Genomic DNA, 72,089 nt, shown 5'->3' on the forward strand with positions numbered 1-72,089 from the left:
AGAGCAGTTAGCACCAGTTCCTGACATGTAGTAAGCAGCCATATAAATGTTAGCTATTTATTTTATCTTATTTTATTATTATTGTTATTATTATAGAAAAACTGGCTTATCTTTTGTGCTCAATCGCCTTTTAACCCTAATGACTATGAGGATTGTTTGCCACTTTGTGTCCTTTTGTTAGTTATTTTTGGTATACACAAAGCTGGGGCCATTCTCTCCACTCAGAGGAATGTGTTAAATATTCAACACTCTGAAAACCAGAGACTATTCTCGGGTAAATATCTTGGCTACAAGGAGCAAAAACATCATCAGTGCCCAGACCTCTCCTTGCCCTATTTGAAGATTTGTTGCATGCTTACTCCTTGACCTGTTTGCTCTTTGTCAGTCAGAAAACAATAAAAGGGGTCTCTGTGTTTACTTAGGGATCCCCCCACCCAGTTTTAAAAATTGTATTTCATGTGTATGATTCTCATAGTTTCCTGTGCAGGGAGAAAGTAAGCCTGGAGGCAAATCCTGTAGCTTTCCAGACTGTAAAGGCAGAATGATGACAAATTGTATAAATATGTGCAAATTGTCCAAATGATGTCATAAGCCCAAGTTCACAAATCCCATGCAGAATATTCAGTGGAAGGTCAGACCAGACCCTTGCTCTAAATTAAATTGAGGCAATTGTATTTAATTTTCTTAAATGCATCATGAAGAGAGGAATGTATTGGTTGATTATAATGGTATTAACAACTTTATTTTCCAACACTATGGGACCCTACTGTATCACAGCCATACAGCCCTCTAAGAAGCATAGGGGAAAAGCAGAACTGGTGGCAGAGGGCATGTTTCAATAGCCAGGCTGCCTACATAAAAAGAATTGGCATAGCAGAATGGGGTACCTGGTAAAATCTCTAAGATACATTATAAAAACTGAACAGCAAATTATAGAGCACAGCATTATATTTTTCTTATTTAAGTGCTCCATGCTTTGATGGTGATTGCTTGAGGCCAGAACTGTCCCGCCTCTATTACCAAGCAGTAGGTAGGTGATAAGTAAAACTATAAAATGCAATTTATTATAAGCAGTGGGTGTGGTCTTATAATTGTAGCAATGAACTAGAAGTGAGAGTTGATTGGGTTCAGATCCAATTTTGAAGAGATATTTGTTACTACGGCTATTCCTATGCCATCCCTTAATTCTTCAGCTATGTCAGGAGAGCACCAACTTAGCTGGGTCTTCTCAAACTAGAATGGCTTTGAGTAGCGGCATACTGATGCACTGCTTCTCTGTCATTTGAGGACCAGTCTTGCTAGCTTGGAAGAGATTCATTCCCAGGCTGGTCACAGAAGGATGAATTTTTTTAGTCACCACAAGTAAGGCCTTCCAATTCAATGGGTTTGCCATCTGTGTCAGGGAAAGCAGTGTCTAAACTGCCAAGATCATGGGTCTTTGAAGCTTTTAACATAATACTGTTATCATAAAACATTTAGTCAATACAAAAAGGGTACAGAGAGGTATTGTTGTGCGCTTGAAAACAGTGCTACTAAAAGGGCTTTAGAAAAGGAGTTCTTAACATGAGGATGACGAACTTGTTTAAAAAGGAAATATCACTTGTATAGAAATATTGTTATCAAAAATTAAAAACAAGTCTTTACAATATTCTCTTCTCTTAAATCAGTAAAGTAAGTCATACAAGTGTTAAAATTCTTCCCTTTGGTTTAGTCATTTGGACCATACATCTAGAGATCGAAAGGACCTTAGAGATTATATACTATGACCCTTTCATTTTACAGATGAGGAATCAAAGTCTCAGAAGGATGAAATAACTGGGTCACATAACTAGGAAAGGGAACAACCAGGCTTAGATACAGGTACCATGACTCTTAAGTCACCTAATTTCTCTACGCTTCCATTTCCCTAACTGTAAAATGGTAGAGTTGAACTAAATTATTTCTAAGGCCCCACGTGACATAAGAAATCAATGTATAATTTGATGATTCTGTGGCTCATTGTCTATGAGGCATGTCCTTTCAATTATTTTTCACTTCATGGTATTGGTTGAACCACCATTATACTCTCACTCAGTTCTTACCTAGGGCAGAGACAGACTGGTGGAGTGAAGGACCTCTTCCCAAAGGCCCTACACTTCCTCTAGCTCAGATAACATTAGAGTGAAGGTTTTGTTTATGTGTGTGTTTGTATTTGTGTGTGTGTGTGTGTGTGTGTGTGTAATACATATGTGTATTTTATATATATTTATAAATACATATGTTATGTATATATATGATTTATAAACATATATGTGTATATATATATGATTTATAAACATATATGTGTATATATATATATATATATATATATATATATATACATACATACATACACATATATTTCCCATCTGCCCCTCTCACTTTCTCTCTAGTGCTGTTTTTTTCTTTCTTTCATGAATACATTGTCATAGGAAGTATACTGTATTGGAATCCCAGATGTCTGATGTCTAATTTGAATTCTGCTCCACTGTCTTAAAAATGTTTTATTGATGCCTTTTGTTTTTCAATCCAAGTCATTTCTGGGAAATATTCTCCTCATCCCCTACCTTCAAATTAAACACTTCCTTGGAACAAAGACAAAAAATTACTCAAAAACCCCAATATAGTAATGACTATATCTAAAATACAGTGCAACACTCTGTTCTAGTTCTCTTCTACTTCTCTTCTAAGTACAAGAGGCATACTTCATTATCTTTCCTTTAAGAAATCTGTTTAATTTGATTTGCTCAAAGGTCAGCTTCCTTTTTAGTAAGCTTTTCATTTACATATTTTTTCAGTCATTCTTTTGGATTTCTTTATTTTACTCTACATCAATTAGTTCACACTAATTTTTTCATACTTTTGTGGATTTCTCATATTCATCATTTCTTTCTTACTTCATCATTATATTCTATTACATTCATTACCACATTTTGTTCAGGCATTTCCTCATCAATTAGGTATTTACTTTAACTCTAGTTCTTTCTTATCACCAGAAAAGGATTGCTATGAATATTTTAATATATTGTAGCTCTATTTGTTTCTGTTTTTGACCTTAGGGTATATGCCCAGTGTTTTAATCTCTAAGTCAAAGAATATTAATAGTTTAGTCACTTTGATTGATGGCCAAAAGGGTCAGAATAATTCACCTCCCCACCAACAATCCAGTGGTGAGACATAGGTCAAGACTACTACTAATAGCCCCCAATACCTAGTTATTCATTAAGTGCCTACTATGTGTCTGAGGTTTGAGGGTCTAATCCCAGAGATTAAGGAGATGATTAGTCTCTTCTGCCCACTTTTCAACATTTAGAAACAAATATTCTCTAAGTAGACAGTTACATGGAAAATATAACCAACTAGTTAGTTTAAGAATAGTACAAATGAAACTTTTTTCCCCTCCACACTTACTCATTTTACAAATTTCAATGGAATTGATAACAATTTGAGATACAAATGTAGTTTATCAATGAAATTAAAGGTGTAGGGGGGTGGAGCCAAGATGGCAGAGTGAAAGCAGTGACTTGCTTGAGCCCTCCCCCAAAATCCTCCAAATACTCATAAAAAATGGCTCTAAAAAAATTCTGAAGCAGCAGTACCCACAAAAAGACAGAGTGAACCAAATTTCCAGCCCGAGACAACCTGGATGGTTGATCAGAAAGATATCTTGCTGGGCTGGGAGCGCAGCTCAGAGTGGCGAGGGTGCATAGGCCTCAGGGAATCTGCAACAGGCCTCAGAGGACCGAATCTTGGGCAGCTGTGGAGGTTTCCAGACTCATCAATCCAGGAATGCCAAAGACAACTTAGAAGGTCAGTGGGAAAAGTCTGTTTCTGCGGTGCTGAGACAGGAAGGCATGATCTCAGCTCCATTTCCCAAGAGTGTGGCTCTAGTAGGGGGCAGCTGCTTCCCAAGCTTCCGGCCCAAAGACTGAGGGGGAATCCAGTGGCTGATCAGAGAGGGATTGCAGGGATCTCTTTGCCAGTGCTGAGGCAGGAATCTCTTGCTTTTCCTGTGTTTGGATCTGGGTCACAGTTCTGGGCCAAGGTGCTGGGGTGAGGAGGAGCACTGGCATGGTAGAGCTTGTACTGGCAGTGGAGAGGAATCCCTCCTCACAGTTACAGGACAGAAAGGAGTACTTGTGGTCACAGGCCAGGAAAGTAGTAAACACCTCGCCCCTTATCATACCACCTTGGAAGAACTGAAAATTTACAGGTCCCTAAAAGTATCTCTGAAAACAGCTATACAAATCCCTAAAGCTTGGGACAGTACATTCTCCACATTGGAAGCAGATTAGTAACCTTAACAAAGAGTTTAAAACTCAAGTAATTGGCCAGGATCATGAGCAAGCAGCTTAAAAAGAGTCAGACTATATTATCTTACTTTGGTGAAAAAGAAGATCAAGAAAAAGGCAATAAAGTCAAAGCTCCTATATCCAAAGCCTCCAAGAAAAATATGAATCAGTCCCAGGCCTTGGAAGAACTCAGAAGGGATTTTGAGAAACAAGTAAGGGTAGTAGAGGAAAAACTGGGAAGAGAAATGAAAGTGATGCAAGAAAATCATGAAAAACAAGTCAAGAGCTTGCTAAAGGAGACCCAAAAAAATACTGAAGAAAATTAACCCAAATGGCAAAAGGGGTCCAAAAAGCCAATGAGGAGAAGAATGCCCTAAAAAGAAAAATTGGCCAAATGGAAAAGGAAGTCCAAAAGATTACTGAAGAAAAAACTTCCTTAAAAATTAGAATAGAGCAATTGGAAGCTAGTGACTTTATGAGAAATCAAGACACAGTAGAAAAATCCAAAAGAATGAAAAATTAGAAAACAATATGAAATATTTCATTGTAAAAACAACTGACCTGGAAAATAGATCCAGGAGGAGAGAGAATTTAAAAATAATTGGACTACCTGAAAGCCATGATCAAAAAAAAAGAGCCTAGACATCATCTTTCAAGAAATTATCAAGGAAAACTGCCCTGATACATTACAACCAGAGGGCAAAATAGAAATTGAAAGAATCCGCAGATCTCCTCCTGAAAGAGATCCCCAAAGGAAAACTCCTAGGAATATTGTAGCCAAATTCCAGAGTTCCCAGGTCAAGGAGAAAATATTACAAGCTGCCAAAAGGAAACAATTCAAGCACTGTGGAAACACAATCAGGATAACACAAGATTTAGCAGCTTCTACATTAAAGGACTGCAGGGCAAGGAATATAATATTCCGCAGGGCAAAGGAGATAGGATTACAACCAAGAATCACCTACCCAGCAAAACTGAGTATAATCCTTCAGGGGAAAAAATGGTCATTCAGTGAAATAGAGGACTTTCAAGCATTCTTGATGAAAAGACCAGAGCTGAATAGAAAATTTGACTTTCAAATACAGGACTCAGTGGAACATGAAGAGGTAAACAGGAAAGAGAAATCATAAGAGACTTATTAAGATTGAACTGTTTACATTCCTGCATGGAAAGATGATATTTGTAACTCATGAGACCTTTGTCAGTATTAGGGTAGTTGGAGGAAAAAATTATATGTATGTATATAGATAGATAGAGGGCACAGGGTGAGTTGAAGATTAAGGGGTCATATCTGGAGAATAAAATTAAGGGATGAGAGAGGATTATACTCAGGAGAAGAAAGGGAGAGGTAGAATGGGGTAAATTATCTCACAAAAAAAAACAGAAAAAAAAGTCTCTTACAGTGGAAGGGAAACAGGGGAAGGTGAGAGGGAATGAGTGAATCTTATTCTCATAGGATTTGGCTTAAGGAGGGAATAACATACACATTCAATTGGGTATGGAAATCTGTCTTACCCTACAGGAAAATAGGGGGAGAAGGGGACAAGAGAGCAGGGGGATGATAGAGAGGAGGGCAGATTGGGAAAGAGGGTAATCAGAAGCAAATACTTCTGAGGAGGGACAGGGTCAAAAGAAAGAATAGAATAAATGGGAGGGCAGGATAGGATTAAGGGAAATAGAGTTAGTTTTTCACAACATGTCTACTTTGGATGTATTTTGCATAACTGTACATGTGCAACCTATATGGAGTTGCTTGCCTTTTCAATGAAGGTGGGTGGGGAGGGAGGAAGACTGAAAATTTGGAACCTAAAGTTTTAAAAATGTATGTTTAAAAAAAATGCTTTCACATGCTACTGGGAAATAAGAAATACAGGAAATGGGGTACAGAAGTCTATCCTGCCCTACAGGAAAATGGAAGGGGAAGGGAATAAGAGAAGGGAAGAGAGATAGAAGAGAGGACAGACTAGGGGAAAGGATATTCAGAAAGCATGCCATCTTGGGGTGGGGGGAGAGGTGAGATGGGGTGAAAATTTGGAACTCAAAAACTTGTGGAAGTGAATGTTGAAAACTAAAAATAAATAAATTTATATTAAAAAAAAGAAAAGAAAAAAAGAAATGAAAGGTGTAACACATGTTTTTAGCCTTTTTAATCCTAAAAATGAAATTAACTTGGTTATATGGAGAGAAAAAATAAGACCCATGAGCAGTTTTAAGTGGGACAAGATACTTAAGATTTTGTCCCAAGGTGCTGAAATTTAGAGGGCGCTAATACTAAATATATGACCACTTAGAATATCACATTAGTAAAGACAAATTGCCTACTAATTGCCAAAAAAAAAACCACAACAACTGCTGAGATAGCAATACTAATTGGGAAAAAAAGGAAGGTGTACTTCCTTCCTACATGTCTTCACTCCCCTTTTATTTATGCCTCCGGTGAGTAATATTCTTATGAGTCCCTACCTTGTTCCCTCAACCAAAGGTAGCTTCTTCAAAGTCAATGTCTCCACTTTGGGCCTTCCATCCCTAATTCCATTCTCTTCCAAGGTTGTCCACACATACATGTACCTTGTTTTAAAAAGTTGGTTTGAGGGGAACTTTTTTCCTTTCTGTTTATTATGTTAATTTATTTTTAACTTTTTTGTGTATGTGTTCCAAATTCTCTCCTCTCTAGCCCCTCTCCACCCATTGAGAGGACAACCAATATGAAACCCCACTATACATATGAAGTCATGTGAAACATATTTCCATATCATCCACATTGGAGAGAGGGAGAGAGAGAGAGAGAGAGAGAGAGAGAGAGAGAGAGAGAGAGAATTAATGAATGTAGACAAATATGCTTCAGACTTCATAGAGTTCATCAATTTGCTCTCTGGAGATAGATACTGTTCATCATTAATCCTTTGGAATTATTGTGGATTATAATATTGCTGTTACTGCTTACAGTGTTCTGGTTCTGCTCACTTCATTTTGCATCAATTGATGTAAGCCTTTCCAGGTTTTTTCTGAAACTATCATTTTGTCATTTCTTATAGTACAATAGCATTCCATCACAACTATATATCACAACTTGTCAAACTATTCCTCAATTGATGGGCATCAAGGGAAACATTTCTTTAAGAGAATAGGATTGACCATTATAATTCTTTTTTTTTCAACACAGTTGCTTTAAATTTTATTTTACTTAATCCAATTTAGTAGACAATTAACGTTTTCTACCAACTCAGGGTGCAGAAACTTTCACAGGCTTCACTATTTTTTGTTTAGGTGCAGGCTTTGTAGGAGCCTTAGCAGCAGATGCATATGTCTTCTTAGTCGCCTGCTTAGCCTTTTTTGCTTCCTTGGCAGCCCTGATGGCTTGTTCTCGTTGGGCCTTCAGAACTTCAGGTTTCTGGTTCCTCTTGGCCATTATATCAGCAAGAGAAGCCCCAGTGATGGCCCTCTGGAATTTAACAGCCCGGCGAGTTCTTTTCTTTTGAATCTCTTCCTATTGTCCCTTCTTGTGTTTTCTCCTACACAGTACAATCCAATTGATGTGCCGGGGGTTCCTCTTTGGAATGAATGCAGACTCGCATTTTGCATTCAAAAACTGGAAAACCTTCCTGTCCGTGCGGGGGTAGCGCCTCCCGTGACCCAGGTAGATCTTGTACCCGCTGAAGCTGCACAGCTCCACCTTCGTGGCTGCAAACGGGAAGAAGATGGCGAAGAGAAAACCATTATAATTCTTTTGCCTGTACGCGATGAACACCAGGGTCTATCCAACTGAACTATGTGAGATAGAATTGAAACCAAAATTTCTCTGTGATATTACATAAATGGTAAGTCATAATGAGATGATTAATCATAGGATCCAGAGTGGGATAGAGGCAAGTCATTCAGAAAAAAGGGATAGCTCGTTAAAAGATGATTAGAGATATAGAAAAGTCATGCTCTAATGTGTTTCTGTCACTAATCAGCTATATAACCTTGTGCAAGTTAGCTAGTTAACCCCTGTGGGTTTCCATTTCCTTATGTGCAAAATAAGAGGGTTGTACTAGATGATGCCTAAGGTCCCTTTCAACTTGAAGAAAATATAGTTCTTGGTTCCTCTCCCTTCTGTGAAACAGGTAGAATTATATTGGCAGCTACTTCTATTCTGTGAAGAAGTTTAAAAAAATTATGACTTTGCTTTCACCAATACAATAAAGCATTTTTTTCTAATGAAAAGATGGGGGCAGCTAGGTCATGCAGTGGATAGATCACTGGCCTTTGAGTCAGAAGGACCTGAGTTCAAATCTGCCCTCAGACACTTGACACTTATTAGATGTGTGACCCTGGGCAAGTCACTTAACCCTATTGCCTAGCAAAAAGAAAGATGAGCACACTTTAAAAACTCCTATAGAACATTTAGGAAAAAAGAGGAAATTTACTCATCAGTGTCTTAATAATGTTAAACCTAACCTGAACTTCAGTAAAATTTATATTTTTCTCCCCTCCACACTTTGATGTTTTACAAGTTTCAATGGAATGGATAACAATTTGAAATACATGCATGGTCTATTTTCGAAATTAAAATTTTAATCCATGGTTATAGAACTTTTGTTTATACCCAGAATAAAGTTAAGCCTACAGAATCTTTGGTTCTTTTTCAAGGGGTAGAATAGGAACAAGAAAAGTTGTTTTAAGTTAGTCAGTCAGCTAGTATTTATTAAGTGCCTTCTATATGCCAAACACTATGCTAAGAATTGGGGATTCAAAGAAAGGTAAGAACAAAATAAAACAAAAAGCCAGTAGCTACTCACACAGTATAATTTGGAAGACAATATGCACAACTATGTACAAATAAGTTATATATGTATATGTATATGTATTTATATATATATATATATATATATATATATATATATATATACATATAATGAATTATGGCTAATCTTAGAGGGAAGGTATGAAAATTAAGGAGTACTGGAAAGGTTTCTTGCAGAAGCTGAAACTTGAAGGAATCTGGGGAAGCCGGGAAGGAAAGATTAATAGGAAAAATGTCATAGACATGGAAGACCACCAGTGAAAAAGCTAGGATTCAGGAAATGAATGTTATAGGCAGGGAATAGCAAGAAGGCTAGTTTCACTGGATTGTAGAATAAGATGTAAGAGGATTTGGAAAGGTAGGAGGGGTCCAGGTTATAAAGAGCTTTGAATACTTTGGCGAGAGGTGATAGTAGGAAATAAAATATCTTTGGCATGGTGTCTTGGGATTTGAGCATAGGCTTGCAAAGAGCGTGGACCAGGCCCATCCAGGTGTGCCTTCACACCCAATTCATTCTCTACCTATGTCTGTGGATTTGGGTCAAGAACTTGCAGGGGTGTGCTGGCGCCAACTCTGACCAATTTAAAATTTTTCAATGTGAACATTTAGCCCTCAAAAACATCAATCATTACAAATCAGGGCTTGATTTATTGGGTTTTTTATTGTCTAAGTTTAAAAAATGTCAATTATGCAGATTAAACTTGAAAGTGTACTCACTACCTAGATTAACTCAGTCAAGTCACTTCATTGTCTAAGATCAAATAGCTAGAGCTGAAAATGACCTTACATCTGGCTTCAACCTCATCAGTTTACACAAGAAAAAGCTGAGGTCCAGGCCGCATAGGTAATAAGTAGTAAAGCTCAGATTTGAACCTAGGGCTTCTATTTGAATCTAAGACCTCTATTCTCAGACCCAGTGCTCATTCCCCTGCACCAAATTACCTTAGCCTTCCTTACCTACAAAATGAAGGTGGCAAATTTGATGTTCTTCTCCAAGGGTCCTTTCAGTGCTAATCCCTTTGTTTTTTTAAAATTTGTTTTAAGAGCACACAGCAACATTATGACATTATAGTTGTTGAGCTCTTAGTATCATCATTGGGCTATGTCTAAATATGATATGAAGTAAAAGTAGGTAAAAGTATTTTAGGCTCTTGTTGGCCTGCAACTGAATCTTTGGCAATCTGTCATTCCCCCCACCCCAGGTCTGTCTTTATACCTAGCAGGCAGGGTGTTCTTTTCCAATTAATCATCTGAAATGTGTTTCATTCTGGAAGCTGACCAAACTTGCAGACTTTAAGTGAAGGTTTTCCTCCAATCCCCTCATCTTCAGGCCTTTTGCTTTCCTTCTAAATGCATTCAGTCATAGGACATGTGTAGTACTGTGAGCCCAGGTGTTCATACCAACCTCAATTCTGTCTAATACATATTTATTGAGCTTCAGTCCCAGAGATGCCAATCTCTCCTTCTCACTCAGCTCTTTTACATATTTCAGTAGAAGGCAGAGCAGTCTGAGAAAGGAGCAGACAGACATTAAAATTACCAAACAAGATTGTCACCCAGAGTATCCACCTTTTGCCATGCACATTCTTGGGGAAAGCATACCAGAGGCAATATTTTTTTGTACCCTCAGTCACTCTTTTTTTGCTGTACCATTGTCACCATTTCACTTGTATAAGAATTATAGACTTAGAGCTGGAAGGGACTTTAGCAGTCATAATGTCTAGACCCTTCATTTACCCAATAAGGAAAATGGGGCACAATCAATGATTATGCATTTATTAAACATCTGCTATATTCCATAAACTTCTAAGTGCTGAGGAAAACAATATCAAAAGGAGATGGTGCCTAAGTACCATTTTCAGGTGTGTGTGTGTGTGTGTGTGTGTGTGTGTGTGTTGTGGGGAAGGGGGAGGGAATAAGTCAATACAATGTGGTTACAGTCAAGCAAATATGGGATATAGACAAAATAAAAATAAAGTGTATTTTAATAGGGGGAGTTACTAACACCTAAGGGAATTTGGAAGGATATCTTTCCACAAATAGTACTTGAACTGAGCACTGAAGGAAAGTAGGGGTTCTAAAAGATAGAATTAAGGGAGGACGATATTCCAGGCATTGAGGAGGACCTGCACAAAGGAATATATGTGTGAGATGAAATGTTACATATAAGAAACAGGAAATTGACCAATTTGTTTGGTAGAGGGCACATAAGAAGGGACAAGGTATAAGAATCTGAGAATGGAATCTAGGTATTTGTGTATCATCCCAGAGGCAATAGCAAAGTATCGCAGCTTCTTGAAGTGGGAGTGAAATGAAGTGGTCAGACCTGTCAATTTGACAATTATCTGGTGGATGCATCAGAGAGGGGAGAGGTAAAAGTTAGAAAGACCAAATAGAAAACTATTGTGATAGTCCAGACAAAAGGTGAAGGAGGCCAGCACTAGGGTGATTGTTTAAGTAGAGTGAAGGTGACAAACTTCAGATGTCAGGGAAGTAAAATAAATAAGATTTGGCAACCGATTAGATACAGAGGGGGAAGGACAGTAAGTAAGAATGAACATTCAAGTATGACTGGAAGAATGGTGTTGCTCTGGATAGAAATAGAGAAGTTAGGAGGAAAAGTAGGCTTTGGTGGGAGAGATAATGAGTCTGGTTTTAAACAAGAGTACATAATAGGGATCAATTACAAAGGATTTATCAAGGAAGGTGCTATCCACCTCTAGAGGAACAACTGATAAATAGAAGTACATATAGTGTTTTGTGTGTGTGTGTGTGTGTGTGTGTGTGAAATGGTGGCCTTCTCTAGTGTGGGGTGGGGAGGGACAGAGGGAGACATCTTGGGGCTTAAAATTTAACAAAAAATTTTAATTTTTTAAAGAGTTCTTGACAGGGAAAGTGACTTACCCAAGGTCACATAAGTAAATTGCAAAGCTCAGATGGAAGCAAGTGAACCAATTAGATTGATCATCAAAGTCCCATAAGCTAAGAACATCCAACCTCAATTCTCTCCCATTTCAATCACCATCAGTAATCCAGCAAATAGTTAATTCATTTCTATGAATTTTTATGATATGACTCTAAGCAAACAAGAAAGAAGAATATACCTACAGAGGACAATAGGAATGTTGAGTCAAAAACAAAACAGCAAAACCAGAAAAAAAAAATTCTTGGGAAAAATATTGGTGTCTCCAATATAACATTGGTCTTTCAAATGGATAGGTTCCAGGAACTTTGAATCTTATGTGTCTATCTGGCTAGGATATATTGGCTGTATTGTCATTGTCACAAAATTAACACCAGTCACAAAATACTCCATAAATCTGTGGATAAGAATTGTCCTAATTTTAGATTCTTGACTGCAGTGGTCTTTGGTTTCAATGAAGTTTGCTGCTGGTGTTGCTGTTAAATCTGAGATCATTTTTGTTGTTTTTGTTTGGTCAAGAGAATGGGAAGTGAGTAGAAGACAGGCTAAAATGCAGCAGGGGAAAATAGATGAACTGCAGAAACAGGTGGCCACCACTTCAGACCTTACACTCCAAAGCAAGTTGCAGAACTCAGTGGTGGTGCCAGTTCTCTCTGAAAGGTCAAACAGATTCACACTAAAATGTATGTGTATATTTCTCAATGTTTAGACAAGAAATTGGGAACAGACGGAACCAGTTAGAGAAGAATTTCCAAAGGTTACATTCAAAATCGGTTTCCTTAAAAAGGAAAAAGAAAAGGTGGGGGGGGGGAAGGAAAGCAGTGAAGAGGAATATCTTCTGAAAACAGAGTGCCTCAGATAAGGCATTAAGGCTAACTGGATATTATGCAACTTGATCTAATAAAAGGGAGATGGAGAGAGAGACATTCTCTAAACATGTTTCGACTGCAGATGTTAAGACGGCTATAATTGTTCCTTTTAGGAGCGCATTAAAAAAGTCTGTGAAACTGCTCATTGTAATGATATCCATGACAGGATCCCTGCAAGTCCCCAGCTGGAGGCCATCACACACACACCTCTTTAATAGACAGCACTGTGTGTGCAATTAACACATTAATTTATGAAGTAAACAGAGACTGGGACTTCTTCGACAAGCATGCACCCATTAAACAAAGGGGAAAGATTCATATGTAGAGTCCCACTGGAGCCAACAGAGGGTGTTCCAGGAGAGACCACAGACTCTGAAGTCAGATAAGAACTTTCCTTACTGAGATTTCCTGGCTACATAGGCCTCTGTTCATTTACCCACCTGTGTGAGTTTGTTACCTTCCAGATGTCAATTACTTTCAATTAGACACCTTTCAGATTTAGGAGGGCTGATGAGATGAAACAAAAAACAAAATAAAATTTATATTACAAGGTTGTTGTTGTTGTTGTTTTTTTCCTGATGTACAAAAAAATCACTTCCCCAAGTGTAAACTAGTTGGATATACGGGAAATTAAGCAAATATAGAACACATTTCAAAAGCAATTTGATAAAAGCCACAGAAGGTGGAGATTAACGCAGCTATTCAAGTTTGCGAGCATCATAACATTTCAGACAACCATCTGGGTCTCCTTTACCAACTTAGCTAAATCAATTATGTGTTATGTCTGAATGAGAGAGCATCATTCAGAAGTGAAACTTCAGATCTGGAGGGAACTGCTAGAGGATTCTCACTTGTAAAATGTAAACTCATTGAGAGTATGGATAGTTTCTTTTCTTCCTTTTTTTTTTTTGTTCATGCAAATGGTCAAATCAAGAAGCATTTATCAAGTACCTACTAAGTACCTACTATGTAGTACCTTGTTAAGTGCTATAGAAAGGAAGACTTAAAAGACAGTTCTTGCTCTCAGTTTATAATCTATTGCAATTTATAATTAGTTTAGAATCTAAAGGGGGTAAAAATAATACATTACTCTACATGGTAGTTGTGAGGATCAAGTGAAATACTGTTTTATGCCTTGGATTATGTAAAGGGCTATCCTGTGTGAGACAGATTTAGATTTGTTCTCCTTGGCATCAGAGAGCAAAACTCAGAGGAACTAGTAAAAATTACAAAGAGGCAAATTTCAGCTCAATGTAAGGAAAATCTTCCTGGAAAAAAATATGGAGCATTGTGAAAATAGAATAGACTACATCAGAAAGTTGTGAGTTGCTCTTCTATTAGAGGTCTTAAAGCAAAGGACTAATGATCCCTTCTTAGGGGTGTCATAAAGGTATTCCTTGTCCAGTTGTTTAAATAATCTCCGAAGTTCCTTTCAATTATGACATTCTGTGAAGATATGAAAAATAGTTTGCAATTGTAAGGGTAATATATAGTTTTAAGCTATTAACAGGCTCCCATAATCAATGAACTCATCATCAAGAGGCCAGAGTACTTACGGCTGATGAGTCTCCCATTGCCAGGACCCTACTTGAAGCATTTCCAATATAGTAAAGCCTGCCAGAACTCAGGCTCCATTGATAGTCTTCAAAAACTTAGGCTCATCGCCATACCACAATGAGGCATCTGAATAGGACTACAATAATCATAATCATAATCATAACCACAAAAACTCAACAAACAATATGTTGACAAAGATAGCCAAACCATTCATCTTCTACTGAAAGCCTTCCCCAACTCCTTTTAATCCTAGAGCTCTAGAATTATTTCCCTCTCTTAATTATTTACTATTTATCCTATATGTACTTGCTTTGTATACATTTGTTTTCATACTGTCTCCCCAATTAGATTCAAGCTTCTGAAGAAAGAGACTGTTTTTTGCCGTGTTTTGTCTTTTTGTCTCCCCAGCATTCAGGACAATGCCTACATAGAAGGCACTTAATAAATGCTGATGCATTAATTGATTTGTTTACAGAAACAGAAGGGTTTCTGATTATGGTATAAGATCAGATCGTTGCTCTCTCAAAGCTTTGGAAAGGTTGTCCTGAGGGTACCCAGATTTCTTCATTGATATCAATTTTTGAAAGAGAATGGTAGATCTATGCAACCTATTACTGCAGGTGGAGAAGCATTTAGCATGAAAAACCAGCCAGAAATATATACCAGAAGATTACTGTTCTTTGGAAATTAGTAAATAACACTTACCCATAACAAAATTGCAAACTTCCAAATAGCCCTCATAATTAAAAAAAAAATACATTGCATTGCATGATCTCCCATATTCATCCCAGCATAACACTGAATCATCAATATTTAAGAAAAGTATTTTTCATAGATGAATACTTACTGAATGCTTGCAACCTTCAAACTATGTAAGTGAAAAAGTTCTGAAAATATAAAGATAAAGCAGAGGAAATCAAAACTATGCCAGAACAAGAGAAAGTAGATATCATTCCTATAATTTTATTTGCTACTGTAGTTGTCCGAAACGTATTTTAAAAGAGCCTTACATCAATGCTTTATTAAATTATAAAGGGCAATCATTTTATCCATCTGTTGAATACTGAGCAAAAACCCCCCCACATTTCTAAGAGAGCAATTGTCCCTTAACCGTTTCTATCTGACATCTTCAAAAACAAGAATGAAAACCATAATGATAACAGGGTAAAGATTTCTAATTTTAACTTTTCTCTATTTCTCCCATTACACCTCACAAAGAAGACACAAATAATAATGACTAGACCTTTGCCTACAAATAAATGCCTGAATTACCCCTCAGTTATTGTGCTAGTGCTAGAGAAAGGTTTGCAGATTGGCCAGCAGTACATAGACAGATATGGGGAACTGACTGTGTTTTAGAGAAAGGTCCTGAAGATTGTACCTACCAGTTAGGCTCAGCTATAGACAAAGTTAATAAAAAGGATGTACTAAAAATGACAAGATAGTAAATTGGAAGTGGTGGCACATGTGGGTGAGAAAGGCTGTAGCTGTCATTAGGCTGAAAGTTGCATTAATTTTACTAAAGAAGGAAACTTACTAGGTGAGACCTTTACTAGTTGGGGAGAGAGATAGGTGGCATGATAGATAGGGCACTGGACCTGCAGTCGACAAGACCAGAGTTCAAACCCTGCCTTAGATACTTACTGTGTGATGCTGGCCAACTCTCTCTCCTTATCTATAAAACAGGGATAATACTAGCACCTACCTCTCAAGGTTGTTGTGAGGATCAAATGAAATAAAATTTCTAAGCTACTTTGCAACCCTCAAAGTGCTATGTAAATGCAAACTATTATTATTAAATGCTAGCTATTAGCTCTGGCCCTGAAGAGGATTTTCTCTATCTTAAAGGGCCAAGTGACATCTTCCCAATAAGTATGCCCACCTATCTCCTTGATTTCATGAGGTAGCCTTCCTGGGGTCATTAATTTTACAAATATTTATTAAACTTTTACTGTGCACAAAGTAATACACTAGGCCTATGAGATCCAAATCAAAATAAAAGGGGCCCCTATTAAAAAAAAAAAGCTTACTTCTTTCTACTGTGGAGAATCAATATTTACATGGTAAGAAAGTACAAGCTAATTTGAGAAGGGAGCTAAAAGGATGAGAAAAGACTTCCCATAGGAGATGATACCCAGAAGGAAGCTGAGTATTTTGAGAGAAATGGAAGTCCACTCTGCCAATGAGTGACCAGACTGTGCAGTCACAGATGTGAGATACAGAATGTGGAGTTGGAGAAATCAAAATTAGGCAGTTTAACTGAGTGTATGAAAGGGAATAATGTGAAAGAATGAAAAAGCTGGTTGTAATCAACTGATAAAGGATTTCAAATAAAAGGCTTTAAAATCAAGCAGAGAAATGTATATTTTTATCCTAGAGGCAATACAAACCAATGAAGATTCTTGGATAAGAGAGAAATGGGCAGAATTGAATTTTAGGAAGATATAGTTATTGTTATTTAGTCATGTCCAAGTCTTTGGGACCCCATTTGGGGTTTTCTTGGCAAAGTTACTGGAGTGGTCTGCTGTTTCCTTCTCTGGCTCATTTTATAGATGAACTGAGTGACTTGCCCAAGTCACATAGCTAGTAAGTGTCTTAAACTGGATTTGAACTCAGGTCCTCCTGACTCCAGGCTTGGCACTCTATCCACTTTGACACCTAGATACCCATCTAGGGCAGTTATTATGTGGATAATGTAATAGAGGGGAAAGAGATTGGAAGCACAAAGACCAATTGGGAGTCTATTCCAATAGTACAGAGCAGAAATGATGAGGGTCTCAACTGGAGTGGTCATTGTGTGAATGGGGAAGAGGAGACAGACATGAGAGATGCTATGGAATTAGAATCAAAGACTTCACAACTGTTTAAACAAAAGTTGGCTCGGAGGAATATTGGGAGAGTGAAGATTGAAGACGGCTCTGAGGATTCAGCATGACTAAAAGGGTGGTAGTAACCTTAAAAGAAATAAGGAAGTCTGGAGGAGAGGCAGATTAGGGAGAGAGGGTAATTATTTTCCTTGGGAATGAGGCATGCACATAGAGCTATCTAGTGGTCAGTTGGATACATGACTGGGATTCAAGAGAGAGAAGAGGGCTAGGCTAGCTACATAGTCTTGAATTCAGGATAATATTACTAATAGAAGCTGAGATCGCCAATATAGATGGTTCAGAAAGAAAAATATGTTAAGGTGGCTCAGAACAGAGGTATAGGGGAATATTCATGATTGGGGGTGAAACAAATGATAATATAGCAAAGGGTAATGAGAAGGAGCAGTCCAGCACAGAAGAAGAGAGACGGGAGAAAACAGTACCACAAAAACATAGGAATGAAAGAGTACCCAGGAAGAATGGGGGTGCTTCACTGCTTGATAATGTCAAAAGTTGCCAAGAGCCCAGGAATCATGAGGATTGAGAACAGATTATTAAATTTAACTAAATTTAACTAATTTAACTGACCTGAAAAAAGAAGTTTTAGCACAGGTTGGGTTCAGAACGCAGTTGTAGTGTTAAGAAAAGATTTGGAGGTGAGGAAGCAGAAATTTGGTTATGAAAGAAAGGAAAAGCTTCACTGGCTTGAGGGAGCAGGAAGGGCCAAGTGGAGTGGCTTGCTTGTTTGTTTTTTTAATGGATGGAAGACAGCCAGGCATCAATCAATCAATCAATCAGCCAACAAGTCTGTTAAACACTTACTATGTGAAAAGCACATAGTTGTTTTACCTTCTGGGGATACAATTTTTTTAAGTGATCATAGAGCTGGAAAAGATCTCAGAGATCATATAGTGCAATAGCCCCATTTTGCAAATGAGGCCTACACATTTTAAGTGACTTACCTAAGTTCATAGGCAGCAAGTGTCAAAATGAACCAGAACCTTCCCTAAAGCAACCTGTATCCTACTGACGGTGAATAAGGACAAGTTCCAGAGAGTGATGATGGCCAAAGAAGCTAGCTTTGATCTAGTTAATTTACAGGGATTATGGGCAAAGCCATAGAAGAGTAGATTGTTATGAACCTAGGTGGCACAGTGAATACAGCACAGTCCTATAGTCAGGAGGATCTGAGATCAATTCTATCTTCAGACACTTACTAGCTGTGTGACCCTGGACAAGTTGCCTATAACCCTGATTGCCTCAAAAAACAGTCATTGACTTGTTTATTTTTTCCCTGGGCAAGAAGCTGAAAGTGGGACTGGGGTTGTGTTGGCAAAGCAAATGTTGAGATGACTAGCCCCTCGTGGAAGCTGGATGGAATGAAGCACCATCTGGAGCCAGCCAGTTAGAGATAGCTGAGGAAAGGCTTGACCAATCATACTCTAATCCAAGACAGTTTTGCTGCCAAGTCTCAAAGCTGATTAGAATAACTCCCCAGTGGGTGGCATGTTTGTAGGTAGTTGTAAAGGAGCCAGGAGACTAAGAAGAGATTGAAGATGTAAGAAAGTGGTGGAGGCAATGGTGTGCTCGTAAATGTTTAACAACTGGGGGGGTGCAGGATTATAGTCCCAACACTTTTAAATTTAATCTGCATTATTCATGGTTTCTCCTTCACTTTCTTAAGTCTAGTCAATCAACAAAATAATAAATCAAGCCCAGATTTGTAGCTTTTGCCAATTTCAGAAGGGCAAATTCTTAAACTGAAAATTTAGCAACTGGCTCTTGTATGAGCTGGCCCCAGTACACCCTTGAGTGGAGGCAGGATGGAATAAGTTCATGGAGGAGTCAAAAGGAATCAAGAACAGAAGAAGAGGGTTCGAATGGCAAGAGAACAACCACCTCTTTATCACAGTATGGATCTAAGGAGGTTCCTTGGATTCTACTCTTTTGTGAAGCAAAGTGTCAGGAAAAAAGTAGAGCTCTGGAACTGAATAGAATTCTGGGGAAAGGCTTCCCTAGTCTGCTTCTGTGCCAGTTAGTACCCTTGGGACAAGTTGAAGCTATGTGTGAATTATTAGTGCTTTTCTCCAAGCCTTCAATTTCCCAAGATATTTAGGGGATCCCCCAAAAGGGAACCAAACTGATATAATTGGTCAAACCATCCTTTTACATCATGGTAAGCAGATAATAAATAGAAAAAGTATAGATAGAGTATGTAAGGTTATTGGAAGCCGCAGAGCAGTAGTAACAACAGGATTGAGAGTCATGGATCCCTCTCTCCTGGCATATTCCTGAGTCTCTGTATTAGTCCAGGGTTGTAAGTTATTATTATGGAATCAAGTTGTCAAGGGATTATGGTATTCTATACCCAGCCTCGAGCTCCCTACCTGAGTATCCTAAGTTTACTGTATACCCTCACCCTCGGTCCTAAAAAAAAAGGGCTACCCTATTCTAGGGAATGTATGATAGCGAGTTTTTCAACTATTGTTCGTTTTTGTGGTCTATTTCTGCATGAGCACTGAGCTATGATTCTTCCTTCTTTATATATGAATAAATGAATGAATGATAGGCCCTGAAATAAGTGAATGATCTCTAGCTCTTTCTAGTTCATAAACAGTGCCTAAAGTTAATAATTACTCCCACTTCTCTAGATTTTTTATTTTTTATTTTATTTTTTTGGCTAGGCAATGGGGTTAAGTGACTTGCCCAGGGTCACACAGCTTGTAAGTGTTATGCATCTGAGGCCCCATTTGAAGTCAGGTCCTCCTGATTTCAGGGCCAGTATTCTATCCACTGAACCACCTAGCTGCCCCACACTTTTCTAAATTTAAATCCATAATCCCACCTAGGCATCTATAAGGGAAATGACCTTCCCATCTTATATTTTTACAATTTACAATACAATTTTTACAATACAACAGACATCTTTCAAACTTCTAATCAATCACTTCTATTCTATCTACCAGGCTTTCAAAACCCACACTAGCCTTCCTACAATTATTTTCTATTCCTCTGTCATTGCAAACAACGTATAACCTAAGTGATCTAGTTAAATGATGTTTTTACCTCTGTGTCACCAATGACAATTGTCGTTGAGTATAGTACAAATGGAAGTAAACCTATAATTTTGGTATCATTTCACTAACAATAGGAAATGAGTCAAATGCAGCATGTATTTGAATTAAATATAGTCAAATATATCCAACCTTACTCCTGTGCAATAGACTTATACTGTTGAACATTTTCAGAGCAATTAAACCTGCTTAAAGTAGTAAGAGACTGGATCTGTTAGTTATACTTTGATGAATCAGTGATTTATTTTGTGTATCTACTTATATAGACTGCTGTTACTCCACATCTTATCATCCATATATATCTTATATGTGTCCTTCTAATCTCCCATAGTCATTATCTTGTCTGATTTGCCTGATGTATGGGTCACTTGAATGAGGAGGTCCAGATTTCTGTATAGTCTCTCATTGGTATTTATAGTGAAGCTACCAGTATTGATAATGATAAAATGATGTGAAACACTTTTGCTATTTAAAAATCACAATTTTTTTGTAGCAAATGTCAATAACTAATTACAAGGATTCGGATCAGTAGCAGACACCACTGAGATAGTTACTGTTCTTTTTTTAAATTAAAAGTGACTGTATTGCTCTGATTAATGTGAATAATGAATCCCATGAAGTGATCTCACGTATACAAATTTGTACTGTTCAAAGTTATAGTTATATAAATATGGTTATTGTTTCCAACTCAATGGAAATATGCTGTTTGAATTTAAATAATGTGATGAGTGCATGAGATCTATTATTTGAACTAATTGTGACCTAGGTGTATCTAAAATCCTTTGGGATTTGCTTGGAACTACATGTGTTAAGCAAAAGTAGCCGTTCTGCTATGGAAAGTCTGTTTCCATGTGAAAACCACAGTGGAAAAACCTTTGGGTCCTTTCTACATAGCTCTCAGTACAACATTTAGTTCTTTAAAAGTTGAAATGAGGTTCATGTCATCCATCATAGCAAGTTCTTTACACATTGTAGGAGCTCACGGGCAATAATGAAAATCTGGATAGAAAGCTACTGTTTCCTCTTTAGGATTCTTCCCCTGTCTGTGATGAAGGTGAAGACATTAAGACATCAGCACAATTTTGCCGTTGTGTATGGGTCCATATGATCTTTATCTCTTAACAATTTCTTTGATTCTGTGGTGGTCTGCATTACCCTTGCTATTTCAAGCTGTTTTATATCATTCCTAGACATTCACCCTTCTTAGATTTAGCTGTAAATCATGTCACAGAATCCTAAAGTTATTTCATTTATCTAGATCCTAAAGTATGCATCTATTTCTTGTTTCACTAAAAATAGCTCTCTGATTTTTAATTTTTATAACCCGGTAGTGCTGATTTTTATGATTCTCCTACTTTGTCGACATCAGTGCATAGAGTTCTGTTTTAAGATGTAGTCCTTAAATTTCTAGCAGATTACTTAATTTTTTCCCCAGGGACGTCCCAATCTAACTCTTAGAAAGCACGAATTTTTCTTTAAAATATCTAAGTAAAATATCAGTGATAACCATGCTACTACCAAGTGCCTTCCATAACCTTGGTAACTAAAATGACCTTCAAGTCCAGCTATTGGTTAATCTTTGAAAGTCCACTGTTTATGTCTTAGGTATGCCCATATGTCAGTCATTTAAAAAGCAAACAACAAGCATTTAGTACGTGCTTATCTATGTGCCAGGCACTATGCTAAATGCTAGGAATACAAATATAAGCAGAAAGACAGTTTTTGCTCTCAAAGAGCTTACAGTGAATTGGGGGGAGACAGTAAACAAAAAGAAAATAAAGAACAGGGTATGGGGGAAGGGAATCAAAAGAAGGCTGAAGAGACTGGGAAAGAAAGTTCATAATGCAGCCTGGAGAGGAATGAAGACTTGATTGGCCTGGGAACCCTCCTTAAAGGAAAGTTATCTGAAGATCCATGTACTCAGAGGGCATCCAAGTGTGTGAATTCCAGGACTAGAGTGAACTTTCAGAATGAACACGTTTTTGGAATTGTAGAGAAAATTCAGAGTGTAGGCTGGAGAGGAAAGAAATTACTTTCTCTTGCTAAGTAAAAGGCAGATGATAATTACAATCATGAGGGTTTGGGATACTCACCAAAGAGAAACAATTATAGAATAAAAGAAAATTGAGAAATGGAAGGAGACTTACAGGTCAATTAATCTTTTTCATTTAACGGAAGAGGAAAATGATGTCAGATAATAAATTAGGATTCCACTTTCCAATCTAATGATATCCTATGAGTTTGGGTCATGTATCATCTTTATGACTGATGTATGTGCTGCAATCCTCCATGGTCAACATCCTGGTGTCTTGACCTACAATATAAGGCAGATTGGGAATTCTAGAGAACAAAAAGTTAACTTTCAACAATATTCTCCACTTTGCACATGTTGAGTTTTGCTGAGATGAGGGGAGCTCAGATTTCTAGGCAATAGCTCTTCTTTCTCATTGGCAGTTGTGGTGAGGCCCCAGGTGCTGATGATTGTGACCTATCGCTTTGGCTGGCTATATAAATGGAGGGCCATCTGTCAGTCACTAATTCCTCTCAGCAGGTTTGGGAGCTTTAAAACAAGTTGATTGCAAAAGTTGATCATGACATCCATCATCCTACAGAAAGAACCCTTATCCAGAAGGAAGAGGCCCTTTTTCCCTTGGTCTTTCCTTCATCAAAAAATGTCTGCTTTTGCTTAAGAGAAGTCATGTCAATTCCCTATCTATGCAGTGCCCAACTTACCAATGCTGTTATTGGATTCCTGCTTGGCTCTGCTGCATTGTGGTTTTCTGATGTGATCATGATTTCCTTTTTGTCTGGAGTTGCTTTTCCTTTGTTTGCTCTGAGAATAAACTCAGAGCCAGAAATCTAACAATGCTTTCAACCATCTTTTCCAATTTGACATGGGATCAGCAGCAAACAATGCTGTACTAAAAAGAGCAGCTCAGATGCTCAGGTTGCTTCCCGTTTGACAACTAACTGGCCAATATCTTGGACCAATTATTAGCATAGTGTTTTGGGGGATTACATAAGCCAATTCACTTCTATAGGCCTCAGTTGCCTTATTTATAAAGTGAAAGGGTTGAACTAGATAATAATAATAATAATGATAGTAGTAGTAGTAGTAGTAGTAGTAGTAGTAGTAGTAGTAGTAGTAGCAGCAGCAGCAGCACTTAGTGCTTTAAGGTTTGTAAAGCACTTCATAGGTATTATCTCATTTGAACTCAAAACATCCCTAGGAAGTAAGTGCTATTATCTTTATCAGGAAACTGAGGGTGAGAGGCTTAAGCAACTTGTATAAGACCACACATTTAGAATATGTCTGGGGCCAGATTTGAAGTCAGGTCTTTCTGACACCAAGTGCAGTCCTTTATAGTGTTGTTGTTCAGCCTTCATTTTTGAAGAGGACAAATGGCATTATGGAGTGAGATCATAATTTGCACGTGAATGGGATTTAAGTAAGGCAAGTTGCAGAGTCCTAAGCCTCACTCTTTCTTACAACCATCTAAGTCCAGTGACAAGACAATAGTCAAAATGACTGGCAATGGCTGGGGACACAGTCTAACCAATCTCTAAGCCCTCCACAGCACCAGCTTCAACTGCCTTCATGGCCATTGGAACAAATTGTTCTCGTCCTCCAATTCCATCTTCACATCCTTGAAGTAGACATTGCCCCAACTCACCAATGGATTTGAGGCCTATTGATTACCTTCTATTTGATTTAGTCCATCTGCCAAGACAATTTACTAGAGTGTGGCTGCTGCACATGGTGCTTCTTGGAGCCACAGTTGAAAGGTGGGTGCCAGGTGGACACCAAAGGTGGATGAGCAGCCCTGGAAAGGGCTTGGCAAACCCTTGTACCAAAAGTCTAGTCCTCCCTGAATATTCCATAGTCTCTACAGTGACACCTAGCTCTTTGTCCTTTCTAGCTCCTAATCCATTATTCTATGCATGTCTCATGTAGAGTCTTGAGTTATATACTTTTTTTTCCAGTAAGTTTGTTGAGCCATTTTAATTAATGATTTACTTTCCTTTCAGCAACTCTATAAGGTCAGTGACATAAATATGACTATCTCTCTGTTTTATAAAGGAGGTATCAGAGGAACAGAGAGGTTAAGTGTAATGATCACAAGGAAGGTAAGAGGCAGAGCCAAGACAAACTCAATGATTCCAAGTCCAGCATGCTCCCCACTGTACTTGAAGTACAAAGTAGCTGATCATGGATTTTTCAAGGTTGCAGTCTTTGGTTATAGAGCAGAGAATCACTGTGTACTTTCAAGTACCAGCCCACCCCTCACCAAATGGGGTGCTCACATGTGTAACAGGAATTCATAGCATTTAATATTCTCTCAGTTGTTAGGATTTCTGCCTAGGTTAGGAAGGAAATTGCCAAGACTTCCAATGCCATCTCAACAATAATTGTATTTGACAGACAGGTTACTGGCAAACTTCAGTAAATTAACCTTGTAAAGCAATGGAAAGGGCATTGTGAATCATAGATTCAGGCACAAATGTGAGATAGAAACTCTCAATGTATCCTTCCTAAGCATGATTGTCTTCTACAAACACAAACTTATTCCACTGAAATTTACTCCATTTAATTTGGAGGCCTGTTCTCCTCCAAACTAAAACCTATACAGATAGAAAAGGGAGTTACTAGATTTGTGACTAAGGTCATTTAATCTCTTTGGGCCTTAGTTATATCATCTGCAAAATGAAGGTGCTGGACTAGGTTGTCTCAAAAACCTATTGTTGTCCTCAATATAATCCCATTAGATGAGCATTTATTATTTAATATTGATAGCGAGGTGGCACAGTGAGTGGATAGAGTGCTGGGCCTGGAATCATGAAGACCTGAATTCAAATCAAGCTGTAGGTAGCTACTAGCGGCATGACCCTGGACAAGTTAAAGTCAATACAACAAACATCTATTAAGTGCCTACTATGTGCCAGGCACTATGCTAAGTTCTGGGAAACCAAATAAAAACAAGAGACAGTCCCTGTCCTCAAAGAGCTTCCAGTGCAATGGAGGAATACAGCACTATTTAATCTCTCAGCCTCACTTTCCTCAACTGTAAGGTAGGGATAATGAGAGGACCTACCTCACAGGATGGTTGTGAGGGTCAAATGAGATAATATCTGTGAAGTGCTTACCATAGTGCCTGGCATGTAGTAAGCACTATAGAAATGCTTATTCCCTTCCCCGTTAAGCCCCTACTATGTACAAATCACTGTGCTAGGCCCTGGGAATATAAGACATTTACATTCTACTAGGGGGTGGAAAGTATTCAGACAACTATATATACATATATATGTGTACGCACATGCATACATACATATATATATATGTATGTGTGCATATCACATGAACATGTGTATAAAAGTGTGACCAGATAATAGAATGTGTGGAGAGCAATGTTCCACAAGCTTGGGAGGAGAGACTGGAAGCAGACTGTCAAGGGCTTGAGAGGTGAGAAGTTGAGACCTAGCTGGCATAATCAATAGAGTCTTGCACCTATAGTCATTTAAAACTGAATTTGAACACGACTTTAAATATTTATTAGCTGTGTGGCTCTAAACCAGCCCCAACTTCTTTAGCCTCAGTTTCCTCATCCACAAAATTGGGATAACAATAAGACAACTTATTTTCAAGGATATTTCCAAGTATTTCAAAGATAACAATTTTTATTTAAGGCACTTTGAAATTCTACGTAAATAGGAGCTATTCTTTTTTTTTTTCCATAGAGGCAATAAGGAGCCATTTCTTGAGCAGGGCGGTATAGTGGTCACATTTGAGCTACTGTAAGGTTATTTGGTAGCTATAGAGGATACTGGGGTCCTATGTAATATAGAGATAATCAATCAATAAGAATTTACTTAGTGCCTACTACATGCCAGTCACCGTGTTAGGCCAGGCCCTTATAGAAAATATATACTATTAATATGAGAATAAGTAAGAATGGTTCAGGGTGAAACATGACTTCCATTTTTTTTAGTACTTAAGAAAAGGGAACAAGTATTTTGTTGTAATTGCCTGCTATGATAATTATTTTACAAATATCTCATTTGATCCTTATAATAACCCTGTGAAATAGATACTGCAACTATCCCCATTTTGCAATTGGGGAAACTGAGTCAGACAGAATTTAAGTGACTTGCTTAGTGTCACACAACTAGTAAGTGTCTGATGCCAGATTTGAACCCAAGTCTTCCTGACTCCAGGAATATACACTGCTCCATCTAGCTGCCTAAGAGGTCTCTCCCTATGGAATAATATGCATACATACACACATACACACACACACACACACACACACACATATACACACACACACACATATATACACACACACATACATACATATGTGTATGTGTGTGTGTGTGTGTGTGTGTGTATGTATATTGCAGTACAAGGCTGCCTAGTTAGAAATAGGGATTGTTTGTTTTCTTTTTATTTATTTTGTACTTTCATTGCAGTACTAGTATTTGAAATGTCTGGCACATAGTAAGTACTCAATAAACACGTGTTCATTATGATTGTGGATAAAGTACTGGACTTTGAATGAAGAAGACTAGTTTAAATCTCGCCTGTGATAATTATATCTGTGTTACCTCCTAAGATCTTTTAGTACCTATTTCTTCCTCTGTAAAGAAAACTTATAGCTCTCACCTTCTAGGGATGTTGTGGGACTCACATGAAATGTGGAAAGCAGCTTGGGAAATAGGATTTTTGTAACTGTTTTGTAGGGGAATTCAGATAAATAGTTACAGAGCTACACAGGGGATACAACTTTACTACTACTCACAAGGGAAGGAGGAGTACAGAGGCCAATGGAGAATATTCTTTGTGTGCAGGCCCCATTACCCTCTATAGAGAACAGCACTCAGTGTGGTAGTTTCTGGATATGGGATCATACATCCTCTTTCTCCCTCTGATAAAAACCTCAGAGTCCATGAGCGCTCAAACTTATATAGAGTTTTAAACAAAGAGTCAGCTGGCACCAATAGGAGACTGCCCTGTCATCCGCAGGAGAGGACAGAAGTTTAACAGGGACCAATGAAATGAGGGTATTTTCCAAATTGCCTAATGAGGAATGAGGAACAAGGGGCAGGCATGAAGAGAACCTAATTGGAACTGGAGGGGTATTTGGGTTTACTAACCTTGTCATTCATGCATAGGGGGTGGGAGGGAGCAGGGTGCTAGGGAATAGCAACCAAAACAGTTTTCACTGCTTCACAAAATGATAACTATAATTATAATAGTTTTGGAAATTTTTTTTTGGGGGAAGGGATATAAAACCTACCCCAATAGCAGATCTAGATAACAGTTGATGGCATCAATTGGTGAGCTGGCGATACAATAACTGGAGAGTCTACAAATCACTCAAAATCACCAAATTATCAAGAAAAGCTGACTACCTTTGTGTAGATTCGCCATATGATCAGTGGGCAATGTTGTTTAAAAAGTGACCTTGACGTCCATCATGTCCTAAGAAACACCTGTACTTGCCTCCATCTGCATGTGTGTGCACTGAAAGGAAGGAAGTCCTCTTGACATGCCGAGGAATTCAGTCTGGAAAATGGGGTGGAGGGGGAGGAAAGTCCTCTTTGCAAGCCTGCTTCCTCTTCCCTTTCCCAGGTCACTTTACCCCCCCTTTCCCACTTTTGGAGATTATTTGCCAAACTGCAATTAATTTTCCTTTGACTCCAGCCTCGCACCCCCCAAAAAACTCATCCAAGCAATCACACTTACTTCCACAGACAGGCTGGAATTGGAGTAGGCAGAAAATAGCTTTAATGGTAATCTTTTCTAAAGCAGCTGTTAGAGTGTGGTAACAAGACGCTGAATAAATGGCAGCTTCATAACTTCCCTTAATCAGATTGTAGCAATCAGCTCGAAAAACTTTCCCATATGTTGGAGAGGGGAGCTTGGGCCTAGGGTTATGGCAAGGACACAGGCCACATGAAGGTTACAAAGTCTGGCTACAATTAAACATGCACTGCAGAGACTGTGACTATACTTTGGGGAGCTATTGCACTTTACTCATTTGTAATTGTGCTTTCGGAAATGACTCGCTCTGAAATTACTTGGGCTGTTCTATGGTTTACAAACATATGTTTCTAGAAAAAAAAGAAAGTATTACCTTTCCAAGCAGTTAGATCCCTTTGTCTGTTTGTTTATCTGGATTAGCAAAACTTAACTTAATGGGCTTGTTAATGTAGAGAGTCATCCCTGCTTTCAGTGGGATCTCACCCTTCAAAGGCACACAGTAGAATTTCTCTTCTGTGATTACCAATGGTCAAAGGGAAGCCTAGATGTCTAATAGCCTTGACTTTGCTGGCCATACACAAAAGTCCTTCATTGACTATCCCTCTGTCTTCCTCTTCATCTGTTGAATTCCTGCTCTATCCATTAAAGCCCAACCTGAGTATCACCTCCTCCTTTAAACCTCTCATCTGGCCCCCATGTCTGAAACTGCTGGGTGAGGACTTTCTTCACCTTAGAACTCAAATAACACTAGTTTGTATAACTCTTGAATTCATTTGTCATATGACATTTTATAAAAACAGTCATCTATGTTTTTATTTTTAATTCCCCAAACAGTTTATAAGTCCCATGAGGGCAATGGCCATACCTTAGCTAAACTTTGAATTCCAGGTCCCTTACCATATATATACTCCTTTCCTAGAGAAAAGGACAATATTCTACACCCAGCAAACACATTAAAAACATTTGTGCAATATTTGTTGAATCTTCCAAACTTGGATCAGAGTATGTCTAAAGCAAGGCCTGCAGACTGGCATCTGACCATCACCCCCTTCTGCTATAGCCTGAGGGAATTTGAATTTGTCCAACATTCATTCACGAATTCATTCATTCATTTAACAAATATCTATTAAACATATGCTATACATAAGGCATTGTGCTGGGCCCAAAAATAGATATAAAACCCAAAACAAAACAGTTTCTATCTCATCTTTTGTAGTGTGTGTGTGTGGGGGGGAGTATGGGGCAGGGAGAATGGAGAAGAAAGTGATGAATCATAAATATAATGTGTACACAAATAAGAAAATGAAAAGTTATTTAAAAATTATTGTGAACCTTAAAAAAGCACTTCCATACACAAGAATAAAACACAAAAATACAACCCCATATGAAACCAAGATTCTCTATTTTATACCACTTGCTTACTAAAAGAATATGTAATCAGGGGAGGTGAGGGTGGAGCCAAGATGGCAGATTAGCAGGATGAAGTATAGCTGAGTTGTATGCCTACAACTCCTCAGATCTAGAAAATGAACCAGAACAAGTAACAATCAGGAAATCCATGAACAACTCAGAATGAAAAATTTTTCCAGCTGAGGGCAACATAGAGAAACTGACAGGTTTGTGGATCCTGGTAATGGGGTATAGCTAAAAATGTCCACTTATAGCATTCCAGCACAAACAGAGCTATTCATCAAGGCAAAGAGAGATACTAAAACCAGCACAGAGGTGACTAAACATATGCAGGATGAAGGAATGAGTGCCAACTGTCAACTCTGTTGATCACTGTGCTGTTCTGGGCCACTGATCCAAGACTGACTGCAAAGGAGACTTGTGTCTATGATTGGCCATCCAGAGTGAAAGTAGTCATAGGCCACTGACTGCTTCCTGAGCAAGGAACTAGTTCAGAAGGAAGTACCAGCTGTGTATGTGTATGTGTGTGTGTGTGTGTGTGTGTGTGTCTCAGACCCCAGAAGGAGAGCTGGCTCTCAGTTCTACTTTCCAGGCCAGTCTGAAGCTCTAAGAAGAAGTATGCAGTTTAAGCACGTTGACCCAGCAGAACTTTCTTACCGACAGATAGAATGTGACTGAGTCCACTAGTAATCTACTGGTACTCCACCAAATGAAGTGGAATAAAGGAAGAAAGGAAGAGGCCTCAGGATAGTGCCCTGAGGAACACCAATGGTTACTGGGCTTGATTTGAAGCAAAGGAAACAGAGAAATAGAGGTCAGATAGGTAAGAGGAAAACCAGGAGAGAGTGGTATCCAAAAAAAAAAACCTAGAGAGAAGAGTATCAAGTAGTAGAAAGCAATCAAGTGTCAAAGGCCACAGAGAGATCAAGCAAAACAGGGATAGGGAAAAGGCCAATGGATTTAGCAACTGAGAGATCATTAGTAACTTTGGAGTTTTGATTGAATGATAAGGGTAGGAGCCAGATTGTAAAGGGTTAAGAAAAAAGTGAGAGGAAAGAAAGTAGAGGCACCTATTGCAGACAGTCTTTCTGAGGAGTTTAGCCACAAAGAGCAGAAGAGAAATAGGGCAATAGATAGTGGGGACGGAAGGTTCAAGTGAGTGGTTTTTTTTTCTTTTTCAAATAGGGGAGAAAAATGTATAAGCATATTTGTAAGCAGTACAAAGAGAAAGAACTAATGAAGATGGAGAGATTGAAAATAAGTTAAAGAATTGAGATGATACAGGGTATAATCTGTTGTAGGAGATGGGATGGAATAGGGGTCACTTGAACAAGTAAAGGGGTTGACCTTGGTAAAGAGTAAAGTTATTTCATCATGCAAAACAAGGGTGAAAGAGGAGAAAGTAGCAGAAAGCATTTGAGTGATAGAAGAAGAGGAAGAGGGAAAAAGAAGGAGTTTATGGAAAAGTTCTCAACTAAGAGAGTAAAGGGAGGGGAAGTCATGAGACATTCAAGAAGGGATGAAAAGATTTGGAAGAGCCACTGTGGAGAGTGGAGAGCCCAGCCATAACATAAAATCCAAAGTCAAGAAGTAAGCTGAGAAATAAGTAAGGAAAAGCAAATAATCTCAACCATTCAAAAACAATAAAAGGCTATTTTTGTGACTAGAAAACTCAAAACACAAATCCAGAAGGAGAAAATGACTACAGAACATCTGTAAGCAGGGTTTCAAAGAAACACATAGCTTGCACAGAAATTCATTTAGGTTTCCTGTATGACATAAAGGTTTTTTTTTAAAGAATTTAATTTTTTTTTTATAAATGAAATGAAAGTGTTAGAGGAAAAAATTGAAAAAAAATATGAGAGCTATGGAAGAATTGGAAAGAGAATTAACAACTTGGAACAACTTTGCCCAAACAACAAAATCCATGGAAATTAAAATGAAGCAAATATAAAATAATGACTCCACAAGACATTAAAATTAAGTCAAAAGACTGGGGAAAATGGTATCTATCTCATAGCAGAAACAACTGACCTGGAAAACAGATTGAGGAGAAATAATTCAAGAATCATTCAACTCCCAGAAAGCCACTCTATCAGCATTAGGAGTTGTAGAGTGAGCTCTATTAGAGAGAGGACCTGGAATTGGTTCTTTTGTATTTTGATCATTTTAAAGATGAATGGAAAGGCAGAAGAAGAGCAATAAACTAATGGATAAAAGGGAGATGAAGCATGTGGAAAATTATGACATAATCAGGGAGCCAAGAAGAAGTCTATATAAACAAGGAGGAAGGGTTTGGGGGAGAGAATGATGTTGAACTCTACTCTCATCTGAATTAGCCAAATGAGGGAAGAATATACACACATATTTGGGTGCAGAAATACATTTCCTTCAGCTGCAAGGGAAAGGAAAGAAGGGAAAGTTGGAATTAAGAAGGGACTAGGTTAAGGGATGGATTAATTCTAATCAAAATAAAGTATAAGGACATAAAAAAATATTTATAGCAGCTCTGGTTGTGGTGCTGAAGAATTGTAACCTGAGGAGGGTGCCTATCAATTAGGGAATCAATGAACATGTTGTGGTATATAAGTTTGATGAACTGATGCAGAGTAAAATAGGACCAGGACAACAATTTATACACTGACAAAAATACTGTAAAAATACAAACAACAAAAACAATCACAAAAATTTTGAAAGATTTAGGAATTCTGATTAGTATGATGACCAACCATGATTCTGGGGAATTCATTTTACTTATGTCCTAATAGAGTAGTAATGGACTCAAAATGCAGAATGAGACTTTTTTTAAAAAAACATGATAAGTTTAGGAATTTGTTTGGCTTGACTAGATGTGTTTATAATGGGGCTTCACTTCTTTCTTTCTCAAGGGGGTAAGAAGTGGAAGAGATTTTTTTTATTGATTCAAAAAATAAAACAATTTATAAAAAATTAAAATGAGTACATAATAAATTTTACATATTAATTTCAAAAACTGCTCTGCTTGTCTGTTTCCTTCTAAACTTTCTTCTGTGCATTTAAAAATGTTATAATGGCTATTTTTATTTCACTATTGTTAATGCTTCTCCTTCACCCCACCTCCTCTACCAATTAAAAACCTAGAGAAAATGAGAGAAATAAACAAATACTAAAAACTTAGAAAAAATGAGAGAAATAAATAAACACAGTCAAGCAAAACAAATCTATGCCGAAACCATGCTCAAGATGGTATATCTCTTTCTGCCCCTTGTGACCATCATAGGTCAGAAAATGTTTTGTTCAACTCTATCTTCCCTATTTTATACTTAGGAAACTGACTTTTAAAAACCCATGTGTACAATTTTATGCTTACATCTATTATTCTTCATCCAATTATATTTAGTTCAATGTTCTAGTCTATCATAGATATTTTTGGATCTATTATCCAAAGTATTATGTATCTCTCCTAGATTCATGTTATTTAAAAATTTGGCAAGCATATCATCTATGCCATTATCCATGTCATTGATAAAATGTTAAATAGCATAGCTTCATGTAGGTAACATGCTTTATTATTGGTCTTCTGGAGACACAGTTGGTCATTGTTTTGATCAGAGTTTTTAAGTCTTTCAAAGTTATTTTTATTTACAATGTTTTTGCTCTTGTATAAATTGTTCTTCCAGTTCTCTTACTTCAGTTGGTCAGTTTATATAGAAATCATTCCTTTCATCATTTCATACAAGGTAACAATATTCCATTCCATTCATATGTCTCAATCTGTTCAGCCATGTCCCAATTGTTTAAGGAGGAATCTAAGGAATCCCATTAGATTCTAATTCTTTTCTCCCACTTTTTTTTTGTTTTTCCCCTATTGAATACTTTTTAAAGCTTAGGAAGTATTTTTTGTTTGTTTCTTTTACTTGTGACTATTCCCTTTCAAACACCATCTCAGCCCTGCTTGTCTCCCTATTGAGTTTAATGTAACCAAATTGTGTTCAACCTTCCTTTGCCTGTTTTCATTTAATAGCCAATGGTGATCCCTTCTTCTATATTTGTAAATTCTTCTTTTCACATACACATTTGGACTTGGAGGTCTGCACTGAGTCCCAGGAGGCATAAGGCAAGACTAAGCAGGGATGACCACCCCACTCGAAAGTACACTAGGGAGTAGAGCTGGAGCCTGGCACAAGTCCCAGTTCAGGAGCTAAAGTTGGATATGTGAATAGATCAAAGAAAATACTGACCAATATGAAAAAAAAACATTGCAAATCTAGATATCACTGAAATAAAGAATAACTTTATAAAACTGCAATATGACTCTCAAAGGGAAAAATGGGAAAAGCAGGACTAGAAAGAGGAGGAGAAGTAATAGGAAAAAGAAAAAGAACTAAAGGAAGGTAGGAAGAAAGAAAGAAACAAAAAATAGAAACAAAGAAAGAGAAAGAAAGAAAGAAAGAATGAATGAAAGAAACAAAGAACAAGAAAGAAAGATCTGGATTTACGATATTTAAAGTTTTTATCAATGACATGGATAAAGGCATAAATGACATGCTTGCCAAATTTTGAAATAACACAAATCTAGGAGAGATATACAATGCTTTGAGTAATGGAATCAGAATCCAAAAATAGTTTTGACAGGCTAGAGCTAATTAGACAAAATATAATAGGTGCAAATGCATAGCTTTACACTTGAATTAGAAGACAATCAATTTTCTGAAATATTTTCTTAAAAATACCATGGGCTTTTAGTGTTTGAAGTACAAGAGTATAATATAGCTGCAAAAAAAACTCCGTTAAATTTTAGTCTATATTAAGAGACTAGTATCTATGACTAGGCAGGAGAGAGTACTACTGTATTCTGTACAGGTCAGACCTTATCTAGAGCATTTTCATAGACTTTCAGACTTATAGGGATTTTAGTGGTTAAAAAAATACAACTAATTTATCATAAAGCATCTCCCATTACAACACATTAGTCTTTGCTTGAAGATATCAAGTGAAGTGGAATTCAGTGTCTATGGAGGCAGCCCATTTCTTTGGATATCTGTAATTGTTAAGAAGATTTTCTTGCAACACAGACCTTTTTTTTTTCTTTACAATTTCTGCCTATTGCTCGTAATTCAGTCTTCTAGTACCAAACAAAATAAATCTAATCCCTCTTCCATATGATAGCCTTTGGAATATTTTAAGACAAGCATTCATGTCCCCTGATTGCCTTGTTTAAATAGACCCAGTTCAAGATGGGCTAAACACATTCTTTCCCATAAATGGGAGATGGCTCAGTGGATAGAATACTGGGCCTAAAGTCAGGAAGACCTGAATTCAAATCTAGGCTCAGCCGCTTACTAGCTCTGTGACCCTGGGTAAATCACTCAATCTTTGGCTGCCTTAGTTCCCCAAAATGTAAAATAAGGAAAATAATAGTATCTATCTCATAGGTCCATTTGTTGCAAGAATCAAAAGAGATAATATTTGTATAATGCTCATTGTAGTGCCTAGGCCCTTAATGAATAGTTTCCTTCCTTCCTCGTCATAGCTGAAAGGAATCAACCCTAGAACATATCTGAGTAACACTAGGTGTTGTTGTACAACACGACTGCTTCCTCAGTTTCCTCTTTTGATCACCAATCACAAAGGAGTATGGTCAAAAACCTCACAGACCACACCTTCTAGACCAACTCAGAGGTGGGATTTTCTTTTTGAATCTCGTATCTCCAAGCTCTCTGTTTCCTTTGGAGAAAAAAGGCAGAGTTTAGTTTCTTGGACCAGAGCACTGTTCCAATGGCTCATTCTTCTAAAAGAAATCATAATAAGTTCAAGTTTCTTGGACCATTATAGTGTCATGAACAAAACTAAACTGTGGCTCAGTAACCCTTGGGAAAAAATTTAAATTTAGCATTGCAGAACTATTGATGAAACACCTCAGGGCTGTCCCTCTATGAACATTTCGATTTCAAGTTAACACTATGCCAACAAACTGTATCCAAACTAATTTATAAAAAGAGAACCAAGCCTACAAAATACTATTAAACGTGGAGGATAGGGAAATGAGACATGCTTTTTCTTTCAAAAGATCTGTCAAAATGAACTGGAACAGGCAATGAGGAAGGAGAGGATATTCTTCAGCCTCCTGCACTTTGCATGATGAGGACCTTTCTCTTATCCAGTTGCTGAAGCAGACAGCATCATGGACCCTCCAGGGATAGCCTAGTTGTTTTTCAACCTGTTGAATTGCCCTTTTCATGAATCCTGTTCTCTGTAACCATGGCAGTGCTGCCCTCCAATCGAGCTCTTTTTTCTGCTCAAACTCTCAGCACTGCCAGATCTCATACTTTCTCATCCAAAACCCTCCATAGTCTACATCTCAAACCCATAAAGAACTATCTCATCAGACACTGGAAGATTGAGGGAGAGACCTGCAAGGTCATCCAGGCCCTACTTGAAGATATTTAAGGTGGGGGAGCCCATTATCTCTCTAGGCAGCCCATTCCACTTTTGTATAGCAACAACTGTTAACAAATTGTTTTTCACCCTGATATGACATTCTCATAGATATCTCGTAGATATAAATATACATTGGTCTCATTACAATTTTTATCCATTGCTCCTGGTTCTGTCCTTTGAATTAAACTGAACAAGCCTCCACAAGTATTCCTCCTCCATAGGAAGCCCTTCTAATATTTGAAGAAAGTTACAGCATTCCCTCTGAATCTTCTCTTCTTCAAGCGAGGCATTCCTAGTTATTTCAAATTATACTCATAACATTGACTCAGGCCCTTTCATTTTGATGGCTTCCCTTCTCTGAACACTCTCCAGCTTATTAATGTCCTTTTTAAACCATGTTGCATGAGACTGAACAGAGTATGCCAGATCAGATCTCAGGTACACAGAGTAAAATAGGCCCATCATCACTCTATTCCCGGAAGTTCTTCTCCTCTTAATACAGCCCAAGATTCTATAGCTTCTTTGACTGTTACATTATACTGCAGACTCTGAGTGAGTTTTCAGCCCAATAAACCCCCAGATATTTTTCAGAACATCTATTGTCTAATTGTGCCTCTCCCATCTTATACTAGCAAAGGTGAGTTTTCATACTTAAGCACCAAGACTTGACATTTTCCCCTTTTAAATTTCTTCATATTATTACTCATATTTCCTCATATCTAACATGATGGGCAGGATGCTCCAGCACATTGAAATATTTTTGAATGTTGACTCTATCATAAACCACATTAACTATCCCTCCCAGATTTGTGTCATATCTGCATTGGATGAGCGTGACATCTATGCTGCTATTCAAATCATTAATAATGATGTTAAGCAGCCCAGGACCAAGCAGAGATCCCTCGTTCATACCCCACTGGAGACTTCTTTCCAATTGCCCAGTTGATATTGGACAATTGTTCTTTGAGTCTGGGTGGTTCTCCATCTATTCAGCTATCTTATTGGCAAATCTATATCTTTCCATCTTTTCCACAATAATAGTATAAAGTACTTTTATCAAGGGCCTCTCTAAAATCTAGGTTAAAATACCCATAGCATTCCCCATCTATTAGTTTAGTAATCCTGCTACATAAGGAAATAAGGTTAGTCCAACATGACCTATTCCTAATGAAGCTGTTCTGGGTCCTTGTGATCATCCCTTCCTTTCCAGATGTTCACTAACTAAGTCTGTAATGATCCAACGTAGAATTTTCCCAGGAATCAAAGTCAAGCTCACTGACCTATAGTTAGCTAAATCCATTCACTTCCCTCTTTTGAAAATTGGTCCAATATTTGCCCTTCTCCAATCCTGTGATATCCTCTCCTATCCCCAATGATCATTCAGCTATCACTAACAGTGGTTCAGCAATCACATCTACAAATTGTTGCAGTATTATACATATGGATGTAATTCGTCTGGTCCAGGTTTCTTAATTCATCAAGGACAGTTAAGTGCTCTCTTATGTAAGCTTATCTCTTTACCTAACTTGGGTGTCAATTCCCTATTTGGTGTGTGCTTTACCATTCAAAACTCATTCTTCTTGGCAGAGAAAACAGTAGCAAAATAAAAACTGCTTTCTCCCTGTTATAAGTCATCCTAAGCAGTATTCCTAGTCCTTCTGTCATGATCCTCTTCCCCCCAACATGGCTGAAAACAAATAAAAATATTTTTAAAGACCCTTAGTTTTCCCTGCCAGCCTTAGCTTATTCTGCCTCCAAATCATTATTATGTAAGTAATGCAAATAAAAATTACTTTGATGTTCTATCTCACATTCATCAAATTGGCAAAGATGACCAAAAAAGCAACTGACAATTACAGAAAAGGTTGAAGGAGGACAAGCACACTAATGCAATGTCAGTGAAGCTGTAAAATGTACGTAACCATTCTAAAAATCAATTTGAGACTATACGTTAAAACTGACTAAATTTTTTATATCTATCTTTTGACCAAATTATAACACTACTAAACATATATCTCCAAAGAAGAGAGGATACATATATACACTTTTTCTGTAGCAAAGAACAAGAAAAAAAAATAGGTGCACATAATTTGGGAATAGTGAACAAATTATAAGAATTTGATGGAATATTATTATACTATAGGAAACAACAACAGTGAAAGATTTAAAGAAATGTAGGAAGAGTTGTCTGAACTGGTAAATTTTGATTTGAGCAGCATAGGGAGAACAATTTGTACAATGATAATTTAAATGAAAATAATTTTGAAAGATTTCAGAACTCTGATCAATGCAATGATCTATTGTAGGTTCAGAAGACTAACAAATCATACTTCTTACCTCTTGAAAGAGAAATGATAGAGTAAAGGTGAGGAATGACATATTTTCAAATATGGCCAATGTTCATTTTACTTGACTGTACTTTTTTCTAAATTAAAGGAGGACTTTTATTGGAGGGGAGAATGTTTGGGGGAGGTAGATAGTGATAATAATAAAATGAAAAGAAAAAAGAAAGAAAAGTTTATCAAAGAAACAAAAAATATACAAAAGAGAGGACATTCAGAAGAAGATGCAGAGAAGCACAGCAGTGTTGTTCCTATCTAATAACAAATTTATTACACATTTAAAAAAACAGGCACAATAGTTTGTAGTTCTAAATACGGTCTTTTTTCTGTTCTTTGCTGAAATGTTCATGTTTATTGATGTTCATTAAGTGCAAAATAGGAAAAAAAGAAAATTAAAAATCCTAAAGTGCCTCTATATTCCAAAACATTAATAACACAAAGAGAAAGCCTACACAGGATACACTTCCCTTTCAATTTTTGGCCTCAGGCTTCACTCCTGAGGCTTCCTTTCTATATTTTGCTCTTTTCAGATCCCAGCACCGATATCAGAAGGTCAGGCTGGTCAACCAGCTGAAGGATACCAGTAGAAATGAATTTGTTTCTCATTCAAGTCCACAGGGTATTAACATTTACACTCTGGAGCAAGATGATACAACCTGGGACATGGGGGGAGGGGTGTTAACATGGGGAAAAATTGTTTTCCTTATGTTCAGCATTTGCAGGTGACACAATTCCTAATACTCCTTCAAGCTGCATGATTCTGCCAGGGGAAAAAAAAAATCATCCCCCACTAAAAAAGTCAACTTCTGCAATAAAAAACACATCACTTGAAGGCTCTAGAGATGTACATATTTGCAAATTAGTTGTAGATAAATGCAAACTTGTTACTCAAAAAGACAACCACCACAGACCATAGTTGATAAACATATAGACCCCCAAAAAGGTAACATTTATTGTGAGCCTTAAAATAGCTATTAAACAAGACACAAATTGCATGATTTTCTGAGGGGGAAAGAGAGTTGCACAGGAATCTACAGTGTAAAGAGACCCAGATGTAAACCATTAAGTTATCTTGGAATTAAAGCCTTTTCACATTTTCCATCACACCTATCACTAAAGTATTTGAGTTGAAACTGTAATTGGCCTATGTATTTTTCAGGTAATATACAGTATGGTATTTGTGTAATGAGCCACTGAGAGAAGGGTAGTAAAGCATTTAAGTTGATATTGGAATATCATTGTATGACACCTCATCATCTCCACCCCTAACTCCACTGGCTCAGGGAATTGAAGACTAAAGCTATCCTTCCTCCTGTGAAGAGAGAGTGCTCCAAGACAGGCTGGGGTCCCAGCCCACAATTGTGTGCTGGTTGTACTGACTAGGAGAGGTGCCTTTTGCTAGAGGCACCAGGAGGGTTATTTTTTGCTCCCCACGGATGCTTGGAACACCTGTAAGGTACTTTTCATCATGTTGCTTTAAGAATGTGAAAGAGCAGAAGACACTAAACCCTGCTCTTTGCAATGCTCAAGTCCCCTCAGAAAGGTGCAAAATAAAGTATTTAACAATAAAATATATCGGCAAAAATAGGAGAGTGAGAATTAGAGAGACAGAGATATGGGAACAGAGAGAGATGGAGACAGAGAGATATTGACACATAAAGAGACAGAGACAGTGACAGAGAGATACACACAGAGAAAGTGAAACAAACACAGAGACAGAGAGAAAGAGAGAGGCAGAGACACACACGGAAACACACACAGAGAGAGAGAGAGAGAGAGAGAGAGAGAGAGAGAGAGAGAGAGAAACCAATTAAGGGTGAGTAGTTTTCCTTCCATGTAAGTGGGTAATCCTTTGAGTGGGTGTAAAGCTATTTGGGTCTTCCATTCAATTTGCTGATTCTGCAGTTTTTTTTAAATTAGGCACTTTAATGATATGTAATACACCAGCTGAAAGAAGAGTGAGCATGGATCCTGTTAGCTGCCAATTTAGTGGCCTGGGAAATGAATTAGAGTTCCAACAGAGGCTTCACAATCCTCTCAAAGTGGCATGGCTCAAAATGGGGCAGCAGCACATGTTATGAGGCATTTTTCTGTCAGCAAAACCAGTCCTGGTGGTATTTGAATTGAGGTCTTGGATGGCAAAATAGTTGCCCAACTTTAAAATTACTTGAATTGCTTTCAGGAAGAGTTACCATTATATGGCCTTAATATTTCATTCAGAGATCCTGTAACTAGTTGATGTTTGTATTGAATGAAGAGCATTTAGTCCAACATAAGGACAAACATACATTCTCACTTAAAATGCCACCATCACCTTCTTCCTCTCTCCCCCTTTGAAATAAAGATGTTACCTTTTCACTTAGAAAAATTATCTCATTGGTATATGAAACTCCTATTGAGAAAAAGCCCTCTATCAATTCTTACCTGCTCTGTGATTCATAGTCTTAGAAAGTTGTCTGAAGCACTGAAATATTAAGTAATTTTCCCACAATAAGACAGTCAGTCTGTCTGAGGAGGGATTTGAATTTGTGTTTTCCTGGTTTCAAGTTTGGCCTTCTATGCCTTAAACCAATGGTGTCAAACTCAACTAATCTTAACATAAGGATGCTTATGGGCATAGTGTCTTAATTTTAAAATATAATATTTTCTATGTTTCATAGTATTTTTATTTAGTTTGTTAAATATTTCCCAGTTACATTTTAATCTGACCCACAAATCACATTTGATCTCTCTGCATTACACATTGTCACTTCTCACTAAGACAGTCTTAAACTTTCTTCACTATGAAACAAAAGTAAAAGCATGTGCCCCTGCCATGCGGAAGAGAAGAGATTTTAAGACTAGTGGGATTCTGGTATAGTGATCCAGAATTTTCAGCTTACCGATGTTTTGTTTTGAAAGTTGTCTATGACTACCTTCAATTCAATTTTCCAACTATTTATTAAGTGCTGACTGTGACAGAGGATTATGGTAGCCACCAGGAAAAAGTCAATGTTCAGATAAAACATTCTTTTCCCTCATGGATTTCACAGTCTAGTAGTAGGATATGTCACAGGCACACATAACTGAAATTCAACATACCAATCAAGAAGTGCTTTAGAGAGAAGCAAAGCAAAATGTGGTGTGGAATAGAAGAGTTATGGTCCCTACCAACCAGGGTATTATCTTGAAAATATGTCTTTTTAGAAAGAGGTAACAACAGAGTTAGACTTTATAGAATGGAAAGGAATTCAAGAAGCAAAGATGAGGGAAGGCAATCCAGCAAAAAGAAAAAGGAAGAGCAAAAGACCAAAGCCATGCTCAAGAACATGTGATGAATCCAACTTGGTTACAGTATATAATAGATGGCAGGTGAGGCAGTGAGATGACATAGTAGATAGAACACTGGACCCATAGTCAGGAAGACCTGAGCTCAAATGTGGCTTCAGATACTAGTTGTGTGACCCTGTGTTTATCACTTGATGTCAGCTTCCTCAACTGTAAATAATAATAATAATAATAATAATAATAATAATAATAATAATAATAATAATAATAATGCCATCTGCTTCTTGGGGTTGTTATGAGGATCACATTAAGACAACATTTCTAAAATGCTTAGCACAGTGTGTGGCACACAGTAGGGCTTAGTAAATGTGTATTCCCTTCCTTTCCCCCACTTAAGTTGTAACTCATTTTTGACATTTCTAAAACAGGAAAAATAATAGCACCTACTTCCCAGGGTTTTGGTAAGTACAAAATAAGATAATATTTATAAAGTGTTTTGTAAAGCACCATATAAATGTTAGCTATTATTGTTATTAAAATGATAAGTTGAGAAAAGTGAGATTGAGTCAGATTATACAGGATCTTAAATACCAAGCAAAGGAGGCTGAACTTTATTTCACAGGAAGTAAGAAAACATTGATTTTTGAGCAAATAAATGGTATGATCAGTTCTATATATAACTTCTTTCATGTTATGACTATGGCCTATGTATCTTCTTAAGAGGAAGGTAATTCCTTGTATGACTATGTAGGGATGTGCAGTACTCAAGCCTTCGGGAATAATGGGTATTATAAGTTGTTTACCTCTATGATAGTACTGGCCCATCTCCATCCTGACACCTCCATACTCCAGAAAGACAAAACTAGGGGAACCCTAGAAACCCACTCTCCCAAAGCAATTGCTTTCTCTGAGTGTTTAATGAAGCCATCCAAACTCCTGAAGTGCCACAAGATATGGGGTTACAAGATTGAGAGCTAGGAGATATCTTAGAGACATCTAGCCCAGGGTTCTTAACCTTTTATATTGACATCGATCTCTTAAACAATCTGCTGAAGCCTATAGACACCTTCTTAGAATCATGTTTTCAAATGCATAAAATATACGTAATTACAAAAAAAAACCCCAATTATATTGACATACATCAAAATATTTAAAACAAAAGCTCATAAACTTTAAAAAAAAAGATTTTGATTAGTGTATTTAGACAAAATTAGTTTCTTTTTTAATCCAATATATTTGATTTTATCCATTTAAAAACATGATTCTGAGAAGGTCCATAGGCTTTGCAAGACTGCCAAAGGGGTCCTTCGCGCACACACACACACACACACACACACACACGCGCGCGTGCGCGCGCACACACACACACACACACACACACACACGCATTAAAGAACTCCTATCCTAGACTCTTTATATAAACTCTTTGTTCAGTTAAATTGTCTTGATGTATTCCCATTGTGATACTTTGTTTATACCAACTTTCTATGCAAGAATTTACCCCCTCTTCCTTCTCACTTAATGACAACCCCCCACCCCCTTGCAGGGTCCATCTTTTTTTTTTTTTAATACTGATTTTTTCCTGTCTCTCCCAGGCTATTGACAAGGCTGGATCCTACTCTGATTGGCACAGGGGTTTTGACCTGCTCTATTTTAGACCTGGGTTAGTTTACTTCTCTTTAGGCAACCTGGTGCCTCCCCAATCTCAGCGGCTTACCAGATTAAAGCCCATTAACTTTAAAGCCAATACCAGGTAGCCTTATTATCCCACTGCAGGTCAGAACTCCTGAGCTCAAAATCTGCCAGGCATTTCCTCCCTGGTAGCTGAGATTACAGACATGCAACATTCTGCCTAGAAGGGGGTCTATTTTAAATCCTCTTCCCTCTGTGAAGCCTTTCCTGCCTACCCTGGCTCACAGCAATCTCTCTCTTCTCAGTAACACTCCCTTAGCATTTGTGATTTAACACTTCTTTGACATGTTTATTATATTGTTAGTTATCATTTTATGTGTTTTATGTGTTAAGAGAGGCCCTGCCTCCCTCTCTAGATTATGGGAACATGTCATAGAACCAATGTCTATCAATATCTCCCCACACAAACACCTCCTTCCTCCCTGGAGTTGCAATAGGAATTAGGATTACCTAAAAAAGAGTAAGGCTGTCCCCCAGACCTGATTGTTCCCTTACTTCCTCTATGTACCTGTGTGGCTACCTAAGGTCACAAAATATCTTGCTCACATGGAACCAGGTTAGAAACCACATGAGTCACCATATGCATTTCTGCTGACTGGACACTTTTCCATATGTAGAACAGGGCAGGGTCCAAGTCTATAGGATATAAGTACCTCTATATCCTTATTGCATATCTTTGTTGTTAGGGCAAATTAAACAATCTGTTGTATAATTTTGTCACCAAAATGAACCTGAAATAGTAGACAACTAGAACTACACCTTTCCATAACAGCAGAATTTGTGTTTCTTTGTAGCCTACACTGGCCTTTGGAAGGATAGACGGATAGATAGATAGATAGATAGATAGATAGATAGATACATACATACATACATACATACATACATACATACATACATACATGGATGGATAGATAGATAGATAGATCGATAGACAGACAGATAGATAGAGATAGATATGTCTCTCTATGTAGATATATAATATATATACACAAATATATATATATATATACATATTGAAAAGATCAAAATTAATATTACCTCAAGTTTCTACTGAATTGATTCTACTATATTGATTCTACAATGTAATTGATTTTATTCTGTGCTAATTTTTATAATTGAGTTAGTGTCTGCCTAAAGCTACCTATATATATGTGTGTGTGTGTGTGTGTGTGTGTGTGTGTGTGTGTGTGTGTGTGTGTGTTTGTATATACATATCTCCTTGAGTTAAACTCAGGAATTTGAATTTCTCTCCAAGTTAGTTTAAAGATATAACTAAAAGAAAAGTTGTTATTTCTCATACTAGTGGCCCCTGGAATACTTCCAGGACATCTGCTTATAATCTTTAAGCCCCACAAGTTAACCTGGTCCAAAAGATGTGTTGTCTGTGGTCGCCCGCCCTTGTGCAATTAGGAGAGATTTTTTTTTTTAATACATCTAAAGGGACAGCAAGTCTGGTAGTTTTTGTTTTTAATTTTAATTTTTAATTTTTTTTAAATTTGGAATTGTGAACTGATCCAACCATCTGGTAGTAATTTATTCATTTTTAGTTTTTGAGTTCCAAATTTTCTCCCCATCTCATCCCTCCCCCCACCCAAGATGGCATGCATTCTGAATACCTCTTCCCCTAATCTGCCCTCCCTTCTATCTCCCCTCCCTTCTCTTATCCCCTTCCCCTTCTATTTTCCTGTATGGCAGTATAGATTTCTATACCCCATTGCCTATGTATCTTATTTCCCAGTTGCATGTGAAAACAATTTTTAGCAATTGTTTTTAAAACTTTGGGTTCCAAATTTTCTCCCTTCCTCCCTCCTCATTCACCTTCATTGAGAAGCTAGCAACTTGATACAAGTTATACATGTGTAGTCATGCAAAACACTTCCATAGTGGTCATGCTGTGGAAAACTAACTATATTTCCCTTCATCCTATCCCACCCCCTGTTTATTTTATTCTCTATTTTGACCCTGTCCCTTCTCAGAAGTGTTTGCTTCCGCTTACCCCCTCCCCTAATCTGCCCTCCACTTTATCATCCCCCACTCTCTTACCCCTTATTTTCCTGTATGGTAAGATAGATTTCCATACCCAATTGAATGTTGTGATATTCCCTCCTTAAGCCAAATCCAACGAGAATAAGATTCACTCATTCCCTATCATCTTCCCCCACTTCCCCTCCACTGTAATTGCCTTTTCTTATCTGTTTTATGTGAGATAACTTACCCCATTGTGCCTTTCCCTTTCTCCTCCCATTATAATCCTCTCTCACCCCTTAATTTTATTCTCCAGATGTCACCCCTTCATCTTCAACTCACCCTGTGCCATCTATCTGTCTATCTATCTATCTATCTATCTATCTATCTATCTATCTATCATACATACATACATACATACATACATACATAATATTTTCCCTCCAACTACCCTAATGCTAACAAAGGTCTCATGCTTTACAAATTTGATCTTTCCATGTAGGAATATAAACAATTCAACCTTAATAAGTCCCTTATGATTTCTCTTTCCTGTTTACCTGTTCATGTTCCTCTTGAGTCTTGTGTTTGAAAGTCAAATTTTCTATTCAGCTCTGTTCTTTTCATCAAGAATGTTTGAAAGTCCTCTATTTCATTGAATATACACTTTTTCCCCTGGAGGATTATACTCAATTTTGCCAGATAGGTGATTCTTGGCTATAAACCTATCTCCTTTGACCTCCAGAATATTATTTTCCAAGCCCTCTAGTCCCTTAATGTAGAAGCTGCTAAATCTTGTGTTATCCTAATTGTGTTTCCACAATACCTGAATTGTTTCTTTCTGGCTGCTTGCAATATTTTGTCCTTGACCTGGAAACTCTGGAATTTAGCTACAATATTCCTAGGAGTTTTCTTTTGGGGATCTCTTTCAGGAAGAAGTCAGTGGATTCTTTCCATTTCTATTTTACTCTCTGATTCTAGAATATCAGGGCAGTTTACCTTGATAATTTCTTGAAAGATGATATCTAAGATTTGTTTTTTTAAATCATAGCTTTCAGATAGTTCAATAATTTTTAAATTCTCTCTCCTGGATCTATTTTCCAGGTCAGTTGTTTTTCCAATGAGATATTTCACATTGTCTTCTATTTTTTCATTCTTTTGGTTTTGCTTTATAATGTTTTGATTTCTCATAATGTCACTAGGTTCCATTTGCTCCATTCTAATTTTTAAGGAAGTATTTTCCTCAGTGAGCTTTTGGATTTCCTTTTCCATCTGTCCAATTCTGCTTTTGAAGGCATTCTTCTCCTCATTGGCTTTTTGGACCTCTTTTGCCTTTTGGGATAGGCTATTTTTTAAGGTGCTATTTTCTTCAGTATCTCCTTTAGCAAGCTGTTGACTTGTTTTTCATGATTTTCTTGCATCACTCTAATTTCTCTTCCCAGTTTTTCCTCTACTTCTCCTACTTGCCTCTGAAAATCCTTTTTGAGCTCTTTGATGGCTTGGGACCAATTCATATTTTTCTTGGAGGCTTTGAATGTAGGAGCCTTGTCTTTGTTGTCTTCTTCTTGTGGTATGTTCTGATCTTCTTAGTCACTAAAAAAGATTTTATGGTCTGACTTTTTTTTTTCACAGTTTGCTCATGTTCCCAGACAATTGCTTGAGTTTTAAACTCTTTGTTAAGGTAGGAGTCTGCTTCCAGTGTGGAGAATGTACTGTCCCAAGCTTCGGGGGTTTTATGTAGCTGTTTTCAGAGATATTTCTAGGGACCTGTACATTTTCAGTTCTTCTAAGGTGGTAAGATCAAGGGTGAGGTGTTACTCCTTTCTTGGGCTGGACTCTGGTCTATGAGTGACCACAAGAACTGTTTTCTGCCTTAGCACTGTGAGGAGGATTCTCTCTGCATCATTACTACAAGCTCCACCATGCCAGTGCTCCTCCTTGCCCCAGGACCACCACCCTGAACTGTGACACAGATCCAAGCAAGGGCAAAGCAAGAGATTCCTGCCTCAGCACCAGCAAAGAGATCCCTATAATCCTTCTCTGATCAGCCATTCAATTCTTCCTCAGTCTGGGAAACAGCAGCTACCCTGGGGTTATTTTGGGACTGGGGCTGGGAGTGAGCTTCTCTATCAATGTAGTCACAGTCTTTTCCTACTGACCTTCTAAGTTCTCTTTGGTGTTTGTGAATTGAGAAGTCAGGAAACCACCACAGCTACCCACGATTCAGTCCCCTGAGACCTGCTCCAGGTTTGCTTATGCCCAATCTTTGCTAGAGAGTCCTATGCTGAACTGCACTCCTTTCCTAGCCTGGCGCAAGAGAACTTTCATGCCAACCTTCCAGAAATTTGTTTCACTCTGTCTTTTTGTGGGTTCTGCTGCTCTAGAATTTGTTTAGAGCCATTTTACAGGCATTTGGAGTGTTTTAGGGGAGAGCTCAAGTCACTGCTTTCTCTTCTCCATCTTGGCTCCACCCCCAAGTCTGGTAGCTTTGATCTCTTAGAAAAGATGACAAGATGTAGATGGACCCCATGAAACAATAAATATTTCTTAATTATCAGAGAGGGGTGTGATCAGCCTTACCTCAATGCCACCCGACTTTTCTTAGTATAGCAGATTTAATATGCTATGAATACCAAGATCCCTTGGGTATCAAGAAAAAGGAGACCCTCCTTCTCATTGGAGATGCTGACTTTAATGAAATGGCTAATCAGAGCCACTTTGTTAACAATTATGTGCATCAGTGTTAATAAACTGATTTTGTTCAGATTATGTACCTTAGTCTATCTTTATTAAATGTACTCGATAGAATATGTATACATATATATATATATATACACACACATATGTATGTATGTATACACACATTTTATATGTATATATATATATAAACACACACTAATTGATAGAAGTTGGACTTATCATGCACACTCACACATACATCCTCTGTGTGTAGATGTGTTATATACATTCACACACATGTGGCACATGAGGAGAAGAGCAAGATGCAAATAAAGCACCAGGCCCAGAATCAAGAAGACCTGAATTCAAATCTAGTCTCTGACACGAACTTTGTGACTCCTGGCAAGTCACTTGACCCTGTTTGCCTCAGTTTCTTCATCTGTAAAATAAGCTAGAAAATTAAATGGCATATTACTCCAGTATCTTTGACAAGAAAACCCCAAACAGGGTCATGAAGAGTCAGACATGATTGAAGCAACTGAATAAAAACAACAACAACAACAACGAAAATGACAACAACAATGCTGGCACTATCTAAGTTACAGGGCCGAGGGAGAAGTGCTTTATAAATTTTGAATCTCTCTGTCAATGCTTATAAGCAATCATGTGAAGAAATTCTAACTTCTTTACATTAACCGTATATTTAAGGCCCATCTCTCTGTAATTTTTTGGGGAAAACAAAGGGTGGTCTTGAGAAACCTGTAGGCCAAGAAGCTCTCAGCCTCCTGTAGAGGATTTCAAGGGCAAATAAATTCATTTGGAAAAATAAATCAAACCATACAGTCACACTCTAATTTGGGTCAGAAGACAGTAGTGTCACACTCTAATTTGGGTCAGAAGACAGTAGTTTACATAGAAAATGATTGATAATGGACAGAGCTTTTCAATTAGTATGGTTTCTCATTTAGGCTTCCCATTGACAAGATGTTTAAATGAATTAAACAGGATATGATGATGAAAAGGAATCACTTTGCTCATCAGCTTTTGAAAGCTTTCTGAGACACAAAAATTTACCATCATACAAGGGCTATTTTTTTTTAAAGAAACCATCAGCCCCTATGTTGTAAATATTGGCTTCTTATTAATACATTAGCATTCAGAAGCAAAGTTTTCTCACTCTGCATCACATTCTGTGAAGTCACTAACATCAGTTATTCATCAGTGTCTCAGGTAAATCCTTTGAGATGAGTGCCACTCTAGCCAGGAGAGGAGACAAGTGGCATAAGGTACCAGCCAGCTATAAGAAATATTTTTATTTAAACATAACTATTAGTCATATTAAAGACACATGTGCTTTTATTCTTTTTTCTAATATTTTAAACTCTGTTGTTATTGACACTGCTTAAGGAATTAGGAATGTAGCATATCATTTGAAATCCAGTTCTTAACAATAAGCAGATTTCAAATGCAACTAGATTATTTCTACCTTGTAGAAGAAGGATATGAAATCAAGGGATGCTCATTCATTAACTGAAGTCAAAGAATCAGGGCAGAAAGAATTTATGCTTTAGAATTATCTAAAGGGTCTAATAATTGTACTCACTGGATACTCAAAACATAATAATGAGTTAAGTTTATGTCAATATGCATATACATCAACCAATATATGTATGTTTATATATATATATATGTATATATATATGTATATATATATTATATATGTACACACATATCTATAGCTATATATCTATTTCCCTAATTCACTAAATTCACTATTTCACTAATGCCAAAGATGGAAGCTTAACTCACCATCACTATTATGTTCTGAGTATACTGTCATTAGGCCCTTCAGATAATTCTAACACATACATACATATATATACATATGTGAGGGGTGGAGGGTGTATATTATATATATGCATACATATACACTTGCATCATATATATGATGAGTCCATAATTTAGATATACCAGCATTATTCCCATTTTATAGATGAAGAAACTGGAGAAACATATCTAAATTGACTTGCATTTTTACAGCAAATAAGTGGAGGAGGTAAGGAATTAACTCAGGTCTCCTGACTAAAGCCCAGTGTTCTTTTTACTACACCCTGTTGCTTCACCTCATGTAATTTATTTTTATCTTTTATTTTGTAACCTTGCATCACTTTATCTTCAACATCTAGTGACTCAAGAATGGAATCAAGGCCAAATGCCTCCTGTGTAACCATTTCTGTTTTTGCATGATGGAAAGAGTGATATAAGTTAATGCCATGAACATCAAAAAAGGAGAAGTACATTGCCCTAAGAGTCAAGGGATCTAGATAAAGGAATAGTCCAATTGTTCCTGGATTGTTAGGGATGTGGCATTCTCAGGATGTAACCAGGCTTCAATTAGTACTAGGGGATGGAAGGAAGATTTAATGAAACACCTTGTTAAGAAAAATGAGGGAAGTTCCTTTTTTCGCCCTTTTCTCCTTGACTTCTAGACCAAAAGGAAAAAATAAGATTGCTTTCCTCTGTCTACCTACCATGTATGGGGATAGAGGTAATAACTTTGAATTTCCTAGGGAGCATGAAACTTAAGAAGCTGCATTGTGGGAGTGTTCAAGAGTTAAGTGTCCCTTGTACAGAGGAAGAGGATTTCCTTAACAGCACAATTTTTTTTTTAACAAGAGGATTATCAGTAGGAGAAATCTGAAGCTGAAGGATTAAAGCCATGACAAGTCTAGCCAGGAGATCTAGATCTTGCTAATCCTTTATAAGAGTTAATGTGAATTGTTTGGATATTTGCACTTGACATGGATAAGAAATATTTGTTCAGCATGAAGTATCTTTACTTTCTAGGAAGTCTGTGAGTACAATGGATAATTTGAGAATATTACATTTATTGAATTTGTTCATGTCCTCCTGTATATCCTGTTTGTCTTATATAGTTTCCATGGTATGAAAATAAAAGAAAACCCATACCTAATTAAAATTTTAAAAATCGAGGTAATAAAAGGGTGTGGAAAACCATCTGAAGGTCAAAGTGGATGGAAATAGTGGAGGTGTCAAGGGATATAGGTAAAAGGCCTAGCCTTAATTCCATTTACTCATCCTTCCATCCTCTAAGATTCATAATCGCACCATTTTTTTTCCTGGTCTCTTCACTCTCTTTCACTTAACATTTCCAAGCCACTGCCAAATTTTGCCATTTCTACTTCTCTAACACCTTTTACATGTGATATCTTTTCTGCACTCAAACAGACACCACCCTAGTTCGAGCTCTTGTCACCTCACACCTAGATTATTGTAACAGTCTCCTAACTGGTCTCCTTGCCTCAAGTTTTACAGAGAGCTGACAAAGTAATTTTCCTGAACTACAGATCTGACTATATCACTCTAGTGGCTTCCTTTTGGCTGCAGGATAAAATAGGATCCCTTCTGTTGAGCTTTTAAAACCTTCACAACAATCTTCGAAACAATCTTCTGGCCTTCCCTTTCCATCTGCCATGACCATGATTTTGCCCACATACTTGGAATGCACTTCTTCACTTCCATCTCATAAAGCCTCTCTTCCTTTAAGACGTATCATAAGCATTATCTTCTACAGGAAGTTTTTCCTGATCCCCCAAATGTTAGTGCCTTCTCTTCCAAACTATTGCTTTAATGATACTGTATTTACTTACTTTTTATTTATGCTCTCTATACTTACATATATACTTGTTCTCTTCTCTATTAGATGTAATATCCTTGAGAGTAGGAATTGTTCCCTTCTTTGTATTTGAATGCCCAGAGCCTAGTAGGTTGTTTGGGGCAGGTGGTCATTTAATACATGCTTGTTGATTTATTAAGTATATTGCTAAAGATGGAAATATTTTCACTTTCATCTAGTCTTATAGAACCTCGTATACCACTTACATACTTACATTTCTCTGATTCATATATTCCTCTGCATGTAATTTTCATTGTTACTAGATTCTAATATCTTTGAGGGCAGGGACAAAATCTCATCTATCTGTAAAATTCCCTCAGCATCTACCATAATGAATTGCACATAATAAGCAGTAAATACTTATTTGAATAAATAAATAACTGAATGATACAATCATTCCAAGGCACTTGTTGAAGCTCATTATCAGTGCCTTATGTATGGATAGAAACTTTAACACTGTTAGTCACATAATTCATTATTTAGTCATTTTTCAGTCATGTCCAACTCTCTGTGACTCCATTTAGGGTTTTTTTAGCAGAGATACTGGAGCGGTTTGCCATTGCCTTCTCCAGCTCATTTTATATATAAGGAAACTAAGGCAAACAGAGTTAAGTGACTTGCCCAGGGTCATACAGCTAATAAGTGTTGGAGGCTGGATTTGAACAGTGGGAGATGAGTCTTCCTGACTTGAGGCCCAGAACTCTATCCAATGTGCCACTTAGCTGCCCATTAAATCATTGGGACCACCTACATACAGCACTACAACTTGTTCATTTATTCGTTCAATAAATATGAAGTAAGTGCCTATACGTACTGGATATATGAGTAATTACCAAAGTGTAGACAATACATAGGCATTGCCCCCATGGAGCTTACATTCTTGTACAGAGATAGGATATAATGTAGATAAACATACTACAAAATATTGTGTGATACTTGAACTGGTAGACATGGAACAAAATGCTACATGAAGTCTGAAGGGAAAGTCTTTTCCCAAAGTAACAAGCAAGGAAGATTCCCTGTAGAAGGTGGTATTTAATATGAGCTTTAAGGAATGGTAGGAATTTAGCAGGTAAAGAGTGGATGGAGGACAGCTTAAGTATAGGAAGCAATATGAATAAAAACATAAAATCAGGAAAGCAAGTAGCACATTCAGGGATCTGACTGTTTCAAATCATTGCCTGATTCTTCTTACTTTGCCCTCATATCCAAACTGTCATTAGTTGTTATCACTTCCAACTTCATAGCAGTTCTTTCAGTTCTGTTCCCCTCCCATTCCCACTGCCAACACTCTAAAACAGGCTCTCTTTACTATCTACCTAGACTATTACAAGCATTTCCTACAAGGTCTTCCTACCATGACCCTATCTCTACTACAATCCACCCATCAAACTTCTACAAGACTAATCTTCCTCATGCACAGATAGGGTCATGTAATTCCTCTGCACAAAAAACAATTAGTGAATCCTGATTGCCTTCTGAATAAATTTCAAACTTATTTTCCTGGCAATCAAGATCTCCACCATCTGCTGCCACCCAATCTTTTTTGTTCTTATTGCTTATTTTTCTCCTCTATTTACTCTTTGTTCCAACTAAATTGAATTATTCTCTATCCCTTGAACATGTCTTGTGCAGATGACTTGGGCCTTCTGAGATTAAGCTTCATCATTTGAAAACAGGGGTAATATTTGTACCATTTACCCCATACAATTGTATTGAGGCACAGTCTTTGTTAACTTTAAAGCACTGCATAAATGAGATGTTATACTAACCTGACTGTGTATTCCTTGTTGCTGTTTTTAACCAATTTTGGGGAGTCAATAGCCAAAACTTCCAGTAATATTCTCTACTAAAATATTTCCTAACATGAGGTCATCCAGATGACTTCAAGAGAGAGAGAGAGAGAGAGAGAGAGAGAGAGAGAGAGAGAGAGATCATGCATAACATTCTTCCCTAGAAAAGATGAAAGATGGAGAAGGGATTTTTACAAGGGATGAGAAGTATGAAATGATAATCTTTTCCACTGAGAAAAAAAGGCTGATCAGGAAGTAAGGAGTTATAAAACAAATGACAAGAATGAAGTTTCTTATGTAAAAGGCCTTTTTGCCATGCCTACAGGAGGCAGTGATTCAAGAGTCCTGTAAGCAGATATCCAATCCTGCTGGCATGGTGGGCTGACCTTGACATACAAATTTGCCCACATCAGCCTTTGGGAAAAGATCTCTTGAATAGAAGCATGCAAAAAGACAAAAGGAGAGACCTGAACAAGTAGGAAGAAGGTACAGCTAGGGGGCAGAGACATACATAGAGAGTAGGCAGATGCTGAGAGGTAAGTCATAGAGTAGAAGGCCTGGCCTCATCCTATGCAACACAGCAAACAGGAAAATATCAAATATCTGCAATTCCAAGAAGATGACAGCTGGCCAAAGGAAGGCATTGCTCAGGTGATCCTTTCTACTTCCTTACAAAATCTCTTGTCACTTTTCTGGTTAGGCAATACAACCAAAACAAATTAGATTAGGTTACGATTGTGATGGCATACTGTGCTATAAGAAATGATAAGCTTCATGATCTTAGAAAAACTTCGAAAGACTTGCATGAAAAAATGAAGAGTGAAATAAGCCGAACCAAGAGACCATTGCATACAGTAACGGCAATGTTGTTTTAAAAGCAAATAAGTCATTTTTACTATTACAAATACCCAAATTAACTATAAAGGACATATTGGAGAAAGATGTTAATATCCAGAGAAAAAAATTGGTGAATGGAAGTATGTGTAGAATAATTTTACTATATATGTGTATGTGTGTGTGTGTGTGTGTGTGTGTGTGTGTGTAATGGTAGCCATCTCTAGGGCAGGGAGGGGGAGAAAAAGGGAAAAAAAGAAAAAGAAAGAAATTTACATAATAATTTTGTTGTGTATTTAAAGAGAATAGCAAGTTGTACATAATGGATTTGCAGATTCATGTGCAATCATTGTTTTTATTATACTATCTTATGGAAATGCTTGTTTAATTCATTAATTAAAAATAAATTTTATTTTAAATAAATTAAGTATAAAAGCTGGTTTGTTACTTATCTTTTACTTTTCATCCAGATTTGATTTCCCTACCATAAAACCCCAACGGCCAGAAGAATGCTAAGCTATATTTGTATTTTGTTTAAAGCTTTGAAATAGAAAGTGAATAAAAAAAAGAACTCTTCTGATTCTAGGGAGACAAAGTTTTACTTGAGCATGTTTAAATGCACAAGAGAACAGAATGAAGCTCAAAGGGAGACACAGACAGGCAGGACAGCTTTGAAATAAATGTTGAATTTACTGCAGACTTTTCTTAAAAACATAAGCTGTTTGTGGCAGACTTGCAGTTTCATGTGCAATCCTTTTTTTTGTTATTAATCTTTGCATATGGAAATGTTCATGTTTGTTTTTGTTTGTCAGGTTCAGAAGTCTCTCTTTCCAAAACTGCAAGGGGGTTTCTTTGGTGGTACCTCATTCGTTTGGGAATGTCTTGTTTTGCACGAGATCTACCAAAAAACATTTGTCCTGCTTTGGTTCATCCAATCTGAGAACTTCACCCTTTGGAGTTCTCTCCCAGAACACAACATTCCAGTTCACTCTTCTTGCTTGACCCATTCGTCATTCATTATGGCTTCATTTCCTTTCTCACCAGGAAACATAATAAGTCCCCATATGTCTTTGTTTACAATCCCATTATAGCAGGGCTTTCCCCCTAACCAGAGTGGATACTTTACAAGGGGATCCTCACAACATCTAATTTTGTACCTGGAAAAATATATATTGGTTATTATATATAGGTTATTAGACTAATCCTTTCTAGACACATCTGAAGCATTATTTTTTTACTTCCACACTTTCATATCAGACAGAATAAGGGAAAAATGAATAATAATAACAGTAAGGGAACCTTAATAAAGGAACACAGGCATTGCAGTGATTCCTCCTCTCTTATATCATTCTTCTTTCCTAAACAAATAGGCTAGGTTTTTTCACTTGTTCATGTGTTTGTTTTGTGTATTCCATTTCCTCTGTTTCATACTGTTTTCCCCTCATTCTTCTTGTACCTTTTCCTTTCCTTTTTTTCTTTTCCCGCAAAGATTTTGAGTTCTGTTTCAGACACCTGGAGCACATCAGTCAAGTTCCCATGTATCATCTCTGTGGTAGAGAAGAAAGAGTACTTTCCCTGGAGTCATGATAAACTTGGGTTTGAATCCTACCCATGACCTATTCAACTTATGTGGCAATGGAACCAAACCTATTAACCATTTCTGGATTAATTTTCCTCATCCATAAAATGGAAATAATATTTTTGATACCTGCCTTACAGTGTTGTTGTGAAGGATGCAATGAGATAATATAATTAAAATCCTTTGTAAGATATGAAATGCTATATTCATGTTAGCTATTGCCTCTTCTTCCACAATTATAAAAGTATAGATATAGGATTATAGATGTTGAGCTGTAAGGGAACTCACCAGCCATCTGGTCCAGTAACACTCATTTTACAGCTAAGGAATTGAAAGCTAATGGAGGTTCAGGGATTAGTACAGTGCCTGCCACAATGTAGGTACTTAATAATTGTTTATTGAATTAGATTAAGTGATGTGCTCAGGGTCACATAGGGAATAAATATCAAAGCAGGGATCTGATGCCAAGTCCTCTGACTCCAGAAAAGTTGTTTGTTTGGTTTTTTTACATTGCACATGAAGCCATTGCCCATTGGACTTGGAGGAAGAGACTCTAGAAAGTTAATCTAAACCTGACCAAATGCAAGTAGGAAGGAAGGAGATAAACATTTATTAAACACCTATTGTGTGCAAGGAAGGAAATAAACATTTATTAAACACCTACTGTGCTAAGAGTTTTACAAATACTGTCTTGATCATCCCCATAACCCTTGTGTTAGGTTCTATTATTACCCCCATTTTACCAGGAGACTAAGGCAAACAGGCTAAGTGACTTGTCCAGGATCACACAGCTAGTAAACAAGGACAATAAAAGGATACTCTCAAGGTGCCTCCGAAGAACTTTGGAATTATTTGAGTGACATGAAAGATACTGGAAAAGGATCACCCAGCATGGGGGGCCTGCATCAAAGAAGGCACTGTGCTCTATGAGCAGAGCAGAATTGTAGTATCTCAAAAAAAACATGAGATGTGCACATTTAAACACATCTACACTTCAAATGTTCATGTGAACTATTTGTGTCTGACCTGTGGTAGAGCCTTCCAAGCCCATGTTGGTCTGATCAGCCACAGTCAGATGCACTGTATCTTCACTCCAACATAGTGATGTCATTTTGGTCCTCTTCAAGAACAAAGAATAGCACCCAACCAACCAGTAGATAATGAAGAGAAGATCTAAAGTTTGTAGCCCAGTCTTTTGACATCAAATAAAAACCTGTTCCAGATTATACAGGCTGAGGATTCCTGTTTCCTTTTCTTTCCTCTTGTGGTGTCATGGAGAATATGTTAGATTTGGAATGAGAAGGCCTGAGTTCTTCTGCCATTTACTGCTAGTGTAACCTAAAGCAAATTCCTTAACTAATCTGGGCCTCGGTTTCCTCATCTATAAATGAAAGCTTTGAACTAGATCTCTAAGTCCTTGTCAGCAATGTTTTCATTCTGATTCAATTTGTTTTTCTCTATGTTTACATAGCTCTCCCTTCTATAACAATGCAAAATTTCTAAATAGGAGGGTAACCTAGTCAACCTTAGTGCAAAGGTGAGCCAGGAATTCCCCTTTAACTCGTAACTCAAGAAACTGTTCAATTTGTTTTTCTCTATATTTAAATAGCTCTCCCTTCTATAACAATGCAAAATTTCTAAATAGGAGGGTAACCTAGCCAACCTTAGTGCAAAGGTGAGCCAGGAATTCCCCTTTAACTCGTAACTCAAGAAACTGAGGGATAAAAAGAGAGGTAAAATCATTTCCTTCATTTCCTTTTTCTCTTTTCTCTTTCTCATCCTCAGGACTCCGATGTTTAGAATACAGGGATGTGGAATGAAAAGGAGAATATAATTAGTGACTAGTAACTAAAAAAGTCTTAAAATGCAAAAAGCTCCATAAATGTCAAATAACAATGGATAGGAATGAGCACACCATCTTCAAGTTAGGCTCCATGTGGAAAAAATGCACAATTACCAAAACATCAATTGCTTAAGTTAAACCATTTTGTATACATGATAATGCTTGAGGAATTACTTTCCTATGAAAAGCCATCATTTCCCTTCAGATGAAAAGCAAATGTCACCCACAACGGAATAGCCCACACATAATAAAACCCACTCACACCCCATGCCAAATACCCAGACATGGGAATGCTGTTGGCAAGCTTTCCAAGGGAAAAAAGATACAGTCAGTCATGTAATTTCCTGCCTAAATAAAAGAAAGCTGCTGTGGGAAATACACCTTCTTTGACTCAGGCAATGAAAAGAAACTACTGTAAAAGCCAAGGTATATTGATAAGGATTCATATCCAAAACTGATAGAAGCATTACCACAGGGTTTCATTATTGGTAACTACCTGTCTTATGGGACTATTTCACTTGAAAGTTCTTGGAATTTAGTTCAAAGACAAAACCCAGACAGCCTACTCAGAGTCTGTTCTTCCTGCTTCTGAAAAGCCAGAGATCTCTGTGAAATCATTGTCCAAACTAATACACATATAGCCACCACACACTTTTCCCACCAGATTCCACCACTCTGGAACTTCCGTTTCTCAGATGGATCTATATTCTCATTGATTTGGATATTTTCTTTAATGTCTTATAATGGAACCCATTTATGTCTGCCAATCCTGAATATCTCTTCTCCATGATACCCTATAATTATAGCCTTCTTGCTATCTCCTGACACCAAGAGGACAGCAGTGTAATACCAAGCTTGTCCACTTGCCATCCCTCACCCTTGCCAGGTGATATCCCATCTTTTTTTTCCTTCCTACTCTGAATTTTTTGTTTTTTGGTAATATCATCTGACATTGATAAATTCTTGGAATTCTGCATTGGTTATATATTACATCTTATTCAAAACTTGACACACCTCCATATTATGCATTTTCAGCTCTTTAGATACTGTTGGAATCCATGTCTCCTATCCCCCCCCCCCCACACACACTAGCAGAATGTTGGTATTAAAAATCTAGGTCTTGGTTCCTAGGAAAAGTTTGGGTCATTAAAGGTGCTTTGCCATTTCCTGAAGACTATGCAACCTGCTTATCTTCCTTCTGCTGAATTTTTTGGCCCAATTCCTTGTTCATTTATATTAGCTATCCCAGATGTACACACTGATGACCGAGGTAAAAACCTTATCTATCCAGATGTAGCCACTATCTTCCTCTTAACAATAACCCCCCAATACATCCCCTAAAGGAACTAATAACTAATTCTCTTAAGATGAATTTCATTCATTCATTCAGAATTTGTATTAATTTAGAATATTGTATTCATTTAGACAGGGATCTTGGGTGAAGTTTATTTTTTAAACAAATGCATGAAGGATATGTAGTGCTGAAAGAGTAATGAGTTCTTAGTGTGGAAAGTCCTTTCAACCTGTCTAAAAGTTAGTATAAAGGTCCTAGAGAGTTGTACAAAGAACTCAAGGATTGGGGGACTTGCTGAGAGCCTCACAGTTGATAAAGAAAGAAATAATTGTGTATTAACCACTTATATATGCTAGACATTGTACTAAGCATTTTACAAATATTTTCTCACTTGATCCTAAATTGTACAATTATTCCCATTTTACAATTGATGAAACTAAAGCAGAGAGAGGTTAAGTGTCTTGCCCAGGGTCACACAGCTAGTAAATGTCTGAGGCCAACTTTGAATTCACATCTTCCTCCCTCCAGTACTTTATCCCCCACACCACTTAGCTAGCTAGTAAGTATTAGAGGAAGGACTTGAACCTGTATCTTTCTGATTCAAAGCATGGAATTCTGTGTACTGTATACCATATCATCTCTAAACTTTATTCTTGTTCTATGAAACAAAGGTTTATTATGCAAATCAAAATGTGAAAGTTTCACAAGGGGGATGTTTAAGTTACTTAAAAGAATAAACTCTTTGCAAGTACCTTAACTTCCTCCTGAATGTGAGTGATTAAGAGCTGAGTGCAGATAATCACAAAACAGACTTAGCAGGATTCCTTCTTAAATATGAGGAAAAGTTTAACTGTATTGCAAACATGTCATGCTGCCCTTGTTTCTAAAGCCATGAAACAAAGAAATCCTCATCCAGCTGCATACATCAAAATTATAGCCGTAATATAAAGTGGTTTATGTGAAATATGGGACCATATTATATTGTTTTTTATTCCATTTTGGGAAAGGACCCTTCAATCCCTAACAGAATTTGGAAGGAAGACCTCAGATTTGGCTACAAGCATTGTATTAAGACTTCTTGACCTCAGTCTATGAAATTATATTTATTTTTATACACCTCTCTATGGGGCTTTTTGATCATTTTATTATTTATACATTAAAGAACATTGTTGCTAATTAATACTGTTCTAATTGTTGGTGTGGTATACTTTCTGTCTTTGAAGTTTTTTTGATCCTGTATTTGGGGAATTCCATTTACTGTTTTACTTTGCATAGATTGGGATTTGGGAACCTGTACTTGTAAACAATTATTTAATTTTATCTTGATATTGAAATATGTCTATTATCTTTTCTCCCCTCCAATATCATAACTTTTCAGAGACCTAGTTCTTTTTTTTAACAGTAGTGAGATTCCCTTTTCACCATGTCTTATGACCTCAATTCCAGGTAGAATGCATCTTAAAGAGAGGCAGTGTAGTGTATAGAGAACCACCCTTATAGTCAGAAAGATGAGTTCTTAACTCCTCAGTGTCCCCAGAAATTCACTAAAATGATTTGTTGCAGAATAGGTGCCAGTCTGCATTGGTAAAGGAAGTTTTCTCATAGGGAGTTCCCTAATCTGATGAAATTACAGGTCCAATTCATAAAGCATACTCTAATGTAGTTCTAAGAATCTTCCTACAACTGTGAATATTAAATCACTTAAAAATGGATTAGATTTATTCTGTGATCAAGGACCAATAAAAATTAGGACCTATGGATATTGGAGGAGCTTTAAATAGGGACAGATTTTAGCATGATATTGGAAAAGGGGGTATTAATAACAGTAATATAATTGACTAGTTCTAGAAATGATCATGAATTTCTTATTGTTGATGGTTTTTAAGAACAACTCTGGAATGCTACTTATTAAGAATGCTGTGGAGAGAATTCATGCTTAGGGTTAAAATAGATGGCCTTTAAGGACCCAACCCTTGATACTATGTCTATGTGAAACCAAGCCTAATGGAATCTCCATACTGCTTCCTTGGCCTCTCAGGAAGTATTTGCATGAGTAGCAAGAATGAGGTATCATTGGAATGCAATATGGACTTTTATATTTAGCCTGGACATTTAGTAGCTTTGATAAACCACTTTCATAATTTAATACTTTGAAAAATCATGATTTTGGATATTTCCACCATAAATACAAATTTCAGCATCTCTATATACTGGTAAAATTTCTCAGGTCAAGTCACGTACATTAAAGAAGGGGGTCTCTTTTTTTGGGGGGGGTCTGGTATGATTCCAATAAGATTTTTTTACAAAACTATTCCATCTCCCAAATCTATGCATTTTCATTGATTGTCCTCCTTGCCTGGAATTCTCTCTCTCCTTATTGCCTTTTTTTCCCCTGGCTTTCCCAAGTCTGAGCTAACATGCTTCATTCTACAAGAAGCCTTCTAATCCAGTTCTCATTAATCTCAGCACCTTTGTTCTAATTTATCATAAATATAACATATGCATATATATAAAATCACAGATATCTATCTATATTTAATAGATAGCTACATCTATTATGGATATATCTATAATCTATATTATCTATATAATCTATATCCAGTGTACATATAAGTTATATACATAACCATAATAGATTAACTCAAAGCACAGTATTGTTCTTTTGCTACTGTTACTCATTTGTTCCTTCTTCATCTCCTTTGGTGAATCAACATCCATGCCACATTCATTGGACGGGCATTATGCCAAGTTGATGTCCTGGGCTCTCTTTTCTTTTCTTTCTATAGTCTCTCACTTAGTGGCCTCATCAGCTCCCATAGGTTCAATTTTCCTCTCTTTAAAGATGATTCTCAGCTCTAGTCTCTTTTCTGAGCTCCGTACTAATATCATAAGCTGCCCATTGGACATTTTAGACAAACTGTCTCATAGTCATTTCAAATTCAACATGTCTAAAAATAGAACTCATTTCCCCTCTCATAAACCTACTTTACTTTCAACCATCACTGTTAAAGTGGAAGCCTCCATCAACTCTTAGTTACTCAAGTTGACAACCATGGTGTTATTCTCTGCCTCACTTTCACTTACCCTATATATCCAATCAGTTTTGTCATTTCTATCTTCACAATATCTCTCGTGTCTATCTCCTTCTCTTGCCTCACACTATTTCTCTGTCTTTCAAGCTAGGTGAAATCTGATAGTAGCAACCCAACTACTGGCTTCCATCCGACAATGAAGGCAGATTTAGCTATTTAAATAAAAAAGTGACTAAATATTACCAGTTCAGGTCCTCATTAACACGCACCTGAAAGATTACAGTGACTTCCTGTTTGTTCTCCCTGCCTCAAGTCTTTCCTGACTCAAATACATGCTCCATCTAGTTGTTGTTCAGTTGTTTCAGTAATGTCCAAGTCTTTGTGACCCCCATTTGGGTATTCTTGGCAAAGATACTGGAGTGGTTTTCCATTTCCTTCTCCAGCTCATTTTATAGGTGAGGAACCTGGCGCAAATAGGGTAAAGTGACTTGCTTAGTCGCACAACTAGTAAATGTGTGAGACTGGATTTGAACTCAAGATGAGTTTTCCTTACTGTGCCACCTAGCTGCCTCTAATGTATATTTTTGACCATCTCACCACCCACACCCAATTTATTAAATAAATATCTGGATCAGTAAACTCATCTGTTAAATTTAAAGTTCTCAATAACCGGCTCCATTCTTATCTCTGCATTCTTCTTACATTTACTTGCTACCTCATACTACATGATTCAACTTTACTAACCCATAGAATATTTGTCATACACCATGCTACCATGTTCATGCTTTTGTACCATCTGTCCTCCTCTAGCAAGCTTTGGTTTCCTTCAAGAATAAGCACAAGTGGGGGGCAGAGCCAAGATGGTGGAATAAAAGCAATGACTTGCTTGAACTCTCCCCCAAACCCCTCCAAATACCTATAAAAATGGCTCTAAACAAATTCTAGAGCAGCAGAATCCACAAAAAGACAGAGTGAAAAAAATTTCCAGGCCAAGACAACCTGGAAGGTTGGCAGGAAAGGTATCTTGCGCAGGCTGGGAGAGGAGCACAGTTCAGCGTGGGACTCACTAGCAAAGACTGGGCCTCAGCAAACCTAAAACAGGTCTCAGAGGACTGAATCATGGGTAGCTGTGGTGGTTTCTCGACTTTTTAACACACAAACACCAAAAACAACCTAGAAGGTCAGTAAGAAAGGTCCATCGACCATGGTGAGAGACAAACTCGATCCAGTCCCAGTCCTGGCGTAGCCTGGGACAGCGGCTTCTTCCTGAGCTTTTGGCCCACAGATAGAGGGGTGATCAAATGGCAGATCACAGGTGGATTGCAGGGATAGCTTTGCTGGCAATGAGACAGGATTCTCTTGCTTTGCCCATTCTTGGATCTGGGTCACAGTTCTGGTGGTGGTCCTGGGTTGAGGAGAAGCACTGGCATGGTGGAGCTTAAGTAGTGGAGGAGAGGAGATCCTTCTCACAATTTCAAGGCAGAAAACAATGCTTGTGGCCAATCATAGACAAGAGCCCAGGCCAGGAAAGGAGTAAACATCTCTCCTTGATCATATCACCTTGGAAGTAGTGAAAATTTACAGGTCCCTAGAAATATTTCTGAAAACAGCTACACAAAACCCCCAAAGCTTGGGACAGTACATTCTCCACACCGGAAGTAGACCCCTACCTTAACAAAGACTTTATAATTCAAGTAATTGGCTGGGATCATGAGCAAATGTCACAAAAAAGTCGGACCATAGAATATTTCTTTGGTGACAAGGAAGATCAAAACATACCACAAGAAGAAGACAACAAAGTCAAAGCTTCTACATCCAAAGCCTCCAAGAAAAATATGAATTGGTCCCAGGCCATGGAAGAGCTCAAACAGAATTTTGAGAAGCAAGTAAGAGAAGTAGAGTGATGCAAGAAAATCATGAAAAACAAGTCAACAGCTTGCTATAGGAGATCCAAAAAATACTGAAGAAAATAAAAACTTAAAAAATTGCCTACCAAATGGCAAAAGAGGTCCAAAAAGCCAATTAGGAAAAGAATGCCTCAAAAAACAAAATTGGTCAGATGGAAAAGGAAGCCCAAAAGCTCGCTGAAGAAAATACTTACTTAAAAATTAAAATGGAGCAAATGGAACCTAGTGACTTTATGAGAAATCAGGACATTGTAAAACAAAACTAAAAGAATGGGAAAAAAATAGAAGATAGTGTGAAATATCTCATTAAAAAACCTGACCTAGAAAATAGATGCAGGAAGGATAATTTTAATATTATTGGACTACCTAAAAGCCAAGATCAAAAAAAGAGCCTAGATATCATCTTTCAAGAAATTATAAAAAAAATTGTTAAGGAAAACAGCCTGATATTCTAGAACCAGAGGGTAAAATAAAAATTGTAAGAATCCACCAATCACCTCCTGAAAGAGATCCCCAAAGGAAAATTAGGAATATTATTTCAGAGTTCCCAGGTCAAGGACAAAATATTGCAAGCAGCCAGAAAGAAACAATTCGAGTATTGCGGAAACACAATCAGGAAAACACAACATTTAGCAGCTTCTACATTAAGGGACTGGAGGGATCAGAATATGATATTCTGGAGGGCAAATGAGATAGGATTACAACCCAGAATCACCTACCCAACAAAACTTAGTATAATCCTTCAGGGGGAAAATGGACATTCAGTGAAACAGAGACTTTCAAGCATTCTTGATGAAAAGATCAGAGCTGAACAGAAAATTTTACTTTCAAATACAAAACTCAAGAGAAGCAGGAGAAGGTAAACAGGAAGGAGAAATCATAAGGGACTTGTTAAAGTTGAATTGCTTACCTTCCTACATGGAAAGATAATATTTGTAACTCATGAGACCTTTGTCAGTATTAGGGCAGTTGGAGGGAACAATGTATAGATAGATAGATAGATAGATAGATAGATAGATAGATAGATAGATAGATAGATGGCACAGAGTGAGTTGAAGATAAAGGGGTGATATCTAAGAAATAAAATTAACAGGTGAGAGAAGATTATATTGGGAGAAGGAGAAAGGAAGAGGTAGAATTGGGTAAATTATCTCACATAAAACAGATAAGACAAAGCTTTTACAGTTGAGGGGAAGTGGGGGAAGGTGAGAGGGAATGAGTGAATCTTATTCTCATTGGATTTGGCTTAAGGAGGGAATAACATACACACTTAGTTGGAAATCTATCTTATCCTACAAGAAAATAGGAGGAAAGGAAATAAGAAGGGAGGGCAAATTGGGAGAGGGAGTAATCAGAAGCAAACTCTTCTGAGGAGAGACATGGTCAAAAGAGAGAATAGATTAAGCAGGGGGTGGGATAGGATGAAGTGATGTATAGTTAGTTTTTTCACAGAATGACTAGTATGGAAGTGTTTTACATTGCTACACATATATAACCTGTATTGAGTTGCTTTTCTTCTCAATGAGCGTAGGTGGGGAGGGAGGAAGGGAGAAAATTTGGAACCCAAAGTTTTAAAAATAAATGTTAAAAATTATTTTACATGCAACTGGGAAATAAGATTTACAGGCAATGGGACATAGAAATCTATCATACCTTACAGGAAAATAGAAGGTAAAGGGGATAAGAGAAGGGAGGTGATAGAAGGGAGGGCAGGTTAGGGGAAGGGGTATTCAGAATGCACACCATCTTGGGGCAGGCAGAGGAGCAAGATGGGGAGAAAATTTGGAACTCAAAATCTTGTGGAAGTGAATGTTGAAAACTAAAAATATTTAAATAAGTTTTTAAAAAATTTAAAAAAGAATGAGCATAAGTGACACCTTCTGCAGGAGCCTTTGCCTTATTCACCTTTTGTTCAGTTCCTGCAGTCATGTCTGACTCTTCATGACCTCATTTAGGGCACTCTTTTTTTTGGGGGGGCTAGGCAATGGGGTTAAGTGACTTGCCCAGGGTCACACAGCTAGGCTAGTAAGTGTCATGTGTCTGAGGCCGGATTTGAACTCAGGTCCTCCTGACTCCAGGACTGGTGCTCTATCCACTGCACCACCTAGCGTCCTGTTAGGGCTCTCTTGGCATAGATACTGGAGTGGTTTGCCATTTCTTTCTCTAGCTGATTTTAGAGATGAGGAAACTGAGACAAAAAGGGTTAAGTGCTTTGCTCAGTTTCTTAAAGCTAGTCAGTGCCTGAGGCTGGCTTTTAACTTAGGTCTTCTGGAACCCAGGTCAAGTGCTCTATCTACTGCACCACCTAGCTGCCTTTACTACTTATCATCTTCCAATCAAATTTATCTTTGTACAAATCTTATATATACCTATATATCTGTATGCTGTCTGTCTTCTTACATTGAGCCTTTCCCTTAGATGAGAAATCAATTGGAAAAAGTCTGTCTCAGGGCTAGAATTCATAGTGGGTGTATATCACTTCTCTGTGTGTTGAAGGAGGAATCATTTTGAGTTGGAGAGATTTGACAACAAGGTGGTGTGGGAGAGGGAGACTTTGAGAATTGGTATATCTGCCTTCCCTACTTCAGTGGACTATATCTCTGTCATTCTAAGAATGACACTCAATGCTATTCTCTGTTCCTCTGAGACTTAAGATCCCCTCCAAAGCTTTGCCCTAGAAAGGGGATATACCAAGAACATAGTTTATTGGCTAATTTTGCCAACAAGATTTTGATTACTCCTAGGTCTTTCTAGATTCAATGATAAGTTTCTATTATACCTTCAGCCATCCCCTGTAAGACTTCAAGAAACTGTATGATATCTTATTTCTCTAGGCCTCAATTTTTTAGTTTATAAAATGAAGAGATTGGACTAAATGGTCTCTGAAATCTCATTTACCTCTAAATAGCATGTAAGACAATCAATCCAGGAGTCTTTGAATCCATCTAAGTTTACTGCCAATGAATCAAATAGCTGATCTGCAGCGTAGCAAGAATTTGACTTGTCCTTAATTAGAGTCTAAATGCTAGATTTACCATAAGTACAATGTGCATACAGTTGTCAGTCATTTGAAACGGCTTTTAATTTGAAGATAACATAGTATCTTCACCTTTTAACCTTTCAGGAAAAACACCCAGATTTCATCGACAGCAAAAATTGTAGACAATTTCCTTGTCTATTTCACTCTGGTGTTTCATTCTTAGCAATTCCACTCGTATGCCCTCTACACACTGTCACCATTTTATTTTTTCAGAGAAATTTAAGTTTGCCTTAAACTTCAGTATATTTAATACTTTGTTGTTGTTTTTTAAAGATTGAAACACAAGGGAGCAGCTAGATGATGCAGTGGATAGAGCACCAACCCTGGAATCAGGAGGACCTGAGTTCAAATCCGGCCTCAGATACGTAATACTCACTAGCTGTGTGACCCTGGGCAAGTCACTTAATCCCAACTGCCTCACCAAAAAAAAAAAAAAAGATGGAAACACAAGGATTTTCTTGAATAAACTTAGTAATTAATATTACTTTGAAAAAAAGATGAAACAGGAACAGTCAAATACACAGGCTTTGCCATAACTTCTAAGTGATCCGCGGTTTATAGAAAGAATTCTTAACAGAGTCAAAATTTAGAGCTACCAGGAAGAGCTTACATACCACAAAATGATCCACTGAAATCTCAACTATAAATTATTAAAGCAAGGTACAGGAATTAGTCACTCAATTCTCATTAGAGTTAAGGGGGTTTGCTTGGTCAGGGCTTCAAAAATATGAACATTTCCCATGAGAACATGTGTAACAGAGTTGGAAGTAAGAAATAAGAGAGGTTATCTGTGATCCTCCAGGTTCTTTTCTTGAAAATAATTGAAGAGCTATCCAATATATGCCCTCTTGCAGAAACATATATCCCAAAACAAGGATCCCTCAATAGCTAACTTTGTTTCAGGGATTATCATAGCCAGCTAAGGTCTTGTTTTAGAATATGATTCTATGACTTCAGACATGTCCCTGGAATTGTTTATCCAGTGTAATAATAATATCACATTTTTACATAGTGCTTTATATTTTATAAAACACATTATATTTATGTTAGTTGAGCTTCATAACAACTTTATGAAGTAGGTGCTATTATCTAATAGTTAGGAAATTAGAGCTCATAAAAGTTGTGACTATCAGGGTCACATAGTAAGTAAGGTAGGATTTGAATCCAGGTCTTTCTGACTCCAAGTTCAATTCTTTATCCATTAGATTAGAATAATTGCTCAGGGCTGGTCTACACTCACTCTCTCACTTGCCTCTCCCCCCTGCCCCTTACGATCAACAAAACAGAATTTTGTGATGCCTGGAAAGGTTCTATGGCCCAGCAACTGAGTTTTCCTTTTATGGACCTCATGGGAATTAAGAGCTTTACTGTCAGCAAAAGGGCACCTTAGTGTTGTGATGGATAGAAGGCAGGGCCTGAAGTCAGAAAGACTCATCTTCCTGAGTTCAAATCTGGCCTCAGACATTTACTAGCTGTGTGACTCCAGGCAAGTCATTTAACCCTATTTGCCTTCGTTCCTCATTTATAAAATGAGCTGGAGAAGCAAATGGCAAAACACTACAAGACCTTTTGCAAGAAAACCCCAAATGGGGTCATGAAGAGTGAAATGCAACGGAAATGACTGAACAACAAAAACTGTAACAACAACAGCAACTGTCAGTAAGGGGACATATGGGGCAGCTATATGGCTCAGTAGATAGATCACTGGGCCTGGAGTCAGGAAGATCTGAGTTCAAGTGGGGTATCAGAAACTCACTAGCTGTGTGACCAGGGGCAAGTTACTTTACTTCTATTTGCCTTAATCCACTGGAGAAGGAAATGGCAAACCACTCCATTCCAAGAAAACCCCTTGAACAGTATAGTCTGGAAGGTCACAAAGAGTTGGACACGATTGAGTGACTGAACAAGGCGAAATACATTCACCTATTCACTGAACATTAAAGTTAGAAGGAACTTGATTAATTCTATACACAGGAAAGTCTATTAAAGTAGGTTACTCTATCCTACCCTTGCAGTTTTCCCCTAAGAAATGTGGAACCCAAGGATACATTTGATTCCAAAGAGGGGAAATACTATTTTTAACTTCTCACAGATTTTATTACATAGTCATTCCTTTCAGGGTTCAAGTGGCTCTCTCAGTATCAGAGTGGTGAGTATGGGATGATTTCTGACCAAAAGAACACCAGAATGATCAAAATTTCAAAAGCACATGTTCTAAAGAATGACTTGGGCTGACTAACAGTTAAAATAGACATTTTCAGTCTTATATTGTGAGATGAAAGCATGTTGAAAGGCACATAGAAACTTGTAATTGCATCATAGAGAAGAAATACTACTTCTGTATATGTTTGGGGAAGAATCATTTTGAGTTGGAGAGATATGACAAAAGAGGGGACTTTATAATGACTATGTTTGGTCTCAAAGTAAAATTGATTTACTATATTTTCTTTCCTTCATGGTGGTGGTGGGGGGCAGGAAAGCCAATGGGTATGAAGTATTGTATTTTCTATTAGATACACTCAATGTGTTTAAGTTTGATGATCTACTTTTTTTCCTCTTTGTGATAGCTTTCTGGCTCAGATACGGAGGTTAGGATATATTTGGAAATACATGTTATGTTAAAAACAGAAAGTATCATTAAAATAAGATAATTGTTAAAGAAAAAGAAGCATACTTTTTACATAACAACTTTTTTTCCTGACATGTAAAGACCTTGAGAATACCTCATGTCCTTTATAGCTATAAAATCCTATGCATCTATGATTCCAAATCTAAAACAATCCCAGTTATGCTGATAGCTGCAAAAATACCACGTCATTCTTCTTGCCATTAAAATCTTTTTGAAAGCAGAATTTTAAAGTTTCATTAAGTAGAGCTGTGGTTATGTGGAAAAGTACTGTTGTCTGGGAGAAAAAGATGTATGAGACTCCATACCTTATGATAATGAAAGTATATTTCTTCTTTGAAAAATGATATGAGAAATATCACATCAAACCTTATAGTCCAAAGACTTAAGAAACTAAACAACTTTTGCAATTTTAACAACCACTCTTTTCTGTTTGAGGCATTGTGCTGGTTCCTAAGACTATAAAGACAAATATGAAAGTAACCCTGCCCTCAAGGATCTTACATTCTGCTCTAATGAAGCTGTGTAATTTGTATGCTATAAAGGATTGATTTTTTCAAAGACTAACATCAATAAATTAATTAGCTCATTGTCTCTCAGGATTTTTGATGAGCAATATGTTGCAGTTTCACAGCTATTGGCACAGGGGGACCAGGTTTCTCTGTAATGAGTATCTATTTACATAAAAAATAGGCAATGCTTTATAAAGGAATATTTCTGTTTTTCTGGAGTTTTCTCATGAGAAACCATAACAAAAAGCATATGAGGAAAATTGTCGTAACACTGCTTAAATATATGTTTAAACTTTTTTATTATATATTTTTTAAAATTACCTGGATATAGAATTTAATAGTATGAATTATAAGCAGACAGATCTTCATAACTATAAGCAGCATTTGAAAATGATATGAATATTTTTTTTCATTCAAAGAAGATTAACAGACAAAAGCCAGAAAGAAGCAATGATGAGCAGGGTAGCTTTGAAAGGTAGAGGTTGAATTTAAAATTTAAAAAGAAAAGTAAGCTGTATATGGTAGCTGAAGTTTCATGAATAATGCTCTCTTTCTGTTCTATTTTGTGTGTGTGTGTGTGTGTGTGTGTGTGTATATACACACATACATACACATATGTAAAATTTTACCTTCCTAATTTCAGTACACACACACACACACACACACACACACACACACACACACACACACTACTTGACAATCCACTATTCCTCAGACAAAACAGAGACATTTTGTAGCCTCCTTGGAATAATTTTAAATGTAAATATGTATATGTTTTATATGTAAGTATACATTTATACATTTTAATAAATACATTTGTGTATGTTCATATTTATATAGGGGCAGCTAGGTGGTACAGTGGATAGAGTACCAGTCCTGGAATTAGAAAGCTCTAAGTTTAAATTTGGCCTCAGACACTTCCTGGCTATGTGACCCTGGACAAGTCATGCTTGCCTCAGTTTCTTCATCAGTAAAATAAGCTGGAGAAGGAAATGGTGAAACACTCCAGTATCTTTGCCAGGAAAACCCCAAGTGGTGTCACAGAGTTGGAGATGACTGAAAATGACTGAGTGACAATATTTATTTATATATTGTATATAATATATATTATGATAGTCATATAAAATTTAAATATATGTGTACAAAATTTAAAATTATGCCTAAGATGCTACGAGATATCTGTTTTGTCTGAGCAATAGGGGATTTTCAAGTATAAATTTTAAAGATATGGATATAGGGAAACTACTTCCTTGTATTTCAGATTCAATTCAATTGGAGAAACATTTATTGGGTTTCTACTAGGTACAAATTATTGCTCTGGAGAATTGAGTGATGCCCTAAAAAGCTGTGAAATCATCATTTGAGACATTAAAGCCTACAGTTGTAAAAATGCAATGGTTCCTTTTTTTTTAACTTGTTTCAACAAGTGAAAAAAATTAATCAGGTTACAACATCCACCCAGAAAGTCATATGCATTTTAGTTCGTGATGACAGCTAATGAATTAGTCCTAAAAGATATCGCTCTGATATTAAAGATAAGAACTAATATTTTATCTAGAGACTAGGTTCACAAATCTTTTCTTTGTCTTTGTCCTACTGTGTTAACTGTGGTAAGTAGAAATTTGTGTTCACTGAAATGGGAATGATAACAGCAGGTAATTGTTATCATGTGTTTTCAAATCTTGCGATGTAAAGTATTTTGATGAAAATGTTTCATCACCAAATGCCCTGAGACATACATTAAATAACTTGCCTAAATATTGCATGGCAAAGCACTCAGAAACATTTATCTTTACAAATACATCTCAGACTATTCTGGTTTTATAAAAATTTATGAAGACTATCTATCCAATTTCGTACTTAGTAAAGAAAAAGCTGACAATAATGCTGAGTTCAGTACCATATGTTAGTATCACCAATTGAGCCTTTCAGATTAAGTCTTACTGAACTATTAAAAGTTTTTTAACCTTACTTTTTTTTCCTTAAGGACCTGATTAAATACCTTAAGTTGG

The 72,089-nt window shown here is 37.2% G+C and overlaps 1 pseudogene; it reads right to left on the bottom strand.

Annotated features, from left to right (window-relative positions):
• Positions 1 to 7,515: 7,515 nt before the first annotated feature.
• On the bottom strand, positions 7,516 to 40,760 carry LOC110212785 (large ribosomal subunit protein eL24 pseudogene; annotated as a pseudogene).
• Between the last annotated feature and the right edge of the window lie 31,329 nt (positions 40,761 to 72,089).

Source organism: Phascolarctos cinereus, unplaced genomic scaffold (genome assembly GCF_003287225.1).
Source record: "Phascolarctos cinereus isolate Bilbo 61053 unplaced genomic scaffold, phaCin_HiC Scaffold_726;HRSCAF=1367, whole genome shotgun sequence".
Taxonomy (NCBI): Eukaryota; Metazoa; Chordata; class Mammalia; order Diprotodontia; family Phascolarctidae; genus Phascolarctos; species Phascolarctos cinereus.